This window comes from Corella eumyota, chromosome 6 (assembly GCF_963082875.1).
Source record: "Corella eumyota chromosome 6, kaCorEumy4.1, whole genome shotgun sequence".
NCBI lineage: Eukaryota > Metazoa > Chordata > Ascidiacea > Phlebobranchia > Corellidae > Corella > Corella eumyota.
Genome location: NC_137495.1, coordinates 13107018 through 13179106, shown reverse-complemented (window position 1 = coordinate 13179106; position 72089 = coordinate 13107018). Strand labels below are relative to the sequence as shown.

At 30.8% G+C, this 72089-nt stretch overlaps 5 protein-coding genes across 5 annotated transcripts; 2 read left to right on the top strand and 3 right to left on the bottom strand.

Moving 5' to 3' along the window:
• Positions 1 to 14677: 14677 nt before the first annotated feature.
• LOC145755887 (uncharacterized) lies at positions 14678 to 15677 on the bottom strand. Its single transcript, XM_082572121.1, has 4 exons — positions 15594 to 15677; positions 15401 to 15525; positions 15229 to 15325; positions 14678 to 15121 (listed from the first exon to the last, which is right to left on the bottom strand). The coding sequence occupies exons 1-4, from the start codon at positions 15675 to 15677 to the stop codon at positions 14678 to 14680; spliced, it is 750 nt and encodes a 249-aa protein (XP_082428247.1).
• A 6774-nt stretch (positions 15678 to 22451) lies between these two features.
• On the top strand, positions 22452 to 22898 carry LOC145755886 (uncharacterized). The gene has a single exon (XM_082572120.1). It carries the CDS (start codon positions 22452 to 22454, stop codon positions 22896 to 22898), a length of 447 nt encoding a protein of 148 aa, XP_082428246.1.
• On the top strand, positions 22898 to 24723 carry LOC145755884 (uncharacterized). The gene is made up of 3 exons (XM_082572119.1): positions 22898 to 23007; positions 23146 to 24488; positions 24575 to 24723. Exons 1-3 carry the CDS (start codon positions 22898 to 22900, stop codon positions 24721 to 24723), a joined length of 1602 nt encoding a protein of 533 aa, XP_082428245.1.
• A 15538-nt stretch (positions 24724 to 40261) lies between these two features.
• On the bottom strand, positions 40262 to 42194 carry LOC145755883 (3 beta-hydroxysteroid dehydrogenase type 7-like). Its single transcript, XM_082572118.1, has 6 exons — positions 42092 to 42194; positions 41859 to 41962; positions 41173 to 41361; positions 40840 to 40978; positions 40698 to 40756; positions 40262 to 40447 (listed from the first exon to the last, which is right to left on the bottom strand). The coding sequence occupies exons 1-6, from the start codon at positions 42192 to 42194 to the stop codon at positions 40262 to 40264; spliced, it is 780 nt and encodes a 259-aa protein (XP_082428244.1).
• Positions 42195 to 42442: 248 nt separating this feature from the next.
• LOC145754577 (thioredoxin-like protein 4A) lies at positions 42443 to 45845 on the bottom strand. The gene is made up of 3 exons (XM_082570652.1): positions 45717 to 45845; positions 43170 to 43297; positions 42443 to 42596 (listed from the first exon to the last, which is right to left on the bottom strand). The coding sequence occupies exons 1-3, from the start codon at positions 45843 to 45845 to the stop codon at positions 42443 to 42445; spliced, it is 411 nt and encodes a 136-aa protein (XP_082426778.1).
• Between the last annotated feature and the right edge of the window lie 26244 nt (positions 45846 to 72089).

Here is a 72089-nt window from a genome sequence, read left to right as displayed (position 1 = left end):
TATCAACATTTTTAAATATAACTTTAACAAATACTTAAACTATATAAGATCACTATTATTTATGGTAAGGTGAAACTCACATTATTTGTTGCTTCAGTTACTTTGTAACTGGAAAGTGCTTAACTATATAAAACTAAATAAAACAAATCGACAGTTGAAATAACATGTTTTAGGGATTTAAAATACAGTGTTGTAGGGATTTAAAATAACATTATTTCGGGGTTTGTATTTGTGTTTAAATTTAAAATTATTCTTTTTGGCTAGTAAAGTGTAAATGTATCCTTTAAAAATTATTAACAATCTAAAAAAATAAAATTTGAAAAATAGAATGATACGAAACAAAATATTTAATAACTAATCTACAAATAAAAAGGTAGCCTTAAAAATGTCAAAAACCTCTTTTATTAAAAGTTAGTTTTAGATTATTCTTGTAAGGGGATTTAAATATAGTAAATATGTTTGTCCGATAGTAAATATGTTTAAATAATGTTTTACAGTGAACAAAACTTACAGTTTCATATTTGGAACTTTTTCGCTTGCTTCCCTTAAAAGTTTCCACTCATTCCAAGTAAAACCACAAAACCTTAAATCTAAGTATTGAAAGTTGTAGAGGCATGATGAGAAAGCAACAGCACACTCATATCCAAGATTGTTGCAGCTAATATTCAACTTCTTCATCTAAAACATTTAAAAAAAATTTTAAATTTGTTATTAGCACACCAATAGTTTAAATCAAGTTTTAATGTTAAATTATAATTTGCTTTTTGATAACTTTAATAAAATATTTTAAATGTTGAAAATTAAATTTGTTTAATATTTAAATGAGTAATAATTGTTAAATTTAAACATTTTCTAAAGATTTAAATTGTTCTTGTAGTTAGGTTACATGTGGCATTTATTAATTTTTAAAACTTTTAATTTTCAAATAATTTGATTCTGGAAAAATACTAAAACTCAATTTAGCAAATATTCATACACTGGATTGTAATTTAACAATGGAGGATTTTTAAAGTTAATGGGCATTGTGACCGTTTAACTTTTTTTACAAAATTATAAATTTAATAAAAATTTAAGTTTTGTTTCAACAAATCAATTTTAAATTTAAATGTTCAACTTTATTGTAAACAAAATTTATATTTTACTTAATTTAAAAATTACTTTAGTTTAATTAATTAATATAAAACAACTATTAGTCCGATAATTATTGAATCAGTAAATTTAATTATTTTTAGTAAACAAAGTTAAACTTTAAGTTTTAATAAAATAAATTTTAACAACTAATTAACATAAATTAAAAATAATATTAATAAAATAAATTTATCAATTTTCTTAAATTATACCAGAAATTTAATAATAAGATATTTTATTGATTTTTAATTATTTCAAAATAGGAAAAATACAAAAAATAAATTAAAAAAAATATTAATAGACTGTAACTTAACAATGAACCATTGTTAAAATTTATGGGCATTGTGACGATTTTGACTTTTTGTTAATAAAATTGAAAATAAGTTTGTGTTTATATTTTTATCAATAAAAAAGTTTCGTTATTACATTAAGAAATTTTAATATTAAATGTTATTTAAATCTAGTGCTTGTTTAAATAATAAATCTTTAAATACCAAGCAATAAAGTAATATACTTACAGGGGATTTTAGTTTTGAACAACCTCTAGCAATGGCCAATCCACCAATTTCTGTGATGTTACACTTCCAAATATGAAGTTCCTCAAACTTGTCAATAACCTCACCCAGTAATGTTACAGCTTTATCACCAATTTCGTTACATGATAAGTTCAACTTGATCTAAAACAAAATTTATGTTTTACTTTATTTAAAAATTACTCTAATTAAAATAACTAGGATAAAAACCATTTAAAAAAATATTTTATAAAAATAATAATAACTAAAATTTTGAAGTAACACAAAAATAACCAATATTTAATTTTTACTAACTTGTTATATATTTGGAATATTTAATCTTTAATAAAATTTACTTATTATCACACTTATTGTTTTAATACAATTTTACTGTTAATTTATAAATCGTTTTTTAATAAATGAGCCAAAATATTTAAATGTTTAAAACTGAATTTGTTTAATGTCACTAAAAACATGTATTAATTGTTAAATTTAAATATTTTTGTTTATTTTAAGTTTAAAATTCTCCATAAGTTTACGAAAGAATTTTGTTTTGAATATTTCTTTAAAACTTTTAATTTTTAAATAATTTGATCCTGAGAAAATACAAAAAATAATTTTATTTAAATAAAATACAATAAGTTGTAACTTAATAATGGACCATTATTAAAGTTAATGGGCATTGTGACCTTTTTTATTTCTTGTTAATAAATTTGAAAATAAATTTGTGTTTATATTTTTATAAGCTAAATAAAAAAGTTTTGTTATTACATAAAGCAATTTTAATAACAAATGTTATTTAAATCTAGTGCTTGTTTAAATAAATAATTTTAAAAATACCAAGCAATAAAAGTAATAAACTTACAGGGGGTGTTAGTTTTAAACAACCTCTAGTAATGGCCAATCCACCAACTTCTGTGATGTTACAATCCCTAATATCAAGTTCCTCAAACTTGTCAATAACCTCACCCAGTAATGTTGCAGCTTTATCACCCCATTTGTTACATGATAAGTCCAACTTTATCTAAAACAAAATTTATTTTTTACTTTAATTAAAAGTTCCTTTAATTAAAATAACTGAGATAAAAACAGTTTAACAAAATACTTTATAAAAATAATAATAACTAAAACTTTGAAATAACATGAAAATGACCAATATTTAATTTTTACTAACTTGTTATATATTTAGAATATTTAATCTTTAATTAAAATTTACTTATTATCACACTTATTGTTTTAATAAAATTTTACTGTTAATTTATAAATCGTTTTTTAATAAATGACCCAAAATATTTAAATGTTTAAAACTGAATTTGTTTAATGTCACTAAAAATAATGTATTAATTGTTAAATTTAATTATTTGTGTTTATTTTAAGTTCAAAATTCTTCAAAAGTTAATGAAGTAATTTCGTTTTAAATATTTCTTTAAAACTTTTAATTTTTAAATAATTTGATCCTGGAAAAATACAAAAAATAATTTTATTTAAATAAAATACAATAAGTTGTAACTTAATAATAAGCCATTGTTAAAGTTAATGAGCATTGTGACCGTTTTTACTACTTGTTAAAAAATTTGAAAATAAATTTGTGTTTATATTTCTATAAACTAAATAAAAAAGTTTTGTTATTACATAAAGTAATTTTAATAATAAATGTTATTTAAATCTAGTGCTTGTTTAAATAATAAATATAAAAATACCAAGCAATAAAGTAATATACTTACAGAAGATGTTAGTTTTGAACAACCTCTAGCAATGGCCAATCCACCAACTTCTTTGATGTTACAATCACTAATATCAAGTTCCTCCAACTTGTCAATAACCTCACCCAGTAATATTGCAGCTTTATCACCAATTTTGTTCCCTGATAAGTTCAACTTTATCTAATAATATGGGGGTAAATAGTATTTTAACCCAATGTTTTAGTTTATGGAACAAAATATTTTAAGCTTTGTTTGAATCAATATTTTAAGAGAGTTTTTTTATGTAAGAAAAAATTAAAGTTAACATCGATTTCTGTTTTCTTTGTTATAATTGTAAATAATAAGCAGAGTTACATAAACCTAAAATGGTTGTTGCTATAGACTGTGTTAATCAATACCTTTTTGTAGATTTTAAAAAACAACAATATAAGACACCTTAATAATTATAACAGAGTTCAGGTTAATAAACCATATATTTAACAGAAAGCATGGCCCCTAGTGAGAATGTAACTTTACGCATTTACCCTCTCTTATTGAATTTACCCCAATAGTTTTGCAATTCACCTTTATAGTATTATAGAGCTGCCCATTTTAAGCAGTTTTTGTATTAGATTAATATGACATCAACCTGCCAATACATAATCACTTAATGATCAACTTTTTTTTAACAGCGCCCAACATATATCATTTTCATTTTGTGTGTGTAAATACATATATATCTATATGTTTTATTATAAAATTTTTACTAATTTTTATACAATTTTGTTTTAAATAAGTTCAATAAGTAATTAACAACATTTTAATTAATATTTCGACAAAAGTTTAAACTTTTAAGACAGACTAACTACACCACCAAAATTGATAAACTTTTAAATATAATTTAACAACAACCACATATACATTAATATAGAACCAAGTTGTATAATCCAACTTGTTGATAAAATAAGTAAATAATTGAAATTCAACCAACATATTTGATCTATTTTATTTCATCTACATGTTATTGTACCAAACTTAATTGTTTACTGTTACTTTAAAAAAACATTACTTGTTGAACTTAAAGTTTAATTATTGAACATTTTTTATTTATTATTTTAAATTAATTTTGTATTCAGGTAAAGAATGTTGAGTTTGGCTTTCAAAAATTTAATAAAACTTTTATTTATTGAATAATGTAATTTGGGGAGAGTACAAAATAGGGGATTGTGTCTCAACAATGGACCATTGTTACACAGTATGAACATTGTTATCATTTTACTTTTTGCAAAATTGCAAATTACTAATTCAAACAAAAATTTTTATTTTAACAACAGAATTATTAAAATAGTATTGAATACAAATCTATAAATTTTGGAGATTTTATCTACTTTAGCAAATAAATTCCTGTTTAAATTTTACCTGGGCATTATATTCAAAATAACAATAATGTTTTTGCTTACCTTTACTTTTAAACCTTTAAAGATACTAGGCAGTTGAGAGTTGTCATGTACTCCTCGTCTTAAGACAAACTTCATCTTTAAATAAAGAGGTTTGGTCAGTTGTGCAAACAAGTAGCCAAGATGAATGTAGTCACTCAGCAATAAAGTCTCTTGAAACTCAAGTTCTAAATGATCAGGTAGAAGACTTAGAACTGACTGGTTGAGGTTATCATCGTTGGATTCATACAAATAACTGCTAAGTTCAATAAAAGTTGATGAATAATTAACCTTTTTACACAAATTTTTAGCATATGTTTCTAGAACAGCTCGTTTCTCATCATAAGCTGTTGAAGAACAAGATTGAAATTCAGACAAATCCTTGGAATTGTAAAATCCAAACAGAAATTTTGTGACTACTTCCCATCGACTAGTTGAAAACTCAGAAACACATTTTTGAAAATTATCCAGGCTTGCCCATAAGAATAAATACATGGCAGCAAACAGTTCTTGCCAGGTGAGATGACTGAAGTTGCTTCGTTTGTCTCCTTCCAATATCTTGACTTTCATGTTTGAAGAATCATAAACAAAAGTGTCAAGAAAAGTTTTAAGCATTTCTTTTGTAATTCCAGCACTGTTAATGTCTTTTTGATCAAAAATAATTTTTTTTTGTTTAAACCCATTCCAGGCAAGACAGGCTAGACCTTTAAATTTGTTCTCAAGCATGTCTGTGTTGTCAGGAAAATGATCTGATCTCATATAATGCTTTAAAGAAGCAAGCATAACATTTGTCATAGTTTTTAGATTAACTTCAGAGTCAGACAAAATTGCTTGATTAATGCAGTGCATAGATAGAATACAGTTGACAGGAACATAATTGTAAGCATCAATATCTGGATGATCTTGTAAGAAGGTTAGGACTTTAGGTGAATTTTCCCCACATATTTGCCTGCAAATGTTTTCTTGTGCTTTCTTATTGAAACCAAGTAGTTTTAACACTAAGATAGGTCTACAAAAAGGATGCCACTCATACATTTGCCTTGGTCGGGAAGTGATAAACTTATAAGCATTGGGAAATAACTTTCCATTAAAAATATTTTTTAGAAAATCTTCAGCAGAGCCATTTGTAGATACCAAGTTTTTAGGTGCTTTCCATAAAGTAGTACTATCAGCTTCATCCAGTCCATCAAAGATGAGGATAGTGTCAGAACTGTTTTTAATGCAATTAAATGATTCTACATCAGTGGACTCTGGTTGATTCCAATCTATAGATGAATTTGCAACAAGAAACCTGAAAATCGACATTTCCCTACGAAAATCAACTGATCGCAAAATAATGCAGAATATAAATTTTATTTTCTGAAGAAACTTGTTATTATTAGAAAAAATTTCCTGAATCAGAATTTTAATAAAAGTTGATTTGCCAGTCCCTGCGTGCCCTACAAGAGCCACAACTTTAGAATGTATTTTAGTAAAGTCTCTTTTTTTCTTGTCTAATTCAAGTCGTTCAGCTTCATTTTCTGTCGTTATATTGAATTTTTGTTCAGCTGCTGCTTTAGCATATCTTTTTGCTAACTTAAATACTTCATTTACCTTTATTTTTGTACCAGAGTGATAGCCAGGTTGAGTTAACTTGGACATTCTTTCAAATTGTTCTTTTCTGGTATGAAAGTGATCAACTGAATCTAAATCTTCAATATCAGTGGAAGAATATTGAGCAAGTTCTAACTCAACAAATTCTAATTGTTTGTCTAACTGGACAGGAGAGCAGAATTCATGGGCAAAATTTCTAGCTTGCTCAAAACACTTAATGGAAAGTTGTTTACATAAAGAATTATCTAAAACAATAAAGTATTAAATGTAATATATTTATATGAAATATTTATATTATGTATATATTATAGAGTAGTCAACTTTTTTGTTAAGGCCCATTACAAAATAAAAATCTGCCCAAGATTCTATATTAACTGTACTGATGAAAATTACTCAGTTTTGTTACAAAGTTATTAAAATTAAAACATCAAATTAAATAATAACATATAAATTTACTAAGAATTTTTTTTTCTTTTACCTTTTTCTGTTAGTTTTAAAAAAAATTTTCGAAAACGTTCGACAAAAGATTTGAATTTTTTAGGAGTTGGCTGAAAACACAAATTTAATTTTCAAAATGTTTAAAAATAAGTAAACAATCATTTCAAAAACTTTAAAATTCTTGCAATAGAGCTTAAATAATTTTTGAAACATCTCTTATAACTTTAATTAGTTATTTAATTATATTTAAACTGTGTCTCTAATGTAAATATGACACAACTTTGTAAATATAAATAAATATTTTTTTGACAAATTTAAAGTTAAAACCTGATTTGAAGCAGAGGATCTCGGCTGTACACTTTCATTTAAAGTGGAACCTTTAATGTTAATAAAGTTTGTTTTTAGGATATCGAGATTTAAAGGTAAATATTGTAAATAGAGAAAATCCCTACGCTCGCGTTTTAATGGTAAACTCGCGTTTTAATGGTAAAGCTTTAATAACACTTAGTTTTTGTGTATTTTTCTGTTTGTAACCGTTTCTGACTGGTAAACTTTCAAAACTAACAACATACCCTTAACTTGTTAGAATTTTTCAAATACAGCCTACCTAATTAAAAATACTTTAAAAGTAAGAAATGTCTTACATAGTATTGCTAAATATTGCTTTTAATGTTAAGTTTGTTTTCTGCAAAAAAATTTAAAAAAGTACAACAAAGGGTTAAAAAAAGGTAAAATAAAAATATTTCCCTATGTTTTCCAGCAAATGATCCAGCATTGACGTCGTGCGTCACATGACTTGCAAGCGCAGGGACTTTTTCTATTGACAATATTCTCGAAAACTACTTGACTAATTTTAAAATAACGGTATCCTTGTGCAAGTTGGAAAAATTTCAACATAATTAAAAAAAAAACCTGCAACTACACAATCTCTCTAAAAAAATCAGCGAAATAAATTTTACTAAATTAAAAAAAGGAAATTAAACTGAAGTCAAGTAACAAAAATTGCTTTGACAAAAACGCGACAACAGCCTTACTATACTAAAAGTAAAAATAACAAAGACAAACACCAGCACATTTTTGTTTGTAAAAGTTACTTAAACTTACTTTCATTCTGCCTTCTTCTTGGTACTGGAAACTCCTTTTTGTAAGTTATCGCCGGAGTTTGTGAATTATCAGAATGTTCCTTTAAAACAAATATTTAAGTTTAGATTGATTTTATTAGACAAATTTCTTTAAAAAAATATTAAAACTGTGTTTTTCAATTTGAACAAGCTTAAATTTATTTAAAAATTAAACTTTAAAATTAAACCTGATTTAAAGCAAAGGATCTCGGTGGTACACTCTCAGTTAAAGTAGAACCTTTAATGTAAATGAAAATGGGTTAGATACAGGTTTGCTGTATACTTCTAGTACTACATATAAATAAATATAAATATCAAGGGTCCCATATAATAAACATAATTTAATTTTGTTAAATTTACCTTCATTTTGTCTTCTTTTTGGCTCTGGATCAACCTCATGTGGAAGTTTTACTGGAGTTTGTGATTCTTCAGGTTGTTCCTTTGAACAAATTTTTTTGTAAAATTAAAATTTAATTCAATAATTTTTAAAAACAGTATTAAAACTTCTTTATTTAATGTACTTATAATAAAACTTTATTGATATTTCTAATGTTAAAACCTGATTTAAAGCAGATGATCTCAGTGGTACACTTTTATCTGAAGTAGAACCTTTAATGTAAACACTTATGTTAATATAAAGTATGATTTCAATTTTTAAACTTTTTGTTACATTTAAAAAAAAAAGTGTAAAGGAAGTAAGCAAAGAAAAAACTAAATTTATGATGTTCTATTCAACTGGCAGTTAAATCCAGAGAGCATAAAAAATACCAAAAAAGTCACTTTTAAAAGTATTTTAACATTGATAATGCAGCATTAAACTTTGCCTAACAAACAAATATCTGAGATTAAGTAAAACACAATAAATTAAAAAGGCAATATTCAATAAGAACCATAACAGTTGACTAAGCATTCATAATAAAAAAAGTCATATGATCGCCTGACTTATTTTAAGTCAGGCTATACTTCTAACTTGTTCAAAGGCAAAAAAATTGGAATAAATATCTGTAAATAATATTGTGTTAAAATACAGTAATTTTTACTGCTAGGATTACATTACAATAATATAAAATATAAAACCGTAAAGTCTGAGAGTTTTTTTAAATACTGTACAAGTAATTCTAAATTTATTTATATGGAAAGTTTTATATTTACAGCCTAATTATATAGTTACTTTTGTCAGTAAATATGTTAAAATCTTTTTTTCAAAAAATTAGCCTCCTTATTATGCAAAAATATTAACACTTTCATATAATAACATGAATATATTTTGTTAAATTTACCCTCATCTTGATCAAGTGGAAGTTTAACTAAAGTTTTTGATTCTTCAGGTTGTTCCTTTAAACAAAACTTATTTGAAAAAAAATTTAATTTTGAAACTTAGTTTCAATAATAAATGCCCAAAGGTTTAATGCTAACCATTTAAATTAAAAAAAAGTTATCCCATCAATTAAAAAAATACAATTTAATATTTCTACTTTATTCGTTAATGTGAAAATTTAAACATTGTATTGATAACAAGTTAAAACCTGATTTGAAGCAAAAAGCTGTAAATTTCCATTTGAAGTAAAACCTGTAAAAATGCTGGTATTACGTAACAACAATTACTATATTTATTATATTTAAGGTTAAATATAAATTGTTTTAAGTCAAGGTAAGAAGAATTTTCAATCCTCTTTACTTAATCCCTTTTATTATTGTATATTACTTCCACTATATTTAGCAACCAGATAATATTGCATTATAATTAACCAGCTAATTATGGTTCAAAATATTAGATTTCGAAACATATTGTTATTGTCAGTGTATTTATTATTGTTTTTATTCGTATTTGACTGAATTTTGAAAGACGATAACTTTTTTTTTTAAAACTAAAAATTCTAAATTTTTAGTATGTTTGTTATTATCCCAACGAATCGCAAACCTCCTATTTACAACATTTAAATATCACTAATTACTAATTAATAGGTGTTTGTTTATTAAAATTTAAAGTTGTTGTTAATTTTTTAAATCTTGGTCATTTGTTTATCACGATATTAGTAATTTAAAAATGAATTAAAATATTAATTTTTGTCACTAATTACTAATTAATAGGTGTTTGTTTATTTAAATTTAAAGATTGTTTTTAGGTTTTTAAATTTTTTTAGGTTTTTAAATTTTGGTCTGTTATATCTTATAATACCTCTAATTCGAAAATGAATTAAAAAATATTTCTTGTTTGTTTGTTATATTAATTTATTCGGTTTATTCATTAAAAATTGAAGTTCGATATTAAGCATTAAAAATTTGGTATGATGTATTTTATAATATAGGTAGTTAAAAAACATATTTAAAAAATAATTTTTGTTTATTTATTATATTTGAGAGCTTGTTTATTTAATAAAAATTAAAAATCAATTTTAGAAATTTAAAATTTACTATAATTTATATCCTAATATTACCAATTTCGAACTAGATTAACTATTAGTTTTTGTTTGTATAGTATATATAAAATGCTTGTATAGTATATATAAATAAGTTTGTTTATTCGAAGATATTTAATATTCTTAGTTGATGTTTATACATATCTTTTTTCATTTATAAAAATTTATGTTAAAAATAATCAAATAATTTCCATATTTTATTTACCAAATAAATCTAGTTAATTTTTTAGAAATAAGTATTGTAACAAATATAGACCATTGTTATCTATTACAGCGACAACATGTTTCCACCTTTACTTGTTTGTTATTTTTATTTTAAGTAAGTTTCGTCACTTTTATGTAAGTGGCTTAGTTGTTATGAGATCTTAAGTGTTATGTTAAGTTTTATTTTCATATATTTTTGATTTTTTGATTCTATTTGGATAAGATTGTTTTTGTAAAATATAAGAACTTAAAATTGAATATAGAAAAGAATTGTTTTTCGCATCTTATTCAATAACAATTTGACATGAAAACAGTAAAAATCAAACACAGGACTTTATGTAGTGATACCAGTGGTTATATTATTAGGTATTACCGCACAAGGTTTAAAGTCTAATTCCATCTGCATCTATCTTAAAGTGTTATTTTGTTGGTGACAAACTTATTCACTTCTGCTATTACTAAATACATAAGCAGATAAAAATTACCAAATTTAATAAAGACATTTGCATTCGATGCAAGTTTAGACTGTGGAGTCAGTCTACTTATATTAAAGATTAACATATACCAACAACACTTCCATATTATAAACAAGAATTAAATTTACCTTCATTTTGTCTTCTTCTTGGTTCTGGATCAACCTCATGTGGATCTGGAGTTTGTAATTTTGCAGGTTGCTCCTTTAAAAACAGTAAAACTTTGGTAACTACAAAGATTTTAAATGATTACTAGTCATATTTATTTATAAACAAGATCTTGTGACCCAATAAATATCAGTGCTTAATTTTTATTCTTTAGAGTAAATATCCCAAAATCTTTAGAACAATTTTAAAGTTAAAACCTGATTTGAAGCAGATGATCTCAGCTGTACATTTTCATTTGAAGTGGAAACTTTAACGTAAATAATATCAAGTTAAAATACAGTGCTGTGTTATATTAAAGATGGAAAATGCCAAAGTATAAGCTCATTCAATTAAAAAAAATGTGGATAATTGCTTAAACTTACTCTCATTCTGCCTTCTTCTTAGTACTGAAAACTCTTTCTTGTAAGTTTTCGCCGGAGTTTGGGACTTTTCCAAATGTTCCTTTAAAACAAAAATGATTTAAAAATTAATTAAATTTTTTATCAAAGTTAATGTTAAATACGCGCTTATATGTTTATCCTCAATTTTGAATCGTATTGTGGTTAAATGCAATGTATTGCACCACATGTCGTAAAAGAACTTTCTAGAACAGTCATTAGAACTGATTGTTATCAAAGTAAATCGTTACAATTTTGAAGAATTTTTATATAAATTAGTTTTTACTGATATAATAGTTAATTGTTAATCACGGCGGATCTTTCATTGACTGATTGGAATTTCTGGTAATTATTAGGGTATCTTAACAGTGTTTTTTAATGTTTTTTATAACACACTTTTAGAACTGTGATTGTTCACTTGGGTAGTACTGTTGGTTGACACTGTTTTTCTGTTAGATCTTACTGACTGGATATCAAGTATTTTAATATTGCTGTATTGTTAACTGCTATTTGTGTTATTTAAAGTAGACTGTAATTTCTTATTTTTAACATGCTTGCCTACTATTGCAGCGAGAGAGCAGCCTACCTTATTGTGTCACACTGCCCATTAAGAGTTAAACACCTTTTTTAATAACTGGTATGTTTTTATTGATACTTGTAAATTTTGGTAATGGATCTACTTTTATGCCAAATAACCTCTTATTAATGCATATACCCTAATGTTAGGTTTTTTATTCTTCTAGTGTTTATTACTGCTTTAAGGTACTTGCCCTTTGTTGTATCACTGTTTTTGCCGAATTTGCCAGTATTTTGAGTGATTAGCATTGTATCACTGTTTTTGCCGAATTTGCCAGTATTTTGAGTGATTAGCATACTGTGTTGGTAAGCTTAATTTGTGTCTTACTATAGTTAATACCTGTGTAGTTATTAAGCCTTTTTACATGGGCGGTTTAAGCGAGCTCCGAGCTTGCTTCGTAGCTCGCTTCTCTCCTGTTTTTGCTGACTCATATTTTGAGAGAACCAGGCATAAATTTAGCGCGCTTAAAGCGGGCTAAGCTAGTCCGCTCGTAACGGCTAGGTAAACGACCATGAAGCGAGCTATTTTGTAAGGCCGATTTAGTGGTGAAGCAAAAATAAGTTATTTTTACGACGATTTATTAGTTTGGTATTTATTTTAATGGCCCCCCTGGTGGGATCCTGCTGATTTTATATATTTTAGGCGACAGATAGGCAGTTGCCTACCATTAAATTTTATGAGGCCAGCTGTTTATAATTACAGGGTGTAATTATAAAGCTTATAAAACACTGCAGTTTGTAGTTATCAAGTTTTTAGACAGTGCAGAAAGTTAGTGTTATTACATAATATTATTATTTGTTTACTATTTTTTATTTATCTTAATAATGGAGAACCAAAGGAAACGAAAAGCTCCTGCTTAGTGGAGTTTTGGAATGGTTGATAATATGCTCGACATCATGATAGAACAAAATGTTTTTTCGGTGATAGATGGAAGGGGAAAGAGAAATGATCAGATTTTTAGGGATATTGCAAATTTGTTAAAATCAAACTTTCCATCCTTTGTACATTCAAGGTAGGTAATCACCTTATGTCTAATCATGTGTTTAAAGCTAGGTACTAAGTGTTTATTGATAAAATTTTAACTAGTGTAAAATAACACATTTAGTAATGATTGCCGTGATAAGTGGAAGAACTTAAAAAGGCAATATTACAGAAATAAAACCGAGCTAAGCAAATCAGGGGCTGCTGGCAAAAACCGAAGCTGGGTTCATTTTGATAAAATGGACAGTTTGTTAAAATCAAGGCCAAGAGCAATGGTAAGCTATTTATATGAATGGTTATTTGTTATTGTTAATCTGATTTGTTGTAGTTTTTAGTTAAATATGTATAAAATTGCAACTTTAATGTTTTATAGGCAATCATGGATACCTGCGTCGAGGGTGATGCATTTGAGTTATCTAGAGAAGGCCGACCCCAGGTATTTTCTGAACCGCTTTTGTTGGATTTTACAACAGAAGCTGACGAACTACAACATGGAGGTATAGCAAATGTTTAAACAGTTTAATTTTATGGTAAAATCACTTCACATACCATTAGTTACTAATTTTGTTTACTTTAAGAATTGTTTGCTGAACAAACTTTGAATGTGCCAGAGCCCTCAAGTTCCGCAATACCAGGGCCATCAAGTTCTGCAATGCCAATGCCATCAAGTTCTGCAATGCCAGAGCCATCAAGTTCTGCAATGCCAGGGCCATCAAGTTCTGCAATGCCAATGCCATCAAGTTCTGCAATGCCAGGGCCATCAAGTTCTGCAATGCCAGGGCCATCAAGTTCTGCAATGCCAATGCCATCAAGTTCTGCAATGCCAGGGCCATCAAGTTCTGCAATGCCAGGGCCATCAAGTTCTGCAATGCCAATGCCATCAAGTTCTGCAATGCCAGGGCCATCAAGTTCTGCAATGCCAGGGCCATCAAGTTCTGCAATGCCAGGGCCATCAAGTTCTGCAATGCCAGGGCCCTCAACCTCTGAAAGAGCAGGGCCCTCAAGTTCTGGCTTTCCGGGGCCCTCAGCCCCTAGAATGGCAGGGCCCTCGACTTCTGACATGCCAGGGCCCTCAACTTCTGGTGCACCAGAACGAAGAAGAAGTCATAAAAGAAGTAAGTCAAATTTGATTTACATTTTTTTTAAACTGTTTTTGTGTACACTTATGTGTCCTATTAAAACTCTAGCATCTGTGAATTTTTAAAACTTAATTTATTTACAGAAGCTACTGCGGACCCTGATATTGCAGAGCTTGTAAGGGTATTACAGGAGGAGGGAGCGAATGACCGGGAGCTAACCAGGCAGGAGGGAAGAATAAACAGGGATGAAGTAAGAATGAATCGAGATGTTTTAAATAACATTTTTGGAACATTGCAAAGATATTTTAGACAATAGCTGTTTTTTGATTTTTTATATTATTTTCTTTATTAATTAATTTTTTTAACTTTTTTGTTGCTTTGTTTGTGTTATTTTGTATATTTTTTTTCACTTACATTTTTTAAAATAATAAAAATAAAACACTGTTCTTTAAAAAATGTTTGATTTGAACTGTTTAATATGAATTATCTCAGCGAAAATTTGATTGGCGTAATGGCAGATTTTTTGTAATGTATTCAAGAAGTGCATTACGGCATGCTGAACCTTCAGGGTCTCTTGTAAAGCAAGGCCTTGTTGAGGGTTGCGTATAATGCAAACCAGGCCTTGCTTCGGAAGGCATTGGGCAGTTTTCTTTTTCGCAAATGTTATGTAATATGCAACAAGTACATATAATTTTCTTGGCAAAATCGATATTGGCATCAACCTTTTTCCCTATTATTCGCCATCGTGCCTTTAGTCTGCCAAAACTGTTTTCAACTGCAATTCTTACAGAGCTGTGATAACAGTTGAAGGATTCTTCAGCCTCCGTAAGATTATGCCCAATAAAAGGCTTAATTAGCCATGGTAGAAGGGGATAAGCTGGATCGCCCAGTACCAGAAGAGGTATATTACAGCCTTCAATTTCCACAGGGCACTAAAAATGTAAAAAAATGTACTTTAGTTACCACTACTTGACAGTTACCCATTTGGCATCAAATTAGATTTAAGGTAACAATACTATGGTTTACACAAAATATTTACCTTGGGTAAAGTGTGTTGCAATCTAAACATTCCAGATTGTTTAAATGTAGAGGCATCATGGCATGCACCTGGCATCCTTACAAATATATCTCCAAAGCTAAAAAAAAATTATTTGATTTTATGTATGCAGTTTGACATTAATCTTTATACAAAAAAAACTCTTTTTATTTACCAGCATTTGTCGTCAACCACTGCCTGCAAAATTACAGATGTCCATCCTTTGCGATTCGTATAATCTTTATGGCCCTCTGCTGGAGCAGTAACTGGTTTATGAGAATCGTCAATAGATCCCATAACCTATTAAATAAGCTTAAAAGTCATGGTTTGCAAGTTTTTAAATGTATTGTTAAAAGATAAATTTCAACCTGTGGAAAATGATTGCGACTTTGTATTCGCATCGCAATCTCTTTTGCTTCAGTTTCATCAGGCCACAGAATGTAATCGTTCATTTTATTGTTAAGAGCCATACAAAACCTAAAATATTAATAAACAATAAAACAACTTAAGAATATAGGCATTCTTAAGTGTTTAGGTTAAATAAATAAACAACATATTACCTTTTTAAACAGTTGAAAACCGAAGCAGCCATTAAACCAAACAAATTTCCTACAGTTCGGTATTCTGCAGCACTGGCTAATTTATAAATCGCTATTGCAATGCGCTTCTCAGTAGAAATTGGATTGCGCACTGCTCTGTCATCTAGTTAAACATATATTAACTTTTAATATACTAAATCCATGGTCTAAGGCAAAAAAATGCATGTTTGTTTTATTGAATTTTTACCTGGTTTCATATCTGTCTTTATTTTTTCCAATATTTCCTTAAAGGTGTAGCGGTCTCCGCCGACCCAATCGGAAGGTTTTATTTTTAAGTTAAAGACAGTTAATTGTTTTTCTTAACTAGCTAATTGCTCGTCTGCTGGTTAGGAATTCTTAAATTAACCACGCAGGTGAATTCACTGTATAATTATATTATACGGCAATTTCTTATAAAGTCGAATTCAAATTTCATTAACGGTAAATCAAAAACGTAAAATTCCAAAATCCAAAATCCAACTACTTTGTAGAAAGGCATAAGAAAACTTATTTTGAAAAAGAATAACAAAGAATCGAATCCCATGTCAAAAGCAAACCACAGATTTTAAAAACAAGTTTAAGATTAAAAGACATATCAAAATAGGAGTTAATATAAGGTTTTGATGAAATCAAGAAATGATAACAAAAATAATTCCCACCAAATGTGAAATAGTTAAATTTAATTGTTTTTAATGTGAATGAGAGGTTAGCTTATGCACAATAAGCTACATCATCCCAGCTAAAGGAGAGCCCGGGGTAACAAAAATGAAAAAAATACACACGATATAAGCATAAAGAAAAATACAATCTACTAATTATTTTTTAAAAGTGAAGAAAAATATACAGTGTCATATTTTTTATTTGATTTTTAACATTTTTATTTAATTTTTTTGGTAGTAGAAAACATTACAATAGCAATAACACATACGAATACGAGCGACACAATATAATACGAAGTAAAGCTTAAGCGGTAATGGCAAAAAATATAATGTTCCTTACATACTCTCAGATAATTTTAAGCGAATTACCTGATCCCTAACATGTTTTGCCCCCCTTTCTGACCGCTTACGCCTCTGGTGTGTGCGATTTTGGGTTTCAAGAGGGGTTTTAGGTTTTAAATTTGGGTTTAATTTTTCATTAATCTTGGTTCGGAATAGGGTAAAGAGGGCCTAGAATAAATAGGTGTGATAAAATAGTCAAAAACTGTAAAAAAATGAAACAATAGTAAGAAAACGGAAAAGATTAGTTTGTTGATACGACGGCCTGTCGTCGACATAGTCAGAGCAGTGTTGTCGCAGTAAACAAGTAAGTTTGCTTCGGTAACAATATTAAAAGACACGTCAGATGGGCAATTATTATAAATTGCATTTGTGGACAAATCAGGATTTGTGTTCTTTATGAAAGGTTCTTCATTAGAGCTCTCTTCCTTAGGAGAGGTAAGACTCTTGACCTGACTAGAACTAGAAATTTCACATGTATTGTCATTCGCCAATGACATAATTTCTTCATTAAGATCTTCTGTTATTTGCATCCTCGGTACTTTGCCGGTGCTTCGTAATTCATCTTCGGTCTCTGCCGATATATTATTTATTTCTTCTTTATTTTTCTTTCGCATTCTCTGTACTTTGCCGGTGCTTATTAATGTAACTTCGGCCCTTGCCGGTTTAATAGTTATTTTCTCCTCACTTAACTTTTGCATTCTCGGTACCTTGCCGGTGCTTAAATTTTTCACGTCCCTCTCGGTAAGTTTTTCTTCATCATTAGGAACATGAATCATCTGTATGCATCCAGAATGATCAGAACATGATGGGTTATTTGATATCGAGATGTTTGACAAAGGTAAATCAACGCAAAGGGGTGTACAGTCCTGACAGTGTTTGCCCAAGTTTTTAAAAGGTGATATTTTTCTCGACATACGCGGAATAAAACAGGAATCAGTTACAGGTACGTTTGACAATTCCACACACTCTTTTGTAAGTTCGTGACATAGCAGGTTTCTAGCAAAATCAGTAGATAAGTTCAAGTTTATTTACGCGCCAAATCCTATACACAGATCCCGTGTTAATAAGAAAAGAATTGTGTGAGCGATAATCAAATATATAAAACATGTGATAAGTAATACAATTAAAGTGTTATTTGAGAATGTCCACAATTTACTGGGTTAAGTAGAAATAAACTTTATCATCATAAACGTTTCGAAAACTTCGGTAAATAAAAACGATTGTGCGGTGGGTTTCCCGCAGCTACAGAAATTTGCCTCGAGGTTGTCGAGTTTGGTCATCAGGCATAGTTCGTAACATAAAAAAAAATGGGAAAAGAATAATTCAAAGTCTCAGAGGTATGGGGTAAACGAAATAAATAGTTAGCAAAAACAGATTTAACAGCATGGGTAGGGTGTAAGTTAGATAAGGTAAAGGTAGATGCCATGGTTGGGTTAAGAACCTGGTCAGCGGTTAAAATAAATTACCCTACGATATCGCGTTGCCCCACCTAACATTTTTAGTGCCATTACAACCTAAGTCAACATCATTACCAGAAAATTAAAATCAACATTATCACGAAAAGATACAACTCTCTTATTAGACTGATTACGTTTAGAAAATAAAGAGGGTAACATAATCGTTAAATACAATATAATTATACACTACATAAAACACCAAAAATATATACTCATAATATACAAAAATAAAAAGGTTACTTATTGTTCGTTGACGAAGATCTTCTTGTTGGTATGGTCAACACGGGCTTGCTGATATAAGACAATAAATCCAAACAGTATTGCGTCCAACATTTTTGCGATGTTCACAGCGTGAGTCAGGTGCTACAAGTCCTGATTGTTAGAATTCTCACACTTTAATCACGTCGGGGTCACCAATTTGTAGCGGTCTCCGTCGACCCAATCGGAAGGTTTTATTTTTAAGTTAAAGACAGTTAATTGTTTTTCTTAACTAGCGAATTGCTCGTCTGCTGGTTAGGAATTCTTAAATTAACCACGCAGGTGAATTCACTGTATAATTATATTATACGGCAATTTCTTATAAAGTCGAATTCAAATTTCATTAACGGTAAATCAAAAACGTAAAATTCCAAAATCCAAAATCCAACTACTTTGTAGAAAGGCATAAGAAAACTTATTTTGAAAAAGAATAACAAAGAATCGAATCCCATGTCAAAAGCAAACCACAGATTTTAAAAACAAGTTTAAGATTAAAAGACATATCAAAATAGGAGTTAATATAAGGTTTTGATGAAATCAAGAAATGATAACAAAAATAATTCCCACCAAATGTGAAATAGTTAAATTTAATTGTTTTTAATGTGAATGAGAGGTTAGCTTATGCACAATAAGCTACAAAGGTTTCTGGTTTCATTCTAAAATTTGAAATCCATTGACTGTCAGTAAAAGTTGGGACAATATTCTCCCACCAATCTTGTGACCTTACAAATTAATGTTATAAGTTTTAACATTTGGGCATTTGTCTATACAAACATACACATAGTTGTACATGGCTACATTTTTAGTTTCAACATACCTATTACGCATCCAAATTCGGCCAACTCTCCTTCTTTTAAGCATTTGTTTTTTTTTTGTGGATAATTGCAGCTAACACTACATACTTAATTCTTCTTTTTCGGCTAACCATAATAAAACTTTGACGTTATTCTAAAATATGTAAAGGTAAATCTTGCAAGCTTCTCAATTTCAAAATCTGATACACTAAATGAAGCGAGCTAAAAAATGCCCATGTAAATATACCGCGAAGCGAACTCGTTACGCGTGGTTGGTTTTTTTAAAAAATCGCTATAGCAAATTCGTGAAGCGAGCTAAGAAGCGAGCTCGGAGCTCCCTTAATCGCCCATGTAAAAAGGCTTATTGTTATTCTACTTTGGTATATTCACACGCGTTATTCGTTTCTTTTAGAAACTTCGAGTACTAATTCTTGAACGTGGATGAAATTTGTGTGCCTCTATTCGGGTTAAATACATTTAAACAAAGTAGTTTTTTATCCAAGAAGAGTTATTGCTGTAGTGTGTAAGCGCTACTTACTTTATAAGGCAAACGGCTATAGGCAGTTACAAATTTGTTGCCATATTAAATACTCCGGCATTTGACCACTAGGTGCTAGCTAAAGAGTATTTAACATCGTTTCAACACATTGTACATTGTTAGTGTTGAATTTTGAATCATTTGGTGTCTGATTGACTAAGTTTATCATCATGTCAAAATCTGTGTCACATGCTGATCTTGTGTTGTCACAACAAGAGCGTTGCAGTGTAAAGCGACTTTTGAAAACATTACAAGGCTTTTATACGCGAGCTGAAAGCCTAATGCTAAAGCCACAAAGGGCAAGTGCCCTAAAGCTGTTGCTACTCAAAATTAATGAATGCTATAATAAAATAATGTCCCTATGTGAGAAAGTGGCGGAAGAAGATTCTATGCCTGATACAAACTCTAAGAAAGAAGATGTTGTGACTTCAAAGGGAGAGCGAAACAGACGAAAAAGGTTATGCCTACACATGATAGACAGCCACTTCCATTCTTTACTGAACCGTTAAGGCAATTGAAAAGGTCACCCTCAGCCTTGAGAAAGGTTACTGATTACAATTTTAAGTCAGAGATTGGAGAGCGGTTTTTACCTAAGCCACAAATTGCTTAATTTAATAGTGATTCACTGGAATATCGAACATTCATGATTAAATTTGATTCCTTTTTTGGTGCCCGGCTTGCTGGTGACAAAACCTTGGCTCTTGTTTATTTAATTCAACATTGCGAAAAGCATGTTGCTGACCTTTTAATTCCTTACTCTGATGACACAATTAACGGGTATGATTTGGCGCGCCAGTGCCTTGAGTTCGAATTCGAATCTGCTCATAGAATAGCCAGAGCATGTGAGCAAAGTCTACACGAAATATCTAGTATTATTGATGACAAACCAGAATCTTTGCGTCTCCTGTCTGTTAAGATTCAGAAATGTTTAAGTGCCCTTTAAAAAGTGCAATCAGCATCTGTTTTGGATACGTTTGATTTTATTAGTTCAATTGTGCGGAAATTGCCGCCAAATTTGCAGGAAGACTAGATAAAATACTCTGCTGAAGTTGAGTCAAAGGCAGGGTACTATGCTAGGTTCAATGATTTCGCAATATTCATATTTCATTGTTCGAAGACTCTCAATTCTACTTTCGAGCGAAGTTTGCGCTCTGGATCTGGGAAAAGGCAAAAGAATATCTTCCAACGTCGGGATGTTGGAGTGCACAGCACTGAAGTGTCTGTGGCTACTCCGGAAGAATCAAATAAGTCTGCTTGCAATGTTAACAAGTTTAAGCCAACTTGTGTGGTCTGCAAAAAAGCCCATTATCTCGGCCAGTGCTATGAATTTCGAGGAAAATCTCTTCAGGAAAGAAGAGACCTTGTAAAGAATTCAAGGCTGTGTTTTTGCTGTCTCAATCCTGGGCATTTTAGCAGGAATTGCGTAAAGAAAAAGTTGTGCTCGGTAAAGGGATGTAAAAGTGATGGACATCATTGAACTTTACATCCAGACAATAAGAAATCTTTAATCCTGCAAGAGGGCGCTGCCGAGGCTTCTGTAAGCTCGGTTGCTATGGGAGGTACAGCATGTTGTCTAAATGTTGTGCCTGTTGTGTTTTTTTTCTAATGAGAGGGAGTTTAAGACATAGGCATTGCTTGATCCTGGCTTCTGGGCATCGTTTTGCATCGCAGAGCTAGTTTAAAACCTTAAATTGGGAAAAACATATAATCTGTGGTTGAAGACAGTGAACGAAGACAAGCTAGAAAAAACACAGACCTTCTCCTTTAAGGTGCGCTTAATTGGTTGGGCATTTGATGCAGTCATGTCTCTTCAGGATGCAAGGATGGTGCCATCAATTCCAGCTTCTCCTAACCCTTTGCCCGAGGACTTTAATTCACAGCGGTACGACTATCTTAAAAATTTTTCGTTTCCTTTCATTGATCAGGGAAGGGAAACACTTCTGCTCGGAGCAAACCTTGCCGAGGTACATGAATGGAAGGTTGTCGCTTCTAGAAGCAGTTGTAATGATCCGATAGTCATGAAGTCAAAATTGGGATTGTCACTTGTTGGGGGTCAGAGGTCATTGTCGACAGCTGCTATGAATAATGTGCTGGTGACAAAGAGTTTGGAAATTGAACTGTCACAGCCATTTGGGTCCAGTGTTGTATGTGAGATAGGAAAAGACCAGTCTGCAGAGGATCGCCAAGTGTTCCAGATGTTAAAGAACACGGTAAAGTTAGAGGATGGTCACTATTGCCTACCACTGCCATGGAAAAGTTCCAAAGTTGAGTTGCCTGACAATGTCAAAGTTGAGTTGCCTGACAATGTCATCTGCCCATAACCGTCTGAGATTCGAGAAGATGTAATCGTATAAGATAGTAACTGTGCGGAAGAAATTAAACTCAGGGGTGGTGTTAGTTCTGGTCGTGTGTGGTATCTCCCTCACCATCCTGTGGTAAAGCCCAACAAGATCAGAATTGTTTTTGATTGTGCTTCGGTCTGTTCAAGTGTTTCCTTAAATGACATGCTGTTCAGTGGGCCAGATCTAGTAAATTCGCTGGTTGGTGTGCTACTTCGTTTTCGGAAAAATCGAATAGCAATCGCTAGTGACATCAAGTAAATGTTTCATCAAGTTCGTGTCGCAGCTGATGACAGAGATGCATTTCAGTTTTTGTGGCCAGGTGGTGATATGAGCAAAGATCCTGTGCCACATCGGATGTTGGTTCATTTGTTCGGAAGTCGAAGTTCTCCTTCTATTGCTGCTTTTTCTTTAAGGCAAGTTGCTGTTGAATTTGGGCATTTATTTCCACCAGAGACTTCTATTGTGGTAAGTAAAAACTTCTATGTTGACGATTGCTTGTTATCGGTGCAGACAGAAGAGGAGGGTATCGCAATAGCTGCTAATTTAAAAGACCTGTTATTAAAGGCAGGGTTTGTACTAACAAAGTGGTTATGCAACAGTCAGGCTGTGATGAACTCGTTGCCAGCAGAAAGTCATGCTAAATTCTTAACGGAATTGTTGCTAGGCAATGATATAGAGGAAAAGGTGCTCGGGGTTCATTGGTGATGGACATCATTGAAGGGGACAGATTCGAGTTTAAGGTTCGACCAAAGGAAAACAGTTACACCCGAAGAGGAATTCTATCTACAATAATTTTTTTGTTTGATCCCTTGGGGTTTGTGGCTCCTGTAGTGTTAGAGGCCAGAAAGCTGCAACGCAACTTTATCAAACAGGGACTTGGTTGAGATGAGGCCATTGATAATAAAGATGTTGTGTTATGGGAAAATTGGCTGGAGCAACTCCATGTTCTCAGGAAGGTTAAGATTAGGGGCTGCCTGAAGCCAGCAATAAATGTTGAGCAAGAAATCAACAAGCGAGAAATACATATACTTTCAGATGTTTTGCTGGAAGGGTATGGTGCTGTGGCCTACTTGAGAACAGAAAATTGTATTGATGAAATCGATTGTGTCTTTCTCATGGGAAAAGCCTTGCTATCAAAAAAGGGTGCTATGACAATACTGAGGATGGAACTGACTGTAGCGTTATTGGCAGCCAGAATGTCATCTTTACTAAGGAACGAACTTCAGTTAACTTGTAATGTAATTATTTGGTGTGTTTTAGTGGCAGTATTGCATTGCATTAGAAATCGAAAACGCAGATTTAAGATATTCTTTGCACATCGTTTGGAGGAAATAGGAAGAACAACAAGTGTCGAGTTGTGGCAACATGTTCCTGGAAATCTCAACCCAGCAGACCAGGCTTCAAGGGGGCTAGGTGCAAAAGCGTTTGTCAAATCAGGTTTGTGGGTTGAAGGACCACAATTTCTAAAGTTCTCTAAAGATTTGTGGCCTTGCAAGATGAAATCAAAGGCAGTAGAAGTGTATGCTAAAGTTGCTAATGAAGTTGTAAGCAATCATGCAGAGATCAGTGATTTTGAAGGGGGTGCCACACAGAGGTTGATCTGTCATTTCTCAGATTTGAACTGTTTAAAGGTGGCAGCTTCATGGATATTGCGGTTTAGCAGTTTTCTTGCCCAAAAGACAATTGGAGAAGACAAACCGGAACCGAGGATTCAAGTGTCTGAACTAAAGGCTGTCGAAAGATCTTTGGTGAAGTATAAACCATTTAAATATTTCTGTGAAATTATAAGTTCGCTAATAAAAAAGCAGGGCAGTGGACAATTGAACATGCCCAAATGGCTAAAAAAGCTCAACCCCTTTGTGAAAGGCGGAGTTTTGCGGGTTGGTGGATGTCTAGATGAAGCGCCAATCTTGAATGATCAGAGACATCCTGCAATTTTGCCCTGCGATTTACATGTTACCAGGTTGTTCGTGAAGGAGGCACATCAGAGATGTGGCCATTCTGGATTTCATCACACTGGCACACTGTTAAGAGAAAAGTACTGGTTGGAGAAGGCAAGCATAGTAATCCGGAAGATTATTGGCCAATGCTTTAGGTGTTGTCGTCGATACGGGATATTTGGAAAACAGTTTATGGCTGATTTGCCATATGCTCGCCTTTGTGTAGGTGAAAGTCCCTTTAGTTACATCGGGATCGATTACTTTAGGGCTTTATTAGTAAAACAAGGAAGAAGTGAGGTCAAAAGGTGGGGAGCAATCTTCACATTATATGACTACTCGAGCTGTCCATCTGGAAGTGGCATTTGGTCTCTCTTCTGATGAATTTCTGTTAGTCTTTAGACGTTTTACTATGATGCGAGGTTGTGTTACACATTTATTCAGACAATGGCACCAATTTTATTGAAGCCGAGAAGATTATGAAGGATGCAATAAGAGGTTGGAATCAGTCATTGATTGTAGATGAGTTTCGGCAAAAGGGGATTGTCTGGAAATTCAATCCACCCGGCGCAAGTCATTTTGAGGGGAGCTGAGAAAGACAAATTGGATCTGTGAGAAGAATTCTGCTATCTTTGGCAATGGGAAGAACTCACCCTGATTCAACCTTAATGACCTTGTTTGTTGAAGTAGCAGCAATGATAAACTCAAGGCCACTTACACCTTTATCCTTTGCCCCTGGAAGTCAAAGGCCTTTGACTCCCAGTGATTTGTTGCTGTTGAGACCACCTTCGGTTTTGCCACCAGTTGTCACTACAGATCGGGATTGTATTGCTGCTGCTCTCTGGAGGCAAATTCAAAGACTTTCTGATCACTTTTGGAATAGGTTTGTGAAGGAGTATTTGCCATCTATTGTGCAATTCGTCCAAAATGGAGGAAGCGGCGCAGAAATTTTGCAGTGAGCGACATTGTGGCTATTGTTGACGACGGTCTGCCCAGAGGTCAATGGAAAATGGGCAGGATTTTAGAGGTTTTTTCAGACAAGGTCGGATTCTTTACATCAGTCTTTGTGAGAATTGGTCATTCTCACGTCCGGAGACCAATTACAAAACTGTGTCATCTTGTGAAAGCAGATAGAGGTTCCTCTAATAAAGGAAACCCAGAGATAAGGCCTGGTGCCTCCCGTGAAGGGAACCAAGAGATGAGGATGGGTGCATCCCGTGAAGGGAACCCGGAGATAAAACCTAAGACCGGGGTGGAGCTGAAGACCCAGAAGCAGCCAGAGAAACTACCTTTGGACGAGGGGGTGAATGGGTCTTGTGAATGACTCAAAACGAACTTAGGACCCCTTAACTTTGTTTCCTTTTTTGTGTTCTTTTTTGTAGTGTATTTTTTGTTTTGCGCGTATTTTTTTTTTTATTGTTTCGCGCGTATTCTCAAGGGGAAAAATATACTTTCTGTGTTCTTTATATTGTTGGGGGGAGTGTTAAATAAGCGCTTATATGTTTATTCTCAATTTTGAATCGTATTGCGGTTAATACTCTCATGCAATGTATTGCACCACATGTCGTAAAAGAACTTTCTAGAACAGCCATTAGAACTGATTGTTATCAAAGTAAATCGTTACAATTTGGAAGAATTTTTATGTAAATTAGTTTTTACTGATATATTAGTTAATTGTTAATCACGGCGAATCTTTCATTGACTGATTGGAATTTCTGGTAATTATTTTTTGTTCTTGGTAGGGTAAATAAGTTACTAATCTGTTTTTTAAATGTTTAAAATATGTCTTAATCTTTAACCACGTGCAAAACTTGCCAATAACATACATAGTCTTGGGGTATCTTAACAGTGTTTTTTAATGTTTTTTATAACACACTTTTAGAAGTGTGATTATTCACTTGGGTAGTACTGTTGGTTGACACTGTTTTTCTATAAGATCTTACTGACTGGATATCAGGTATTTTAATATTGCTGTATTGTTAACTGCTATTTGTGTTATTTGATGTAGACTGTAATTTCTTATTTTTAACATGCTTGCCTACTATTGCAGTGAGTGAGCAGCTTACCTTATTGTGTCACACTGCCCATTAAGAGTTGAACACCTTTTTTAATAACTGGTATGTTTTTTATTAATACTTGTAAATTTTGGTAATGGATCTACTTTTATGCCAAATAACCTCTTATTAATGAATATAGACTAACGTTAGGTTTTTTATTCTTCTAGTGTTCATTACTGTTGTTGTATCACTGTTTTTGCCGAATTTGCCAGTATTTTGAGTGGTTAGCATACTGTGTTGGTAAGCTTAATTTGTGTCTTACTATAGTTAATACCTGTGTAGTTATTGTTATCCTACTTTGGTATATTCACATGCGTTATTCGTTTCTTTTAGAAACTTCGGGTACTAATTCTTGAACGTGGATGAAATTTGTGTGCTTCTATTCGGGTTAAATACATTTAAACAAAGTAGTTTTTTATCCAAGAAGAGTTATTGCTGTAGTGTGCAAGTGCTACTTACTTTATAAGGCTAACGGCTATAGGCAGTTACAAATTTTTGCCATATTAAATACTCAGGCATTTGACCACTAGGTGCTAGCTAAAGAGTATTTAACAATTAACTATTTAAAAATATTTAACTTTATCAATTCAAAGTTTAAATATTTAAACAATCTTTAAACTCCAGCCTTTAACATAAATATAACAACATTTTATAAGTAACTTTAAAGTTAAAACCTGATTTGAAGCAGAGGATCTCGGCTGTACATTTTCACTTAAAGTGGAACCTATAATTTAAATGCTTAACTTAATATGGCGTTAATTTTTAAAAATTAAGTAACTCAAACTACAACAAAAGAAATTAAACAAACTAAACGCTGATGCCTTGATTGCTTGTGATTTAATAACCAAAGTGTTAATTACTTAAAATATATTTAACATAGCATGCATAAGTTGTATATATCATATTATTCACTTGTTTTCTGTAACAGGGGACCTTTGGCCAATGTTAAAATCAATCATAAGCAAATTTAAGTTTATATTTAGTCATTTTTGCCTTAAAACAGTTTTTATCATTATTTTAATTTGTCATATTTATGGGCTTTAGAGTAATGTGGTTCACAGTTAAATGAACATAACTTTGGATTGGATAATAATTATTAAGTTTAATGTGAATGTCATTTATTTATGTTATATTTCTATTTGAATAAAGAAACTCAAATAATAATATTTTATATTTGTAGCTAGTGTGATTGACTGTTTTTTTACACTATTTGATTAATTTCAACTTTCTTAATAGTGGCAAACACATTGGGTTATAAGAAATTGCAATGTTTTGTTATTTAGTCCCTTTAACAATTACAGTTGAAAACATTTTATTTTTATTAGTAAAAGAATATTTGTTGATGCGTTGTGTTATATATATTCTGATAAAAGTAGAGAACTGCCAAGTGTTGTTATTTTGAGTTTGCCAGTTTTTTAGTGGTGTGCATACTGTGTTGGCAAGCTCAGGTTGTGTTGTTTAACTACGTTATTAAAATTGTATTTTTAAGGTGATAAATTTTAATGTTGTTTTTCCATAAATTCATACTTTAAATAAAGAAAGTTTTTTAAAGAAAGTTCTAAATATCAAACATGGAATATGTAAATATAGACCGTTGTTAAATATTAAAAACAGTAAAAATCAAACACAGGATTTATGTAGTGATATAACCAGTGGTTATTTTATTAGGTATTACTGAACAAGGTTTAAGGTTTAATCCCATCTGCATCTATCTTAAAGTGTTAATTTGTTGGTGACAAACTTAGTCACTTTTGCTATTACTAAATACATATGCAGATTAAAATTACTTAACTTAATAAAGACATTTACATTCGATGCAAGAATAGACTGTGGAGTCAGTCTACTCATATCAAAGATAAACATATACCAAAAACACTTCCATATTATGAACAAGATTTAAATTTACCTTTATTTTGTCTTCTTTTTGGTTCTGGATCAACCTCATGTGGATCTGGAGTTTGTAATTCTTCAGGTTGTTCCTTTAAAAACAGTAAAAATTTGGTAACTACTAACATTTCTAATGATTACCAGTCATATTTATAGTTAAACAAGGTCTTATGACCCAATCAATATCAGTGTTTAATTTTTATTCTTTAGAGTAAATATCCCAAAATCTTAAGAACAATTTTAAAGTTAAAACCTGATTCGAAGCAGATGATCTCAGCTGTACATTTTCATTAGAAGTGGAACCTTTAATGTAAATAATATCAAGTTAAAATACAGTGCTATGTTTTATTAAAGATGCCAAAATATAACCTCATACAATAAAAATAAATTTGTTTGAATAATTGCTTAAACTTACGCTCATTCTGCCTTCTTCTTGGTACTGGAAATTCTTTTTTGTAAGTTTTCGCCGGGGTTCCTGATTTTCCAAAATGTTTCTTTAAAACAAAAATGATTTAAAGGTTAATTAAATTTATTATTAAAATTAATTATTTAAAAATATTTAACTTTATAAATTCAAAGTTTAAATTTTTAAACAATCTTTAAACTCCAGCCTTTAACATAAATATAACAACATTTTAATAATAACTTTAAAGTTAAAACCTGATTTGAAGCAGAGGATCTCGGCTGTACATTTTCACTAAAAGTGGAACCTATAATTTAAATGCTTAAATTAATATGGCGTTAATTTTTAAAAATTAAGTAACTCAAACTACAACAAAAGAAATTAAACAAACTAAACACTGATGCCTTGATTGCTTGTGATTTAATAACCAAAGTGTTAATTACTTAAAATATATTTAACAATATATTTAACATAGCATGCATAAGTTGTATATATCATATTATTCACTTGTTTTCTGTAACAGGGGACCTTTGGCCAATGTTAAAATTAATCATAAGCAAATTTAAGTTTATATTTAGTCATTTTTGCCTTAAAACAGTTTTTATCACTATTTTAAATTGTCATATTTATGGGCTTTAGAGTAATGTGGTTCAAAGTTAAATAGACATAACTTTGGATTGGATAATAATTATAAAGTTTAATGTGAATGTCATTTATTTATGTTATATTTCTATTTGAATAAAGAAACTCAAATAATATTATTTTATATTTGTAGCTAGTGAGATTGACTGTTTTTTTACACTATTTGATTAATTTCAACTTTCTTAATAGTGGCCAACACATTGGGTTATAAGGAGTTGCGATGTTTTGTTATTTAGTCCCTTTAACAATTACAGTTGAAAACATTTTATTTTTATTAGTAAAAGAATATTTGTTGATGCGTTGTGTTATATATATTCTGATAAAAGTAAAAAAGTAGAGAACTGCCAAGTGTTGTTATTTTTGAGTTTGCCAGTTTTTTAGTGGTGTGCATACTGTGTTGGCAAGCTCAGGTTGTGTTGTTTAACTACGTTATTAAAATTGTATTTTTAAGGTGATCAATTTTAATGTTGTTTTTCCATAAATTCATACTTTTAATAAAAAAAAGTTTTATAAAGAAAGTTCTAAATGTCGAACATGAAATATGTAATTATAGACCGTTGTTAAATATTAAAAACAGTAAAAATCAAACACAGGACTTTATGTAGTGATATAACCAGTGGTTATATGACTAGGTATTACCGCACAAGGTTTAAGGTTTAATCCCATCTGCATCTATCTTAAAGTGTTATTTTGTTAGTGACAAACTTAGTCACTTTTGCTTTTACTAAATACATAAGCAGATTAAAATTACCTAACGTAATAAAGACATTTACATTCGATGCAAGATTGGAGTGTGGAGTCAGTCTAGTTGTATCAAAGATAAACATAAACCAAAACACTTCCATATTATAAACAAGATTGAAAATCACCTTCATTTTGTCTTCTTCTTGGTTCTGGATCAACCTCATGTGGATCTGGAGTTTGTGATTCTTCAGGTTGTTCCTTTATAAACAGTAAAATTGTGGTTAAGTAACTACAAAGACTTTTTTATAATTACCAGTTATATTTATTATTCAAACTAAGTCCAAAATTTTATTAATTATTATAAACAATATTTAAACACTGTTATTTAGTTTAAACATGCTTATATTTATTGACAACTTTAAAGTTAAAACCTGATTTGAAGCGGAGGATCTCAGTTGTACATTTTCATTAGAAGTAGAACCTTTTAAAGTAAATAATATTGGATTAAAATAGTGTTTCTTACAGGTGGTATTATACTTAAGATCCCAATAATCTGTTAATTGTTAATTAACAAAGTTAACTTTAAAAATCGATATTAAACTTATTAATCTCCGTTGCATTACGCTTTTTTTAATATAAGTTCATTAATCTTATTTTTTTTACTAGTAAACCATGCTAAGAAGGGGTAGAATATATGAAAAATATCGCCGATTTTTTGGGTTTAAACAGTGCCATTTTTTAAATAATGTAACAGTGTATGTAACTGCCAACTGGATGTTGTTATCTGATCTCCATGCCAGCTTTAAATATTTTTAAACTTACATTAGTTTAGTTAAAATATCAACTTGGTTTAAATTATTCTACTTATAAAAATAGGAATGTTCTTTGTTTGTTTTATTTAAATTTTTAGTTAATGGTTATCAATAACTAAGCAGTGATAACAAGTTAATATGTTTTGTAACAAATAACCATTTAACAAAGTTACTTTTTAGGTTAGGTGTGCCCACCTATAATTACTTTAAACCTAAAAAGTTAGTTTCGAATGGTAATAAATATTTTACAACAACCGACATTTTTTATGTTAATAATAAGATTAGTGACAATTAAACATTTTAATGATTGTTAAAAGTTGACTTTACAGCCTAATTCTACAGTTACTAAACCCAAACTAAATCAGTGTTTAGAATTATATAATTTTTTTGACCAGATGATATATTTATATTATCATAGACAGATCATAGACAAGCAAGGATCTTTAAACAATATCACGAACACTTCTATGAAATAAACAAGAACAAAACTTACCTTTATTTTGTCTTCTTCTTGGTTTGGGATCAACCTCACATGGATCTAAAGTTTGTGATTCTTCAGGTTGTTTCTGAAAATAAATAAGAACTTAGTTTGAAAAACTACAAGCAGTTGAACAAGGTCTTATGACCCAATCGATATCAGTTTTTAAACTGGGTCCTTTAGTATAAATATAACAACAGTTGGATAACGTATGTTGTCCGGCACTAGACAAAACAATGTTCCGTTTACCATAAGAGAGAATTCTCTCGAACCCTGCAGACATCATTTAGGTATTCAAATATATATACCCTTACCCCAACCCTAATAAGTTTGTTGTTAATTAGCAGAACAAAAAAAAAACATTCCTCCAACAAAAAAAACAACATTCCGTTAACCATAGCAAAGAATTCTGACGAACCATTCTCCTTACGTAAGAATTCTTTAGCATTGTAAATCAGATAAGAGAATTTAGGAGAGCTGTAATGTAATTATGTTTTGTCTAAAACCGGACAACATACGTGACCCCAACATTTTATTAAGAACTTTAAAATTCAAACCTGATTTAAAGCAGAGGATCTTTGCTGTTTATTTTCATTTGAAGTGAAACCTTTAATGTAAATAAAATTGGGTTAATATAGAGTTTATTTTTAGACTATGATTTATAATTAAATAAACTTTATAATACAAAAATAAGTTGGGAAACCCCTAATGTTGTGTTGAAAGTAAAAATCAATTACAATTTGTTTTTGTAAACATCTTTATTCTCAAAGTAAGAAGGTCGAATGCGCAAGATTGGAATATTATAGATTATGATTGCCCGATAATTAAGCTGCTACTTAAGTGCTGGCTCAACAGAAGTTTATACCGTTTATAGCCCCTTATTTAAGAGTGTTACATCATGAGAACATCAAGGACTGAACCTCATGTAGTGTAGGGAGTGTTTTGAAGTGTAGGAAGTGTTTTGACCAGTACAACACGCTGCCGATTTAAAATAAAACCAGACATCGTAAAGGGAAACAAACTGACTCTAACTGCACATTCTAACAGTCCTGATTGTAATTATCATTTAATTTTGCATCACAAACAACTGAAATTTCTTTAGTTAGGTAAAAAATTCAATCAGTTTGATGAAATATCTAAAAGGCGGTATAACAGTTAACACCTCGTTTATATTTAAATTGTTTTATCCCTTTTTTATATTTAAATTGTTTTATATTTTATACACAACCCCATTTACATATCTTTTAATTCTGATTATTGAATAAATTTATAAAAATCAAATATAATTTAACAATATAAGGTTAATAATTTACTAGCACAAATAAGTGTTTTTAAACTCTTCTATCAGATCAAAAATGCAATTTTCGGAATATAATTTTGTATTGTAAAAATAACTTGAAAATACCTGTTTGAGGAAATGTAGAATCGTATATTGAAGCCCCAGGCATGAATGCTCCACCATATTGCTTATGGTGAGTAATGTTTTGAGTTATCTCGTTTTGATGAACTTCCCGAATTACGTTGACTTGTGGAATATGTATATGTACCACAGCATCTATATTGAAAAATAAACAGTTACCATGATGTGGCACAGAATAATGTTTTTCTTAAGTCTATAAATAAATTAAGACTCGGGCTGGTTTCTATAGTCAGGCAAACCCAATCATATTAAATTAAAAAACAAAAAACTTACTTGGAGGCAAATTCCTTGAAATTTCAGCAAAATCGCCACCAGAAACATTTACACTAACTGATCCTGCTTGCAAGTTCTGTAAAATAAAAATTAGAAAAAAATTAAATAAACGTAACGTTTTAAAATAAGTAAATCAGTAATTTTGGTCTCTTTTGCACTAAAAATCACTGTATTTGTGATCACATAGACCGGTTAAAAAGAATATAATTTAGCAGGTGGGTAATAACTACAAAAAAATGTTAATTCAATTAAGCGCGGCTCTATCTTAACAGGTTCTTTCCATTTTATTTGAAAAAATACCCCAAATATCTCATGTAAAAATAGCAACCTCAAGGAAGCAAATATTCTCACTGATATAACAGTATAAATTAAACAACATTTTTTACAATCTTTTAATTTTATAATAAAAAAACGTAACATTTTTCATATTTATATATGTTAACTTAAATGATTTATTAAACATAAACCTTATTCAAATAGAATACAACATAAATTAGAAACATTAAAAGAACATAACATACTCATGCACTAGAATAGAACTTAACATAGAAAGGTCTTCTCACAACCAAGGTGAAAACTAAATGACTTTAAGTAACACAAAAGTATGGTAAAAAGTAGGAAAATCAGTCATGCATAAAATAACAAAGCAACTAGTCATGCATGAAAATAAAATAAATAAGTATACTATAAATAAAACACAACAGAATTATTATATGATTTAACAAATTCATTATGTTTTTTTTTTTTTAGTTAATTGGTAAGAATCCAGTGTTTAAAACCTCTAAAAGGCTTAAAGTATTAACACCAGTTTTGGTTAAACAATCAGCCAATTGATTTTTGGTATTAACCCAATTAATTGAACTTATATTTCTGTTTTCAATCATCTCACGTATGGCTCCAACATCTATGCGTAACCGTTTGTCTGTCACACTTTTAATAGATTGTGATGCATCATATACAGAGCGGCTATCTGTGATGGCCGCTATAGGAAGCAAGTCATTTTTAATTTTTCCATAAAATAGTTCTGTAAACACTGAACGTATAAATATAGCTCCATCAATGCCATCCATTAAAGCCAAAGTCTCAGCTGCTAAAGTACTTCTTGTAATTCGTCTTATTTTTCTTGATTGCCAGCTTAGTAAATTGCAACTGTTGTTCTCTCCAACAAGAAATATAAGGTATGCGCCTTGACTTCCACCATTTGTTAAATTTCCGAAAGCAGCATTAGTATACACAACCAATCGCAAATTTTCAGAATTACCCAAGTTTTTAAACACAATACCTGATTGATAAGATTTTACCTTTCGAATAACTTTATTACACGCAATAAGATCTTTAATTTTCGCTTCTTTAAAATTGGTTGCAAGTAAAAACTTATTTCAGGCCTTGTTTGACTGCTTAGCCAAAGCAGTTGTCCAATCTTTGATCTTAGTAAATTTTGTTCCATAATTGTTAAATCTTTTTCAGGAAACTGTCTTTTTGAGACTTCAACTTCTATAGGCTTCAAGTTGTTTGTGTAGTCTTTCTGAGTAATCAAAACCTTATTTTCAATTTGTTGTACTTCTAATCCTATATATTTAAATTTTGTTTCGGTTTCCTTACCAATTTGAAATGTGTTTCTAAGATCATTTATAACTGAATTCCTAAAACTTTCAGTTCCACCCCATAGAAAATCATCAACATATACACATATGATACCTTGCAGTTCAACTCCACAATGCCAATAAAATACAGCTGGGTCTAGTTTTAAAATATTTCCCTTTGCAGATACCATAAAATTCTTAACCCGATTATACCACAGTTTAGAAGCATCATTTAGGCCGTACACACACTTTCGCAATTTCCAGACACAATCGGTTGAACAATCTGCTTCTTTGGGTGGTTTAAGAAAAATATCCCGATTAACCAGTTTTCCTTGCAAGAAAGCTGTCTTAATGTCCATGCTTCTTAATGTCCATTGTTTTTGCTGAAAAATAGAAATTATTGTTCTCAGAGAATCCTTAGAGCAAGTTGGGCTTTCCTTATCTAAAATATTGCGATCAAATTCCTCAAATCCTCTAGCTACAAGACGAGCCTTTTAAACCTGTTGTCCATTTTTATACTTACATGAACTTATCCATCTAACAGATATACAGTGTTGACCATTGAATGGAACTTCCTCATAAACATCATTTTCTTTCCAACTTTTTAGTTCACATTCTTTAGCATCATTAAACAAATCTGTTGATAAGTGATGAATTTCTTCTGAAACAACCGCATTTGATTCACTATTCTCTAACAGCTTTAAGTGTGTAACCTTTTCAAAATTGACCCATTGTTTTTCTCCCTTTTTTTCTTACTTTCTTTTATCTCTAAAGGATCTAAATTATCAGAGTCAATTGGTTGTACCCGACAACTATGAGCTTTAATGTGCTGTCCACCATGCCTCATAAAGACAACTGAACCATCTTGACCCAAGACCGTAGCAGGTCCTTTCCACAAATTAATATCTTCTAGTTTGTAATAAACTTTGTCACCAATACAAAAACTTTCTCTGGTTTGTCGAGTTTGCATTCTTAATGCTCGTTTTAATTTTTCTGAAGATTCAGCCGCAATAAACAATCGCCTAGCATCGAGCAATGCAGAAATGTTTCTCCAACATGACGGCTCTTCGTTTCCCCTTCTAATGCTGGAAGGTCATTAGTTAAATTTGTAGGCAACCTTGTGTTTTGACCAAAAACTAACTGATTTGGACTAAAACCATAATTATTTATTAAGGAGTTCTTAGCACTTAATGCCCAAGCAACAGCGGTATCCCAATCACAGTTTACATCATTTTTAAGTTTTAAAATCATATCTGTAAGTATTCCATTATGTCTTTCACAAACACCATTTGACCAAGGAGAATAAGAAGGAGTGGTTATCACAGAGATGTTAAAATTTTCACACATGTCTTGAAACTCAGAGTTATTAAACTCTCGATCATTATCACTAAGAACGTTTTCCGGTGCACCAAACAAACTCACCCAATACTTGAGAAAATTTTTAACAATTGTACCAGATGTTTTTCTTTCAATAACCACAGCATTGCTATATCGTGTAAAGACATCAATCATATGAAAATACCAGACATTACGATCAAGTTCGTGAAGATCTATTGCAACAGTTGAATTAAATTTTCTAGCGCAGGAAAGTCCAACACAGGGTTTTGAAGGATTGCGTTTAAACCGTAAACAAATGTCACACTTGGAAATCTCATTGTCAATAACATCCGACAAATCCTTAGTAAGGACATTAACATCTTTTAAAAGTCGTTTTAAATAATCTCCTGAAGCATGACCAAATTGCTTATGTAATTTAAGAATTTTTTTTCTTTTATCGTTTAAAGACATTGCATTAAAATTTAATAACAGAACATCTTCTTCCTTTAGCATATCAGAATCAAGTGACCGAGGAGCAATTTCAATGCAATAATGGCCGCTTGTTGACAAATTCAAATATACTTCCTTCCCAAATATTTCAGCTTTATCGTCACTTAAATCAATTTTTGCGTTTGCTTTCTTCAATGATGACTTACTAAGCAGTAAAGGAAGATTATCTCGTACGACTTCAACCTCAATATAACAAAATTTTTCTCCAACTAAAGCTGGTATTCTTGCCTTCATGAATGAAAATATTCTTCTTCCATCTCCAAATCGAAAGCTTGTTTTGCTTGGACTACTTTTTACACTAACAAAAATTTCTGATTCAATGTTGTCGTTCATCAAAACAACATCTACAACCTCAGACTTAGCTGGGCATGTTACAATGTTAACTGCTCCATCACGAAACCGATGGGGACACTTTGCAGCCCAATGCATTTTGGAATCACAAATCATGCATCTGGTAACATTTCCAAATTTATCTAACTTATTTAGCTTTCTTTTGAAATTAAAGTTTGAATTACTGTATTGCCCAGTTTTTCTAAAATTTTTAAAAGAATTTTCTGGTTGTTTTGAATAAAATACTTCTTCTTTGATCTTAATACATGAAGTGGACTCAGTAACCTTGTCGAAAATTCTTTTTAAAGCAGATTTTAAACTAGAAAATTTCAAGTCACTGCCCATGGTGAGAACTAACTGTCTTTCAGTGTCAGAAAGACCAGCATGATCTATCAGTTTAAAACCTAATATTGTATCAGGTAGTTTCATATCATAAACAGACATCCCATGATATAAATGTTCATATTCCAGAATATAATCTGACATTGTCATGCCTTCACTTTTTTTAAAGTTGTTAAATTTTTGATATGCATTATAAGCATCATCTGCCTTCTCATTCTTGAATGCCAAGTCTAACTTTATTAACAACTTGGTCATTCCATCATTACTATGAAGGTCTTCAGTTCCTAATTCAGAAACTGCCTTTTCAGCTCTAACATTTCCTTCCAGAGCTTCTAGAAGAACAATAATGGCTTGTTCCTTCTTGTCAACTGATGTGACAAGTTGCCACATGGCAATCTTTCTTCTCCATACTTCATATGGAACATTCTTTCCAAACTTTGGAGGCGCTTTTTTACTAACAGTTGCCATTTCAAATTCCAATTAACAACCAACCATCCTCTGCTACCATTGTTAACTTAAATGATTTATTAAACATAAACCTTATTCAAATAGAATACAACATAAATTAGAAACATTAAAAGAACATAACATACTCATGCACTAGAATAGAACTTAACAAAGAAAGGTCTTCTCACAACCAAGATGAAAACTAAATGACTTTAAGTAACACAAAAGTATGGTAAAAAGTAGGAAAATCAGTCATGCATAAAATAACAAAGCAACTAGTCATGCATGAAAATAAAATAAATAAGTATACTATAAATAAAACACAACAGAATTATTATATGATTTAACAATATATACACCACTTTTAAAGCAGTTATTTATTGTACAAATTGTTTTTAAAAAAGATTTATAAATGCTTAAAGTGTGTTAAAGTTTTGGATTTTTTTCTCATTTTTAAAATTTTAACAAATATGTAACATTAAAACAAGTATAGCTAAATTTATAACTAAATCATTGAAAAACAAGTTTTATTACCTGACTTACGCAAAAACTATTTTTATGGCTTGATTTATTACTAGCTAACATGCGAAAACAAATTTTATAGCTCATTTTATTATTTACGAGAAAAGAACTTTTAAAGCTTATTTTATTACTAAACTATTGAAAAAAATTTCTTTGAACAATTTACCTCAATAATAGCTTTAAATTGAAATATTTTTTTTAAATATAAAATTTTGTTTTGTTATTTCGTTTACTTCTTGAATTTATTTTATTTTAATTTTCCTGTGTGTATTTCTTTAAAATGTATTTTATTCCATTGTAATTAATATTAATTTATACTGTATCGAGTTTGGTGACCATGCCATAACATTTTTAAAATATTTGTGTTAAGATTAATATTTATGGCATGTTTTAAATCATTTAATTAAGATTAATATTTATGGCATGTTTTAAATCCGAATAAGAATTTATAAGATAGGTTTTACAAACAGTGTGTTAGTTATTTAAGCAATAGTATTATTTAAGTTTAAAAGGCCATATGTTTCGGTCATAAAAAATGTGAGAAAATTTAGAACGACATAAAGTTCGACGTTTTAAGCTTGCAAGTTTTTTCACCTAACAAAAATATAAATTGCAAAGAATACAACATTTAAAAAAAATTTTAATCCTTTGGTAAGATAAAGCGAGACTAAGTTTTATTTATGCCTTAAAATCCAAACTTAGAAAAAATTAAAAACAAGCACTTTATGGTAAAAAAAAAAATACGGTTTACACTGACACACAAAAGGAACAGTCAAACAATATTGCAGGCCGAAAGCATTAAGTCGAGAATTATTGCAGGCAAAATGCATTTCTCTTTAGTTTATTTTAAATTATGTTTTTGTAGCAAAATCAAACTAAATTTATATATTCCAAAAACCAGCATATATAGATCAAAATATTTTTATAAGTCAGACTTTACAAATGCCGACATTACACTTGGACTTTACGATGCAAACTTTCCATGTGATTCACAGGCCAAAACCTCTGGCACATAGTGATCACCACAAGATCAATGTTTATTTAAAAGTTTTAATGTAAAAAGGTCAAACATTTTTAAGTGGTTTTTAGGATCTAAACCCACTTACTGAATTTTAAATTTTAAACTAAAAAATAATTTTTTTTAAGATGCTCTAAAATACCTGGGAATTGGAACCTAGATCTGGATCATTAACATCTGGCAACTCTGGAACATTTACATCTGGCAACTCTGGATCATTATTGACTGGCAACTCTGGATCATTATTGATTGACAACTCTGGATCATTATCGATTGGCAACTCTGGATCATTATTGATTAGCAACTCTGGATCATTATTGTTTGGCAACTCTGGATCATTATCGATTGGCAATGGATCACTTAGATTTGGTGAACCTGTTTCGTCAAAGTTTGAAACCTCTGGATTACAATTGCCTAGCAACCCTGGATCATTTGATTAATCGGTTTCTTCCATGATAAAAGTTTGAAAACACAGAAAATCATTTCACTAAAACAAGCAGATGCTTAAAAAGAATTTATAGTAGATTACCTAAAAAATAAACAAAAAGTATTTGGATTACACCAGTTTAAAATTATATAGATTAAATTTTTTTTTGTTCACAAAATTTTTTTTTATTATTTATTTAATTTGGATATAGAAAGAACGATTTATAGCCTAAACATACAGTAACATTATTTACCCTGACCCAGTCTCAAGTTAACTTTGATAGTTTAAAATATTATTGATAAAAATGCCGGGTTATTAAACTGCTGATTGGTTTTGGGTCATGATAAGTTTATATCGTTTAAAGCACCTCACTTAACCACTGCTCTGCCAGCATAGTTATAATACTAAGTTGTATCTTTTTTGACAAAATGGAATATTAACCAACTTTACCCAATGGAATATTAACCAACTTTACCCAATGGAATATTAACTAACAATTTTGTCATTCTGTGTTTAAATGAATGAGCACAATCTAGTCTGAACAATAGGGCAATTTTTGACAAGAAACAGTGCATGCAAAAAAATTGACGCTAATTCATGACAAGAACTCGTGCATGCAAAAAATTTGAAGCTAATTCGTTTAATAAATATAACAGCCATACGCTAATCCCCTATTAAAAACAGCTGCCTTTTAAAATTAAATTTCAATTTACCAATTTAAAGTCACTAGCCACGAACTCACACACAAACAAGCTTCGAGCCAAAATCTCCAACTTTAAATAACTCGGCACGTGGGTTAGCTGTTTATATACATAGAGTGGATGACGTATTTACGACCGACGTCATAACTGGCAAAACATATTTTTATAATTTATCCTCGACTTAAAACTTCAAGTTTATTGCACGTTGTCTTTATTTTAATTCACAATAAAAATTCTAATACAAACATTCCAACAAAATCGAATCACATAAATATAAATTAATCTATTTTATTCAAGTTATTATTTTCTACTTCATTTACATTCTTGTTCACATATTCCTTCATTATATTCAACGATTCAGGCCAACTATACTTTGGTTTGTAGCCAAAATGTTCCACAAACTTTCGATTGGAGACGGTGAATCTTGTGCAGGACAACTTGGCCATGTTTGGTGTAATATTGGGCTAAAAATCACAAAATAGTTGTCATTAAAAGTATTATACATGAAATAAATGTTTAACACTTGCAATAACTTAACATTCTGACCCTCGTTACCAAAGTATTATCCAAATAGATATGAGGTTTATTTCAAAGGGATAAGTTTTAGAAAACAACATTTAACCAAAATTTAGGTCAATGTTTTTGGTAAAATGGTGTTTTTGCGCATAAGTTTTTAAGTAAAACCTTTATGACAGTAACCCAGCTAAAATTTACCTCTTTTTTGATCCCAAACCAACCAGCACCTCTTTTTTGATCCCAAACCAACCCAGCACCTGACAACACCAAACAACCAACGTTGAAATGAGGATAAACAACTAAAATGGCAACAATGGCTCCCTCTTGTGGATGGTGAAACTCAAATGCTCGTAGAATTTCAAGTTCAATCTCAGGTAGGATAATTCTGGGGTTTCGTCACACAGAAAGTAGGTGTTTCCCCCAACCAAAGAAGGGGACTCCTGTACAATATAAGTTATAGTCAGAGTACAAGTTAATTTCTTTGAAATTAATAAACTTAAATTAAACATAAACCAATATTTTTCACTAAACTTAAAACCTAATCTTTCAGTAAGAACATGCAGAGACATATTAGTTACAACCGAACTTATATACGGCTGTGGTGGTGCTCGAACCAGAAACCTTTTGCACACTAACCCAATATTAAAGCAGTGAACAACTAAGTTTTGTTTACCTGCATTTTTGTGGCCGCGATCATGTGACACCAAGTCACGTTTTCAACGTACATTCGAGTTTGTTGCGCCTCTGGTGGAATAAGAGACTTGATTACTTTAGTCGCAAGATGGCGCAAAAGAATCGATTTGGTAAAGTTGTCATCTTCGCCATAAATACGAGAACCTCTAAGTGCACATGTGACCAGTTTCTACAAAATATTATGCTGTCAATAATAAAAAGAACAAAAGCAGACAATTATATGCCGAGTAGACCGACAGCGTGGTGTAGTAGTAAGAACACTTGGTACACCACCATAAGGTCGTGGATTCAATCCCCCTTACTCTCATGCTGTAGCGCCCTTGATTAAGGTGTTATAAACAGTATAAAACTCCTGCTGAGCCAGCACTTAATCAGCAGCATAGTTATCGGACAAATATTATTTATAATATCTCAAACTACCACAGGTAACTTGAGACTGGTTTGAACTAACTATTGTTACTCTATGTTTGGGACACTTGTTCGACTTTCTCGCATCAAGGATAAAAACATAAAAAAAAATAAAAATAATGTGACTTTACCTAAAATCTTTCCATTTTTCATCTTTTTTTTCGTTCCACTCCAGCACAAGCTCCTTCGCGGTTTCTTTGTACTTCTGTATGACGTCACAGAAGAGTAACAGTAAATAGTGTCTTCACTAGCACCCACTAGTGGTTCCATGGTTAAATTTGGTCCGAAAGCCTCGATTGAGCTCGTGTAGAGACAATAACCGACATTGTTTGCACAACAAGCCTCCAGCACGTTCATTGTTCCTATATGACGTCATAATATATTAAAGAATAGGCTGTAGTAATCTGCACCATTTAAGTTCTAGAATAAATAAACTATGTTGTCGAATTCTAATATAACACCGATGTAATTTATGACATCACAATGCCTACCTCTAACATTTATTTTCCATAATTTTTGGCAAGGAACTAATTCCTTGTAATCGATGACACTGGCCATATGCAAAACCACATGACATCCTTGTACAACTGACATGAGACTACTACAATCTATGACGTCACACTTAATCCATTAAACTTTCATGTTGGCATCTAAAAAAATAAATCAAATAGAAATTGAAAAAAAAAATTAAAATTTTATAAAAAATATCGAATATAAATACTTAAAACCACGCATAAAATTAAATTATTAAAATTTTGTGTTTTAAATAAACTTCATTTTTTTAAATTGACAACAAACCAATAAATTTTAGAATATCCAACTCGTTAATATTGATATTTTGTTTAGTAATCCTTTGGGGAAACCACCAACCCCGTTCCCTTTCTTGCCCTCCTAAATATTGTCTGTAGAATGTCAATCATTTCTTGTTTATCCTCCATCGGCCAGTTAATCTTGTTGTTGTTTCCCGTCCCAAGATCGATCATTATGTGCTTGTTCCTGAAAACAATTTTATTCAGTTAATAATTTGTAAATATTTTAAACCTAATTTTAATATTTGATTTGTTAAACTTTCATGTATTTATTCGTTCTTAATATGGGAAGATTGACTTCATGACCTAAACTACGAGCAACATCAGTTACCCCGACCCAGTCTTTAGTTGCCTTTGGTAGTTCGGGATATTTTTTTTTGTATATATCTTTATCCTCGATGTGGGAAAGTCTAAAGCGCGACTTAAACATAGAGTAACATCAGTTACTCCGACCTAGTCTCGAGTTGCCTTTGGTAGTTCGGGATATTATAGATTATAATTGCCCGATAATTATGCTGCTGATTAAGTGCTGGCTCAGCAGGAGTTTATACTGTTTATAGCGCCTTACTCAAGGGCGCAACAACATACGAGCAGTTGGGATTGAACCCAGAACCTTATGTAGTGCAGCCAAGTGTTCTGACCACTACACCTTATTGCTAGCTCACTGAACCAATAAGAATCAAACCGCAAACTGCGGGTTAGTCTTTCTAATGCTTAATTATTGTGCCGACAAAATTACATTCTTAATGTGAACAACAACCTGTAGAAGAACATAGTTGTGCAGGGGTCGTATAATTCGTACATTTTGTTGAAGTCTGGCACCTCAGTAATGTCAACCAAGTAAACAACAGCAAAGTTCTTCACTTTGTCAGCTATACTATACAAGGTCTAAACATAATTGTTGATTTATTAAAATGTCAAATACAGAATTCTAAAGCAAAATATTTGTGTTGTATAAACGTCAAAATTAAATATCTCGTAGAATGATCAAAAAAAAACTTTAATTTTATCAATAAAACATATTGTTTTTTTAAATTTAAAATTATGGAACCTTAACACTACACAGCAAATTATTCTATAAAAACTTAATTTTCTTTAATAAATTAATTTTAATTAAACTTTCTTTAAACGCAGAAAACAAGTCTAGTAAAGAAAATAACACAAATCCACTTTTTTAGCAAAAAATATTAAACTTATGCCTAGTTTACCTAAAACTTTGTTTAAAATATCGTTCTTGATACGTGAAAATATTAAAATTCGACGCCGTAACAAAACTTAAACCTTATTGAACTTATTTATATTTAAAATCATTAAATACTGTAGAATCAATTGTAATAAGCCTATTACAATCAATTCTAAGTTCAAGCTAGTTTAATGTCATTGACCGGACACGTACAACAATTGTTCTCGTTACAACGGGCGTCAACTTCAAACAATGCACTCTAAAATCGCCCTTAACGAGAATTAGCCACGTAACCTGTCGTAGAAGGCCAGCGGCTTTACAACGAACGAACTTTTATTGCCTTTCGGTTGTGCTATAAATACTGGAACAATTGAAACATTCTTCACCAATCTACCGATAGTTGGTCATCGTTACATCGTCGGGCCAATCTAGCGATAGTTGGCCACCGTCGCATCTCGCAATAACTGGACCTACAAACCGTACTTTAACTTTAACGTCAGTCTAGCAATCTAGCTGATCTTGTAATGTAACTTTAAATCAAACCGTGTAAGTGTTTTGCCGTATTACAATAAAAGTATTACTGTTAACGTCTTGTCGTTTATAACTAAAACTTAAACAAAATACCAAACCAAATATAATCATAATAAAATGAGTTGGTAAACGGAGTCAAGCCAAATTAAACAGTTAAACCGAATAACCAACCAAAATAACTACAACAATAAAATCTAGTAACTCTACAAATGGTGACCCCGACGTGATTAAAGGTTAATAATATAGTTGTAGAGTGCTATAATTAACCTCGAATACGCAAACCTTTCGATATTTCAAACCTTCCAATATTTTAAACCTTTCGATATTTTTAACCTTCCGAATTACGATATAGAATAAAATACCTTAATAAAAGTGTTATATAATTAGTTTGATGCGCGCACAAATAAAATATAACTAGCAACTGCCTAAGGCTATTACGCCATTTTAACAAAGCGCAGCAAATAAACGTTTTATAGCGCAAAAATAAAACAAACGCCAAAACCTACATTTTGTAGGAAGCGTAACAACTTTGTTTTTAGATAATCCGAGACAACATAAACCCTTATTTCTGGCACAACAAATCTCTAAAGTTTCTCATATTTTCTCGAACATTGGAGATGCAAACAGATGTGGTGAACAAGGGGCATACGCACTCATCCAGACTTCCAAACGGGCTACGATTTTCTGACTGCAACTATTTCTTGCCTGTAAGCCGACATTTGACTCGTCCATGTCTACAAAGCCCACAGATGGCTCGTCTACTTTAACGCCCAAGCTGGCTCAACTACGCCCATAGAGGCTCATTCATCGTCCCTTTTCAATGTCACTTGTCGCAAGCAAGCCCACGACACAGCTCAAGAATAAGGAAGATCGCAACATGTCAACCAGTTCACTCCTCAATTTCCATTCGCTTTTCCGAAGAAGATATTGATTCTGCCGAATTTTCATATGCCAGGAATGCACAACTTTTTCCAAGGGGAGGTGATGTAGAATCAATTGTAATAAGCCTATTACAATCAATTCTAAGTTCAAGCTAGTTTAATGTCATTGACCGGACACGTACAACAATTGTTCTCGTTACAACGGGCGTCAACTTCAAACAATGCACTCTAAAATCGCCCTTAACGAGAATTAGCCACGTAACCTGTCGTAGAAGGCCAGCGGCTTTACAACGAACGAACTTTTATTGCCTTTCGGTTGTGCTATAAATACTGGAACAATTTAAACATTCTTCACCAATCTACCGATAGTTGGTCATCGTTACATCGTCGGGCCAATCTAGCGATAGTTGGCCACCGTCGCATCTCGCAATAACTGGACCTACAAACCGTACTTTAACTTTAACGTCAGTCTAGCAATCTAGCTGATCTTGTAATGTAACTTTAAATCAAACCGTGTAAGTGTTTTGCCGTATTACAATAAAAGTATTACTGTTAACGTCTTGTCGTTTATAACTAAAACTTAAACAAAATACCAAACCAAATATAATCATAATAAAATGAGTCGGTAAACGGAGTCAAGCCAAATTAAACAGTTAAACCGAATAACCAACCAAAATAACTACAACAATAAAATCTAGTAACTCTACAATACCTCGTCTATTTTCATGCAGGCCGGGTCCCAATCGTGACCGAACTGAATCACGACAACTTTTTCTTGGTCGTTTAAGATCGATTGATCGACTTGCCAGCCGTTCGTAAGATGGGGAAGCATGTACGACATGGTTACCTTTCAACTACACCAACCACTACCAAATATATCATTTAAACACAACTTTTTAAACTGTTTTTGTTATTTTGTGCAATTTCGTAAAATTTTTCGCAAAACTAAAAATCTAAAAATTTGTACGAGCAAAAGTTTACGCTGTTTTGTGTTTATCCAATTCGTTAAAACATCTGTTGTTGCGTAAACGTTTATCCTCAAAACATTTTAAGGGATAAATATTATTAAAAATAAGTGTGTAAGTATAGGCTTGTAAATGTAATTTAAAGGATTGTCAAAAAAACAGTAAATTTTTTGTTTTAAAGATGACCCTATACACTTACCAGAAGACAAGTTGTTTATGGGCAACTTTTCTTAAATTTAAGTTATTTGTCCAAGTATGAGCTTAAGTCATTTTGTGGGATAATTATTAATAGGGGGAAAATAAAAGAAATAAACCCGACAAAGAAAGGGGAAAAAGAAGGGGTTGTTAAGACTGTACTTGTTCCAGTAAAGTACTTTAAATAATATTTAACAGTGCTGGATATTTAAACATGATCTTATAAGCATCGTTACAAACAAAACACAATATTGCTGAATAACTAAGAATTTTAATCGCTTCTACAAAGTATTTGGCAAGCGATGAAGAATTAATATTTGCATAACATACAAGCACTTAAACAGTGGCTGCAAGTCAAATAATATCCTGGGTTCAAATAATAGAAAAGATTCAAAATTCATTAAAATATTATTTGCACTAATTGACATACATCTTTAAAATTCATTTTAACTGGTTGAATATATGACAAGAAAAAAGTTTAAAGCCATGCACTTTATGCCTCTATTGTAGCACATATAAAGCAATAAATACAGAGTTGAATGTTTTTATAGATTAATAAGATACAAGTAAAATAAAGTCTAATATTGTCATTTATGCAAAAGTTTTATATTAGGAGAGGTTCCCTGCCAACATTTAATATATATATAGAAAATAACAACATTAAAACCTAAAGATTCCTACTAAAAACTACACAAAACTACATATTAGTAAAGCACATGCACACTACCTCATTAAAATGCATTTTTTAACAATGGAATTAATCTTAAACTTAAATAAAAAAACAGTTCATTAGAAGTAAATTATTTCCAATATTTCTACAAAATCAAATATAGTAAAAATTAGCACTTATCTGAGCACATTGTTTACAACACAGAAATATTAAAGACCAAATAATGAATGAAAATTAATAATTGAAAATAAAACTGTAAAATGAATTAAAAAAACTAAAATTAGCACTTATACAATAAAGAGCATGTTGTAAACAACACAGAAATACTAAAGACCAAATAATGAATGAAAATAACTTTAAAAATAACTTTTCTACTTTTTCATTTTCTTAATTTACTTTTTTGCACAGAAAAGTTTTTTTTTCAAACAAATGAACAAAGTTTCCAATGATTTCAGGGCCTCAACCTAGTTAAATATAAGTGGGTGTAATTTTAATAAAATATAATTATCAACATTTTTAAATATAATTTTAACAAATACTTAAAATATATTAAATTACTAATATGTATGGAAAGGTGAAACTCACAATATTTGTTGCTTTAGTTACTTTATAACTGGAAGATGGTTAACTATATCACACTAAATAAAACAAATTAACAGATTAAAGAAAAGTGAAAAATTAACAATAAAATACATTTTTATTGTAGACTGAAATTAATATCATGTTTTAGAGGTTGAAAAAAAATAATAAATAGGTTTAAAATATTGTGTTTTAGGAATTTAAAATATTGTGTTTTGGGGGTTTAAAATATTGTGTTTTGGGAGTTTAAAATATCATGTTTTGGGGGTTTAAAATATTGTGTTTTAGGGGTTTAAAATATTGTGTTTTGGGGGTTTAAAATATCATGTTTTGGGGGTTTAAAATATTCTGTTTTAGGAGTTTAAAATATTGTGTTTTGGGGGTTTAAAATATTGTGTTTTGGGGGTTTAAAATATCATGTTTTGGGGGTTTAAAATATTGTGTTTTGGGGGTTTAAAATATTGTGTTTTGGGGGTTAAAAATATCATGTTTTGGGGGTTTAAAATATTGTGTTTTAAGGGTTTAAAATATTGTGTTTTAGGGGTTTAAAATATCATGTTTTGGGGGTTTAAAATAACATGTTTTAGGGGTTTAAAGTAACGTTTTTTGCGGGTTTATAATATCATGTTTTAGAAGTTTAAAATATTGTGTTTTGGGGGTTTAAAATATATTGTTTTAGGGGTTTAAAATATTGTGTTTTAGGGGTTTAAAATATCATGTTTTGGGGGTTTAAAATATTGTGTTTTGAAAGTTTAAAATACAGTGTTGTAAGGATTTAAAATAACGTTCTTTAGGGGTTTGTATTTGTGTCTAAATTTTAAAGTTATTCTTTTTGCATAGTAAAATGTAAATGAACATCTTAAAAAATATTAACAATCTAAAAAAAAATAAAATTTAAAAAAAAGAATGTTACAAAAAAAAATAGTCTTAAAAGTGTCAAAAACCTCTTTTATTAAAAGTTAGTTTTAGTTTATAGTAAATATGTTTAAATAATGTTGAATATTAAACAAAACTTACAGTTCGATATTTGGAACTTTTTTGCCTGCCTTCCTCAATAGTTGTTTCCCATCCTCAGTAAAACCACAATTCCCTACATATAAGCATTGAAAGTTGTGGAGGCATGATGAGAAAGCAACAGCACACTCATCTCCAAGATTGTTGCAGTTAATATCCAACTTTTTCATCTAAAACATTTAAACTTTAATTAAAATTTATTATTAGCACACCAATAGTTTAAATAAAGTTTTATTGTTAAATTATAATTTGCTTTTTTAACTTAAAAAAAGTATTTTAAATGTTTAAAATTGAATTTGTTTAATATTTAAATGAGTAATTATTGTTAAATTTAAACATTTTCTAAAGATTTAAATTGTTCTTGTGGTTAGGTTAGTTGTTGCATTTATTAATTTTTAAAACTTTTAATTTTCAAATAATTTGATTCTGGAAAAATACTAAAACTTATTTTAGTAAATATCAATACAATGAATTGTAACTTAACAATGGAGCATTGTTAAAGTTAATGGGCATTGTGACTGTTTAACTTTTTTTACAAAATTATATTTTAGTAAATAAAGTTAAATTTTAAGTTTAAATAAAATAACTTAAACTACTAATTAACATAAATTAAAAATAATAATAATAAAATAAATTCATAAATACTCTTAAATTATACCAGAAATTTAATAATAACCATTTTATTGATTTTTAATTATTTCTAAATAAGAAAAATACAAAAAATAATTTAAATAAAAATATTAATAGATTGTAACTTAACAATGAACCTTTGTTAAAGTTAATGGGCATTGTGATCGGTTTTTACTTCTTGTTATAAAATTAAAAATAAAATTGTGTTTATATTTCTACAAACTAAATAAAAAAGTTTTGTTTTTACATAAAGTAATTTTAATAATAAATGTTATTTAAATCTAGTATTTATTTAAATAATTAATCTTTAAATACCAAGCAATAAAGTAATATACTCACACGAGATGTTAGTTTTGAACAACCTATAGCAATGGCCAATCCACCAACTTCTGTGATGTTACACTTCCTAATATTAAGTACCTCAAACTTGTCAATAACCTCACCCAGTAATTTTGCAGCTTCATCACCAACATAGTTATCTGATAAGAACAACTTTATCTAAAACAAAATTTATATTTTACTTAATTTGAAGATTACTTTAATTAAAATAACTGAGATAAAAACTGTTTAACAAAACACTTTATAAAAATAATAATAAATAAAATTTTAAAGTAACACAAAAATGAACAATATTTAATTTTTAATAACTTGTTATTTATCTGAAATATTTAAACTTTAATTAAAATTTACTTATTATCACACTTGGAGTAATTAAAGTCGAGTTAACGGTAATCGCGAAATAAACTCGAGTTAAATCGCTAAAAAGTTAACTTGTGAATTAAGGTAGTTTAAACTCAGATTAACTTAAAATTAATTAGCTACTTTATCAAAAAAAATTACGGCAATAGTCCAATAGTAAAACTAGATTAGCCTAAAAGTTGTTGTGATCGTTTGGACAGAGTCAATAGGTAATTCATAGGTAGCTTATGGAAAACAATATAACAGCAAAGCAAAGTTGTATAATTAGTAAGTTAATACTGGTTGTAATGGCTTTAGTCAGTCCGTAAATCGTCAGTGATGTACTGGACATATCATTGTAAGGTATTTTACCTATTTTTGTCTCCTGTTAAATGCATATAAACTGTGTATAGTCAGTTACAACCTAAGTTTTATATGGGCTCTGCCAAATAAATTTGGTTAACAGATTAACTATTTAAGTAGTATTTTATTAAGTTGTCACAAGGGCAATATATTTAACCTTTATTGTAGTTATTGAAATTAGAAATTACAAACATTCTGTCAATCCCTAACAATGGGCAGGTCAAAAAGTTTAGAAAATACTTTTATGCCGTTAAAGTTAAAAACCGTCCACCCTGGCTTGGCTAAACAAGGAAATCACGATGATGGTTTTAAGCATTTTGCTTTGGTTAATACCTATTTTGGACAGGGTATCATATTTACAATCTAGAAAAGCTTTGTTATTATATTCATGCGAAGTGGAAAGTTAACCCTTTTATTTAAATTTTATTGATAACTAAAAGTACATGCTGCTCGGTAATTTTTTTAATTTTTTGTTTGCTCTATTTTTACTCTATTTTTATTTCAAGTTCTTTCATTTTTAAATCATGTTCTTTTGTTTTTATTTCTTGGTTCTTTATTAATAACTTTTTGGTTAGTTTATGAATTTCTTTTTTATTTTCTATTTCCTGCCTAAGTAGTAACATTTTTTCCTCCCTTACGTCACCAGAATAGCTTTTTCTTTTTAAAGACTTCTTTTTCAAAACTAGATCTCTTTATTGGTAATAATATTCACAACATGAAACTTAACCTGGTTATTTTTTACAGGCTATAAAAATTTCTTCATTTGAAGAACATTCAGTAACAATTTGATCATGACTGGGGTGCAACCAGTAAGATAAAGAATCGGCATGGCATCATCATCAAAACTGTTACGCAAAGAATTAGTTTCATTGTAAATTAAAGCTATTATTTAAAACAAAGTTTTGCAGGTTTGTAGTAAATTTATCGTTGTGTGTTATTTGGTTTATCATAAAAATATAATTGTTACTCACAAATGACTTTCTGTGTAAAAGAGCTAATGGGATTAGGTGGTGGCCACCTGCTGTTTTTCTTATTTTTTTTGTTCTGTATTAGCTGATTTGGCTTTCTTTTTAATATTTTTGTATAAATTTTGTAAATTTTCTGGTGTTCTATTGCATCATATATTGATTAAATTAAATTTTTGTTAAATCCACCCAAACATTTTTTTTGCAGTTGTGGTAGAAGAATTTGTTAATTTTGAAGTTATAACTGGATAAGATTTTACCAATTCCAACAGTTCTCCTTTGCTTTGATCGTAGTTAAGAGTTCTAATTTTATTATCCATTTTATTTCTAGCTAAAAAAAGATTACATAAAACACATAAACAAACATTTTTATGAAGTCTAACTATAATAACACAAAAATGTCTTCTTAAATTTAAATATTACTGAAAATAGGTATTTATTATTTGGTCCCGCACAGCTCACCCAGCCAATGAATGACCAGCTCCTCCATATGTTTTAATTACTGGGATTTCAGCATCGTAAAGTGCCAGTTTCTCTTGCCTTGTTTTTAGTGAAAAATTATGAAGACACATAATTGCAACTATTATAATTATTGAATTGTCCAGACATGTCCGAAGTGGAATTGTAAAGGCCTGAAACCTTTGTTTTAAAATGCCAAAAGACTGTGCAATCCTTGATCTTGTTTTTATGTGAGCTTTATTGTACTTTTTTGTGGTAATGTTAAGGGATGAAGTAAAGGAGTCATTTAATATTTCTTACAGGGGTAACCATTGTCACCTAACAACAGACCAGACACAAATCAATCTTCAAAATGGTCACGAATTCTGGAATTTTTAAAAATTCGGGAGTCATAAGTCGATCCTGGCCAATGCACAACAATGTTGGTAAATACTCGGTGAGCATCACAGATGGCCTAAACATTAACTGAAACCCTGAACCTTTTCTGTTTCTGAACACCTTAAGAGAATCACCACTAGGCGAAACAATAGGAATATGTGTGCCATCTATTGCTCCAACTACATTGGGAAACCCTGAAACTTGCCCAAAATCCTCCATGCATGTTTGCAGAGCCAATCCACGAGGAAAAGTTACAAATAAGTGTTTGCCCGAAGCTATACACTTAGAAATCCAATGTACGATAAGGCACACCGTGCATCTATGTACCCCAACTAAGTCTCCATCACTACGTTGCAAATTTTCTGTTGCATAAAACCTAAGGGTTACCAAAAGCTGCAATAATGCTGGAACACCATGGCTTCTAATTTTTAAACCTCAATCTTTTTCAATAATGTTATAAAGCTGTAAAATGCTATTTTTATTAAATCTGTAACGCTGAACTATTTCTCTTTCTGTATATTTTTCCAGGGATTTGTGATATCTTTTAATCGTTTTTTGGGGAATTTTATAATTTGTATTTGTTATTTCAATGATTTCCAAAGTATCCATTTTAATAAAAAATTACTTAACAATCGTTTATTCCTATTGACAATATTTAAGAACAATTTGTAAAAAAAGTTTCTATAGCATTCATTTTTTTTATAATAGTAATCTTAAGCCTGAATAGGCTTAAGGTCTGTTCTTTGTTTACTAACAGTAACTAATCTTAACTAAGTCTAACTCAATAAAGAAATTTAAATTTTAAATTATTACTAAAACCCTTCAAAATCACGTTTAGCCTTATTATTTACAAAAACTTAAATCTCGTGCAAAAAAGTGAACAAACCGTCCTTGGTTACAGCGAAAATCAACAAAAATTGTCGTTTGCTGTTTTGATTCGCTATAGCGATTTCAAACCGGTTTAAATCAGTTTTTCGACAAATATCACAAGTTAAACTAGGATTAGTTAATCCAAGTTCAACTCGACTTTAATAACAACTAAAAAATAAAAAGTTAACTGAGGATTAAGTTAACTTGACTTTAATAACTCCACACTTATTGTTTTAATAAAATTTTACTGTTAATTTATAAATCGTTTTTTAATAAATGAGCCAAAATATTTAAATGTTTAAAATTAATTTGTTTAATGTCACTAAAAATAATGTATTAATTGTTAAATTTAATTATTTTTGTTTATTTTAAGTTTAAAATTCTCCAAAAGTTAATAAAGTAATTTTGTTTTAAATATTTCTTTAAAATTTTTAATTTTTAAATAATTTGATCCTGAGGAAATACAAAAAATAATTTTATTTAAATTTAATACAATAAATTGTAACTTAACAATGACCCATTGTTAAAGTTAATGGGCATTGTGACCGTTTTTACTTCTTAATATAAAATTGAAAATAAATTTATGTTTATATTTTTATAAACTAAATAAAAAAGTTTTGTTATTAGATAAAGTAATTTTAATAATAAATGTTATTTAAATCTAGTGCTTGTTTAAATAATTTTAAAATACCAAGCAATAAAGTAATATACTTACAGGGGATGTTAGTTTTGAACAACCTCTAGCAATGGCCAATCCACCAACTTCTGTGATGTGACACTTCCAAATATAAAGTTCCTCAAACTTGTCAATAACCTCACCCAGTAATATTGCAGTTTCATCACTAATTATGTTATCTGATAAGTTCAACCTTATCTAAAACAAAATTTATATTTTATTTAATTTAAAGATTACATCAATTTATGTACCTAAGAAAAGTTTTAAAAAATGTATTCTTTATAAAATAGTAATTATGAACACTTTAAATTAAAATAATAATTACCAACATTATAATTCTTCTTTAAAGCTAGTTTAAATAAATTTAAAATTTAGTTTTGGAAACTTTAAATAATTTAAGTCCAGATATTTATAAAACAATACTTTGCAATTAACCCAGTGAGTACAAAAAATTTAGGAGTAATAATAAAAATCCCCAGCAATAATATGGGGGTAAATATTATTTTAACCCAACTTTTTAGTTTATGAAACAAATTATTTTAAGCTTTGTTTGGATCAATATTTCATGAGAGTTTTTATATGTGAAACAAATTTAAAGTTAACATCGATTTCTGTTTTCTTTGTTATAATTGTAAATAATAAGACTTGTTACGTAAACCTAAAATGCTTGTGTAGTTTTGTAACCTACCTTTATAGTAATATAAAGCTGCCCATTTTAAGTAGGCATACTAAATACTAAAAGTTTAAGTTTTTACATTATTTTTTATTTATTATTAATTTATTTTGTATTCAGGTAAAGAATGTTAAGTTTTTGCTTTCAAAAATTAATTAAAACTTTTATTTATTGAATAATGTAATTTGGGGAAAGTACAAAATGGGGGATTGTATCTCAACAATGGACCATTGTTGAACAATATGAGCATTGTTATAATTTTACTTTTTACAAATTGCAAATTACTAATTCAAACAAAAAAGTTTTATTATAACTACAGAATTATTAAAATAATATTGAATACAAATCTATAAATTTTGGTGATTTTATTTACTTTGGTGAATAAATTTCCTGTTTAAATTAAACCTGGGCATCATATTCAAAATAACAATAATGTTTTTGCTTACCTTCACTTTTAAACCTTTAAAGATACTAGGCAGTTGAGATAGGTCATGTACTCCTCGTCTTAAGACGAACTTCATCTTTAAATTAAAAGGTTTGGTCAGCTGTGCAAACAAGTAGCCAAGATGGGTGTAGTCACTTGGCAATAAAGTTTCTTGAAACACAAGGTTTAAATGATCAGGTAGAAGACTTAGAACAGACTGGTTGAGGTCATCATCGTTGGATTCATACAAATAACTGCTAAGTACATTAATAGTTGATGACAAATTGACATTTTTACACAAATCTTGAGCATATGTTTTCAGAACAGCTCGTTTCTCATCATAAGCTGTTGAAGAACCAGATTGAAATTCAGGCAAATCCTTGGAACTGTAAAACCCAAACAGAAATTTTGTGACTACTTCCCATTGACTGGTGGAAAACTGTGGAACACATTCTTGAAATTTATCCAGACTTGCCCATAAGAATAAATACATGGCAGCAAACAGTTCTTGCCAGGTAAGATGACTGAAGTTGCTTCGTTTGTCTCCTTCTAAAATCTTGACTTTCATGTTTGAAGAATCATAAACAAAAGTGTCGAGAAAGGTTTTAAGCATTTCTTTGGTAATTCCAGCACTGGTAACATCTTTTTGATCAAAAATAATTTTTTTCTGCTCAAATCCATTCCAAGCAAGACAAGCTAGACCTTTAAATTCGTTTTCAAGAATGTCTGTGTTGTCAGGAAAATGATCTGACCGCATATAATGCTTTAAAGAAGCAAGCATAACATTTGTCATAGTTTTTAGATTAACCTCAGAGCCAACCAAAATTGCTTGATTAATGCAGTGCATAGATAGAATACAGTTAACAGGAACATAATTGTAAGCATCAATATCTGGATGATCTTGTAAGTAGGCCAAGACTTTAGATGAATTTTCCCCACTTATTTGCCTGCAAATGTTTTCTTGTGCTTCCTTATTGAAACCAAGTAGTTTTAACACTAAGATAGGTCTGCAAGAAGGATGCCACTCATACATTTGCCTTGGTCGAGAAGTGATAAACTTATAAGCATTGGGAAATAACTTTCCATTAAAAATGTTTTTTAGAAAATCTTCAGCAGAGCCATTTGTAGATACCAAATTTTTGGGTGCTTTCCCTAATATAGTACTATCAGCTTCATCCAGTCCATCAAAGATGAAGATAGTTTTAGAACTGTTTTTAATGCAATTAAATGATTCTATATCAGTAGATTCTGGCTTATCCCAATCTATAGATGAATTTGCAACAAGAAACCTGAAAATCGACATTTCCCTACAAAAATCAACTGATCGCAAAATAATGCTGAATATAAATTTTATATTTTGAAGAAAGTCGCTATTTTCAGAAAAAATTTCCTGGATCAGAATTTTAATAAAAGTTGATTTGCCAGTCCCTGCGTGCCCAACAAGAGCCACGACTTTAGAATGTATTTTAGTAAAGTCTGTTTTTTTCTTGTCTAACTCAAGTCGTTCAGCTTTATTTCTTGGCTCTTTGTTGAATTTTCGTTCAGCTACTGCTTCAGCATTTCTTTTTGCTAATTCAAATACCTCATTTACCTTAATCTTTGTGCCAAAGTGTTTGCCAGGTTGAGTTAACTTGGACATTCTTTTAAATTGTTCTTTTCTGGTATGAAAGTGATCAACTGAATCTAAATCTTTAATATCAGTGGAAGAATATTCAGCAAGTTCTAACTCAACAAATTCTAATTGTTTGTCTAACTGGATAGGAGAGCAGAATTCATGGGCAAAACTTATAGCTTGCTTAAAACATAGTTCAGAAAGTTGTTCACATAAAGAATTACCTAAAACAACACAGTTATAGATTATTATTTGTTTTAAATATTTATTATAGAAAAACTATTGTAGTTGCTGGTTGATCCGTACTCATGGCGATGAACAGAAGTCAAACCTACTCACATTGCGTAACCCTTTATATAATTCAGGTGCACATATGTGCTGAATCGGTTTATTTAATATAATTTATCATAGTAGTAATATGAGATCAGTTTTTACATATGGTACATTGTAATGTTAATAATATAAATTAAGTGCACAAGTGTACCAAAAAGTCAGGCACACACAACTTAGTATACGACCAATAAGTGTGCCTGCATAATAAATTACATTTCAGTTAATAAATGTAATAAAATATTTGAAGATTAATTGATAATGTTTATCCAAGATTTGACCCATTTAAAAAGGGTTTGTATGGTGTAGAATTTACATTAAAATTGAACCACTAGCCCTTGGTTTATAAAGAGGGTAAACAATTAATTAATGACCGTGTTATGCAATGGACAAAGTATTCACAAAGTTATGGTATTAAGTACAAGTATATAAAGGGTTTTGTTGATGTTGGGGCTGATTACAAAAGTCAAATTGATAAACAGTATTTTTGTGTATATACGAATTTGTGTTGTTTGAAATTAACAAATTTTTTTAAAAGAGGAAAGGGGCCATGACACAAATTTTATATTTTTATTTTTCACAGCGAGTAATACTCGCTGTCTAGTTCGTTCCTTGTTTCTTTTTTGATAATATGTTATATTTTATATTTGTGCTTTTTAATTTTGTTTAAAAAAGATTGGCAACGTGGTGTAGTGGTCAGAACATTTCCTACACCACATGAGGTTCTGGGTTCAATCCCCACGTCTCCCTTGCCGATGTGCCCTTGAGTAAGACGCTATAAACAGTATGAACTTCTGCTGAGCCAATACTTAGTCAGCAGCTTAATTAACGGGCAATTATATTATTATATGCATTGAATTGATATGTTACAGTATTGGTTGTAACATCTTATTTAAAAACTTTTTGACATGGAAACAGTAGGAACCAAACTTTATGTATTGATACCAGTGGTTATATTATTAGGTTTTATTTTTTGCCAAACTTAATAGAGACATTTGCATTTAATGCAACAATAAACATATACCAAAAGCACTTTTATATAACAAACAAGATTTAAACTTACCTTCATTTTGTCTTCTTCTCGGTTCTGGATCAACCTCATGTAGATCTGGAGTTCGTGATTCTTCAGGTTGCTCCTTTATAAACAGTAAAACTTCGATTATGTAACTATAAAGATTTTTAAATGATTACCAGTCACATTTATTATTCAAACTAAGTCCAAAATCATACTTATTATCATAAACAATATTTAAACACTGTTATTTTAGTTTAAACATGCTTATATTTATTGACAAAAGTTCAAACCTGATTTGAAGCGGAGGATCTCGGTTGTACATTTTCATTAGAAGTAGAACCTTTTAAAGTAAATTATTTTGAATTAAAACAATGTTTCTTACAGGTGGTATTATATTGCAATAAGATGATACATTTATTATACTTAAATATCCCAATAATCTGTGAACCGTTAATTAATAAAGTTAACTTTAAAAATCAATATTAAACTTATTAATTTCCGTTGCATTACACTTTTATTAATATAAGTTCATTAATCTAATATTTTTAATAGCACACCATGCTAAGATAGAGGGAGAAATATATGCAAAATATCGTTGTTTATCAGGTTTAAACAGTACCATTTTTTAAACAATGTAACGGTGTATGTAACTGCCAACTGGCTGCCGTTTTCTGAATACCATGCCAGCTTTAAATATTTTTAAACTTACATTTGTTTAGTTAAAATATCAACTATGGTCTAAGTTATTCTATTTATAAAAATAAAGATGTTTTTTATTTGTTTTAATTAAATTTTAACTTTAATGGTTATCAATAACTAAGCAGTAATAACAAATTATTATATTGTGTAACAAATAACCATTTAACAAAAGTACTTTTTAGGTTAGCTATGCTTAATTTAAAAAGTTGGACGGCCAAATGTCTCAATGGATGGAGCGTTGACAGCAGTATGATTTTAAAATTATTCATCGTGCAGGCCTAAAACATAACATCAATGATGCGTTATCACAACACCCTTGTGATAAATCGTGCAGTGAAATCAAAGAATGGGAAAAAATAATCAAGGTTAAAGTGGCAACAACGACGGAACCTAATTCGGAATCAACACTAACGGCGCGACAAGAATTGTTGGTGGCACAACGTAACAATCCCAATACTTTAGAGTGATTTTGGCGGCCAAAGAAATTAATGTACGGCCTAAATGGGACATAATTTCACCATTAAGTCAAGCGGCTAAATCTTATTACTTTCAATGGGATTCGCTAGTTTTGCAAAATAAAAGATTATGTCGAAAATGGAAAAGTGCAGATGAAAGAAACTGATTTTTAATTACTTGTACCAAAACAAAAGCGCCAAGCAATTATTAAATTAATGCATGGGAACCTTCTACCGAACATTTTGGCATAAATGATAGACCTGGTCGCAATTACTACTGGTTTGGCAGTAAAACAGATATTAGCACATTTTGCAAAACTTGCGAACTGTGTGCTTCTCGAATATGTCCAATGAGAAAAAAAAAAATTTCACTAAAATTACACATGGTGGGATATCCAATGGAAAGAGTTGCAATCGCTGTGCTAGGTTCATTGCCTTGTACCACAAAAGAAAATCGCTAAATACTTGTAGCTATGGACTATTTTTTCTAAGTGGCCAGGGGGTAAACCCATACCGGACCAAGAAGCAAAAACCGTGAACGAATGTTTAACTTTGCAACTTTTTACACAATTTGGGGTTCCAAACTATTTTCTGATCAAGGCTCCAAAGTCATTTTTATTTAAAGAAATTTTAAAATCATTTGGCGTAGGTAAAACAAGGACTACTCCCTATTATGCCCAAAGTGATGGAATGGTAAAGCACTTTAACCGGACCATACTTTATCTATGTACATCGACATCAATCAAAAAGACTGGGACCAATACCTGCTATATTTGTTAATGGCTTATCAAACTGCTATCAATAAAAGCACCGACCTTACACTGGCAGTTATAATTTTTGGAAAACAACTAAATATGCCAATAGATTTTTATTGGCAGGCCAGAAAACACCCAGTACTCAATAATTGAATACGTTAAACAACACCAAAAAGCAGTGGATTCTGCCCACAACTTTGCCAGCCAAAAATTGCAAACTTTAACACATCACAAAAACGGTTTTACGATCGTATTACCATAGCAGCTGATCCCCTAAATGAAGGCAATTTAGTTTGGTTATATTAGTCTATACGAAAAAAAAAATATTGTTATATAAACCCTGGTAAGGCCATTTACAGTTATCCAGTGAATAAACAATTTAGTGTATAAAATTAGACTGTCGCCAAAACACAAACTAAAAGTGGGTAATCGCAATTGACTTAAGAGAAAATTTCCTACGACATAGTTTAATAAACCTAACAAACCAAACATGGGTTCACTGTGTGAACCCATGTCCACTGCTTCTCCAATGCTGTGCTTTATAGAATGTTTTTCATTGAATGTCGGTAGTATATAGCTATGTAAGGGGGGTAGTGAATCATTTATTTGATTAAATAATACTCTGAGTATATTTGTGTAACACTAATTCAACTAAATTTGTTTCTGACACTAAAATCAACCTAAATCAACAATTAAAAGAAGTAACTGACAAAAAGAATTGTGTTCATAACAAAGAACCATTTTATGTTCATTATTCTTGTTTACTCCAAGCAAGATCATAATTTAACTCCAACAATATTGGATGAGCTATCTTTGTTTGTAACTGGAAAAAATATATTGTATCAAAAATGAGTCAGCATCTGAATCTAAATTTAACTTGCAAATAGTTGTTCCAGTACCATTGCAGGCAAACGTTTTAAAAGGGCCCACCAAAAGCATAAAGGTGTTATGTCAATATTAAAGAATTTACAAAATCGGTTTTATTGGGTTTCGTTGAAATCCGATGTAATCGAACATGGTAAAAATAGGGATGTGTCCGAGTTCTTTTAGTAATTTTTTAGTACTCGGACATCGAGTAATAATTTGTCATTCAAGATCCTATACGATTTACAAAACATAAAAAAACATGTTTGCCTTTTTTTAATAATTTATAATCTACTCTCAATTATATCACGTTACTTAAGCAACGATTGCGCAATACACTTTTTTAGTAAAATTTTACGCATAATAAATTTGAGACTTTTGTAACATATAGGTTTTGTCACGCGTCGGTGGCTCCTGACACCTGATAGTCTGTATATGCCCTAGTATATCTAATTAATTAACCTTATCGGGATTTCTTGCCCTAAACGTAAATGTAGCGCCGAATGTTGTATGTAGCACCTACCAAAAGGTTAGTTCCGACTTGGGTGCAGTTAGGTGTAGTCGTATTGTTTTTATACTGTTTTATTACTCTTATGTTTTTATTGCAAGTATTGTTTTAGTAGTTTTTATTGATTATTAAAAGTAAGCTTACACACCTACCGTACATGACCCCGTAAAAAAAGTATTCAACCCGAACAACCTGCTCTACCTATAACTAAAAATGCGGCACAAGGTAACTCGTTACGTCGTTTTGTAAATTTATTAGTTGAAAAAAAATCTTATGTTTTTATTGCAAGTATTGTTTTAGTAGTTTTTATTGATTATTAAAAGTAAGCTTACACACCTACCGTACATGTTAATATAAATAACAGAGTTAGCCAACTTGGTTTTTACGGTGGACCGTTAAAGCGTGGTATCCTAGGCTTTACTAAATTAGGGAGATCGTCTCGTCCTATTAAACAGTTAAGGTTGAGGGTGTAATACTGAAAGACCAGATTATTTATTTCTTATTACTTATTCAAATAGAATATAAATAACATGCATTAATTAAATAACAAAACATATAAGGTTGCATGCACTAATAAAAATGGGTCTAACCCCTAGCAAGCACAAACTATAATGAATTAATTGTTAAACACAAAACACAAAAGAGAACCTAATAGAGAAAGGGAAAAAATCACTGAACCAAATAGAAGAGAACTACAATAGCATACATAAACAAAGGCATAACTTAACATTAAGTTACTACAAGAAAAACTTTCAATCTACAAAAGATTTAACAAACTCACTATTTTTTTTTTTTTAAATAAAAGAAAGCATTCCCTTTTGTATCACTGAACTTAATAGCATGCCATGCACCCCATGCTTTGTCAAACAGTCATCAAGTTGGTCTTTGGTATTAACCCACTTGATTTCGTTAACTTCTTTTCTTGCAATCATTTCTTGAAGTGATCCAACATCAATACGAAGTCTTTTATCAATAACACTTTTTGTGGAATATACAGCATCATATAATGAATGATTATCTGTAATTCCCACAATTGGTAATTTGTCAAACTTAACTTCTCCATAATATAATTCAGAAAACAAAGCATTTATAAATAATGCTGCTTCAATTCTATCTGAAAGAGCTAGGGTTTCTGCAGCCAGAGTACTTCTTGTAACACGCCGAATTCTTTTCGATTGCCAGCTCAACAGATTACAAGTATGGTCTTTACCAACAAGAAAAATCAAATAACCTCCTTGACTTCCTCCATTTCTTAGGTTTGCAAAAGCTGCATCTGTATACACCACAATTTTAAGATCTTTAGTATCTCCCAAATTCCTAAAGGTTAAAAACAGTTCTTTGGATTGAACCTTTCTTATAACTTTGTTGCAAGCAATTAAATCTTTGATTTTTGCATCTTCAAAATTAGTCGACAACATACAGACGTCAAAACTAACATCAGGTCTAGTCTGTCCACTTAACCATAGAAGTTGTCCTATCTTTGAACGCAATTCATCCCTTTCTGCTGATGTTATTGTGTCCTCATATGTGGTTTAATGGTTTAAATTAATCTGTATTTGTTTGAGACTATCGACATATGATTTCTGTGTCAAAGTTTTACCTTGGTTACTTTGAAAGATGTTTAAACCAATATATTTGAACTGATTTTTATTTTCCTCTCCAATTTTAAATGTTTGTCGTAAATTTTTTATTACAGTTTTTTCAAAATTTTCTGTTCCTGACCACAGAAAATCATCAACATAAACAGAAATCATTCCATATAACTGTTCTCTATTGTGCCAATAAAATAAAGCAGAATCCATTTTTGATATTTTGGCACCTGCTTCAAACATAAAGTTACGGACCTTATTGTACCAAGCCTTCGATGCATCAGCTAAACCGTAAACACATTTTTGAAGCTTCCAAACAATGTCTTTAGGACAGTTTGACTCTATCGGTGGTTTCAGTAAAATCTCTCGTTCAACTAAATCACCTTGTAAAAATGCTGTTTTTATATCAATGCTTTTTACTTGCCAATTCTTTTGTAATGACAGGGAAATAATATATCATTCTTATATAATCATTCTTAGAGCATCTTTAGAGCACGTAGGAGATTCCTTTATTAGTTTTTCCTTATTTAGTTCTTCAAAGCCTCTAGCCACAAGGCGAGCTTTTGCAATCTTTTGATCGTCTTTTTCTTTTATTGAACAAATCCAACGCACTGATATACAGTGTTGGCCTGTATGTTTTACTTCTTTATAAACACCATTCGCTTTCCAGCTATTTAATTCAGCTATTTTTGCATCATAAAATAAGTCACTGGATACTTCTTGGATCTCTTCAGTTTATGTTTCAGACCTCATTACTTTAAAATTTTGGACCTTGTCAAAATTTATCCATGTATTTGTGTTTCTTAGGTCTTCAGGTTCAATAAATTTTACATTATAAGCATTTTTGTATCGTCCAGTTGCTTTTCCTGCTCTATTTAGAATTGAAGCTGTACATTCTATTCCATGTTCATTATTAAATTGAACTGTTTGGCCGGTAAATAGCTTTAATTTTAGAGGTTGAATTGCTAAATGAGAAGGATCTTCTACTTGGTTAGGCTTTTCTAATTCTTCTTCGGATGACGATTCCTCGATTGGAATTTGTTTTTTAGAACAAGGCTTTGTAATAATATCATTATCATTTTGAGTCTTGGGTTGAATTCTTAAAGGAGTTATTTCTTCCTGATCATCTAAATCACTTTGATTTTCATTTACGCGCTGAAGCCTACAGGTGTGCGCTTTTATGTATTGCCCACCATGTCTTATGAAAACAATAGGGCCATCTTGACCCAAAACATTTGCAGGGCCTTTCCAAACATTAACATCCTCCCGCTTGTAGTACACTTTCTCTCCAATAAGAAAAGTTTCTCCATTTCTTCTTGTTTGTTTTCTTAATGCCCTTCTAATCTTCTCTGAAGATTCTGTTTCAATAAATGCCCTTCTGGCACTATGTAACGCTGATATGTGTGCACCTACTGTCATACTTTGTGTTTTACCCTCTAAAGCTGCAAGCTTGTCGTCAATAGTGGAGGGTAAATTACTATTTTGTCCAAAAACCAATTGATTCGCACTAAATCCATAACTATTAATTATTGCATGTTTAGCGCTTAATGACCACGCCAAAGCTATATCCCAATTACATTTAACATCACTTTTGGTCTTTAGTAAGGTCCATTACTCCAAGGAGAATAAGACGGGGTTGTAAGAACAGAAATATTAAAATTTCCACACAAATCATGAAACTCTTCATTATTAAATTCTCTTCCATTATCACTTAAAACATTACGGGGAGCACCAAACAAACTAATCCAATGTTTCAGAAAGTTGTTAGCAATAACAGTGGAAGTCTTGTTGCGTATAATTACAGCATTACTATAACGTGTAAACATATCTATCATATGGAAAAACCATAAATTTGGTTCTAACTCATGTAAGTCCATTGCTACTGTTTCGTTAAACTGTTGAGCCCATGGTAACCCCACAACAGGTCTCGGAACATTTTTCTTGTGTCTTAAACAAATATCACGTTTTGAAATTTCTACTTTAATAACAATCGAAAGCTCCTTGGTTAATGCATTTGCATTTTCAAGTAGTCGTTCCAAGTTTGTGGCTGAAGCATGGCCAAATTGTTTGTGAAGCTTTTGAACAACTTTCTTTTGTTCAGGAGGCGACATAACTTTGGACAACAGAATTTCTTCTCTTGGTTTTGTCAATACCTTGTTCTTAGGAGTAATATCTATACAATAATGGCCATTGGTGGAAAAAAACACATTAATATTTTTACCGAACATCTCTATTTTATCATTTTTAAGGTCAATCTTTGAATTAGCTTTCTTTAAAGAGGATTTGCTGAGAAGTAGAGGCAAATCTTCTGTTATAATTTCTACATCAATGAAGCAAAATTTGTCACCAATACTTGCAGGAATGCGTGATTTTTTAAATGAAACTACTTGTCTTTCATCACCAAAACAAAAACTAGTACAACTTGCAGCACTTAAAATCTTGTTTCTCATCTCTTTACTTAAGTGATTAATATAATTTGTGTACCACTTGATACCACAAACTGTTTTAGTACATGCTGTATCTAGGACAGCAGATCCCATTGTTTCACACATAAATATTTCGCTTGCACTCGAAATTTTACTGAAGAGGACAACACTGACATCTTCAACTTCCTTAATTGAAGCAGGAAATTTTTCTTTATAAGGTCTTGTGTTATGAGGACACTTGGCTGCCCAATGCATAATAGAATCGCAGATAACACACCTTGTAATGTTTCCAAATTTATCTAATTTATTAAAATTCTTTTTTGGATCAAAATATTTCGACTTTTTATAATCTCGATTTCGAAATCTTTCTTTAGAGTAAAAGGCTTCTTGCTTTATTGTCATAGTAGAAGTAGATTGATATGAATTTTCAAATATTCGTTTCAGTGCAGACTTAATACTAACAAATTTGAGATCGCTAGCCATTGTTAGAACCAACCTTCGTTCATTGTCATTTAAATTGGCTCCATCAATTAATTTAAATCCTAACACAGAATCAGGTAAAACCATTTCATTTGAAGACATTTTATGGTACAAATGTTCGAATTCCAAAATGTAATCACTCATAGATAAATGTTCAGGTTTTACATAATCATTAAATGCCCGATAAGAACCATACGCATCATCTACTTTTTTACTTTTGAAAGCAGAATCTAATTTAACAAGAATTTTTTCTAGACCATCGGTTGCATGTAACTGTATAGTACTAAGTTCTTCCACAGCTTTTTCAGCCTTTTGATTCCCCTCTAAGGCTTCCAAAAGAACTACTATTCCTTGTTCTTTTTTATCTACTGGAGTAATTAGCTGCCACATGTCAATCTTTTTCCTCCATGCACTATAGTTGGTTTCCTCCCCAAACTTGGGAGGAGATTTTCTGGATACTGATGACATTTCTATATTTCAGTAACCATCCTCTGCTACCATTGAAAAACCAGATTATTTATTTCTTATTACTTATTCAAATAGAATATAAATAACATGCATTAATTAAATAACAAAACATATAAGGTTGCATGCACTAATAAAAATGGGTCTAACCCCTAGCAAGCACAAACTATAATGAATTAATTGTTAAACACAAAACACAAAAGAGAACCTAATAGAGAAAGGGAAAAAATCACTGAACCAAATAGAAGAGAACTACAATAGCATACATAAACAAAGGCATAACTTAACATTAAGTTACTACAAGAAAAACTTTCAATCTACAAAAGATAACACAAAATAAACATACAAAATATATTCTTAACAAATACAATTAGGACCTTTATTATATCGCCACCTAAACGTTAGGCTAAATTACGAGACGATCAAACTTATCTTGTAACAAATTGGCGAGCGCGCTAGGACCCCGCCACCGTGCTAGCTCTGTTAGATATAGTCAGGACTCTAGTTAAATATAGTAGCTATTTTAATATTACAAATTGTTCTTACCTTTTAAAATTTAACTATGTCTTTTAATTTATATACAACACCACCTTGATTTATTATGGGCGAGGATTTTAATGAATTTTTAAATGTGTTTAACTCTTACTGTAAGAGCGCTGGTGCTACGGACGATCAAAAAAAACATATTTTTATAAGCTGTATTGATCAAGATCTCAAATGGATAATCCAGAAAAAAGATGCAAGTTTATATCCACTTGAATTCGACGAACTAATCAGCAGTGGCGGCTCGTGTATGGAGCTAAAACCCCCAACTTTTTTCAATGGTTTTATGTTTTAATTTATATATATTTTTTTTAATTAATATTAAATTTTTTAAATAATATTTATTTTTTTGCACTGTTTTTCGCTAAAATTATTTAAAATATTAAAAAATAGCGCGTATTTTGGCCACAAAATACGCAAAAATTTTCGAAAAACGTAGCGTAAACATGTGAGGGCTAAACCAAAATTAGCCCCACGGGCTGCCAAATACAAAATATCATAACGCCGTTTTTGCTGTCAGAATTCCGAAATTTGGAAAAAAGTTGAGAACTTTGATCGAATTGTGGGGCTAAGACCACCATTGAGTTGCCAAATATTTTGGCAATTTCAAACGTTGTATATTAACAAATTTTATCGTTTTTGTTTAACTATTAAACAAAAATAAAATAAAATAGGTGTAAACTGATTATTTTTTTCTTGTTTAAGGAAGTTTTAAGGCCTTAAATAATATTTTTAAGTTAAAAAAATAGAAATACTAATTGTTCGATCGAGTATATTCTCACATTATATTTATGATGAAAAGGTCGCTCTTAAGCCTCGCTAAAGCTAAAACAGCAAGTTTAAATCAGTTTTTGCATTCTTTTTAAAGAATTGTATGTTAATTAATGCTTTTAATTTCGATTAAGGCAAGTTTTTAAAGATAATCATAATGGATTTACTGCCTGACAAGAAGACTCAAGAGCAGGTTGCCTGTTTGCCTGCCTGTCAAAAGAGCATAAATAAAGTTTGCCAATGAAAAAAAAACATGCAATGTACATAGTTTACTAGTGACTGTAAACATTCAGTCATAGATTAGGATGACAGACAACTGTTGAAACTCACAATAAAAAAGTTGAAAAAAAAAGGGCACATTCTAAGTAACTTTATCAAACCGCTGACATTTTGTGATGTGCATATTTTGATATGTAAGAAGTTAATTAAACTGCAAACTTTTGTAATCAAGAAATATTTTGGTTATTTGCAGCTAAAAGCTTAGTTCAACATCATTTTACAGGAGCATTTTGTAAGTGCAACAGTCATTAAGTGCACTTCTCTGTCTGTCTGTTTAATATTAAAACCGTGTTGGTTGGAATACACTAACAAAAGTAAGGTTAATTTTATTGCAGCTCAACCAGATAAATCGATTAATATTAATACAATTTGCAGTTCCTTTTAGATTTATCGTAAATGGTTATTTTGTTAATCACTTTTTGTTATATCACAAGGCCAATGATCTTACATGATAAAACATGTGCAATGGGTGGAAAAATTGCTTTCAAAGTTAAAGTAAGTTATGTAAAAATAGATACTTTTTGAATAGCCCATTAGATAAATAGCCTATTTTTATTGCAAACATAGGCTATTTATAAATAGTTATGTACATTACACAAACACTTAAACAATAAGAGTGGGACAACAACATATACATAGGGTGATGTTGTAATTGTACAGAAAAGAGAATGAAAAGAGGAAGAATGACTAGGAAAAAAAGGAAGGAGAGGGGGTGGTGGAGATTTAAGTACGTGGAGAAGATGGGAGAGATTTGTGATATATGATATTATTTATGGTTTTATTAATACTATTTGAAAAAACTCTATAATTTTTTAATTTTAACTATAAGACTTACTTTCTAGGTAATTATTTAGCATACAGCTAAGTCTGATATACTTTTAAAATATATTTATTCAAAAGAAAAGAAAAAGGTGAAATAGATTATTAACAAAAACTTAATCTGTTGTGTCTTTATTTTAATACTTAATGATATATCATGTTATTTCATAGAAGAGCTGACAAGATGAACAAGAAGTTCAATAAATTGTTTTTAATATTTTTTTTTTGAATGGATTGATTGTCAGTTGTTACATAACTTGCACCATTATTTTTCCCACGTTTTTGGTTTTAAACTTAAAAAACGCTTTTAGTAAAAGAAATCTATTATGCTACTTTGCTTTTTATTGTGTCATCCCAAGCTCTATTAAAATCGGAATTTAAAAATATACAAAATACGTTTTATATTATAAAGAAAATAGACAATAATAAATTAAGATTAAAATCTTGCTAACTCAATATTTATTAGAAATTTTTTTAATTGTTTTCAACACTGGGTAAGGGAAAATTTTTAACCTAACGCATGTTCACACGACAGGTACCGCTGTGCTGCGTTAACTTTACAATTTTTAGGGATTTTTTTTAAATTTTAATAAACAATATCTACTAAAAGTATCCCGCTTACGAAATCTTGCGTAAATTTTGCTCCCAACACAAAACTTGCGTAACTTTCGTACGTGTGAACGACGTTACTTTGCATACGCCGTGTAAAAGGGCCTATACTTTAAATAATTAACTAATAAATGTAAAAATAGCGTGTTTACAGCGAATAATTTACAATATTTCTGAGGGATCCAGACCCCCCTAGCGGTGTTGTGATTTTCTAAAATTAGCCCCCCCATTTATTTAACCCACGAGCCGCCACTGCTAATCAGTAGGGCAATAAAAGCAACAGTGAACGACCAACATGCCTTTAAGATACGAACACAACTTAGCAAACGTATACAAATGCCTGAAGAGGATGTACGCACTTTTGTTTATGCGATTAGAAATTTGGGGGATAGGGCTTACCCTAAGGCGGCTGAATGCAATTTAAAAAATGAAATCATGTACATTTCCCTACTACGCGGTCTTAGGAATCAAAATCTTCGTAACCTAATTCAAAACAATCAAGAAAATAAACGGGATTTTTTATTAGCTGCTAACCAAGCCATGGAAGCCAATAACTCCACATCGTCACATTCGCTGGTGCTTGCGAACGTTGAGAAACAATCTTCCAAAAATGACCTGGCACTAATTCTTGAAAAAATCGAAAACATGCAAACTGTTGCACAAAAGAAAACTGATGAGATAACAACAACCATTTCGACAATGCAGACCGAAATGAATTTGATAAAATCACAAATGGCTGGGCCGTCACGTAGACAGCCATACAAGGAAAGGCCCGATTTTTGGGTGCTCTATAGAAACCGTGAGTGTTTTTATTGTTTTGACTATGGACATATAAGACAAAATTGTCCTAGGTATATAAGCAAAAATATACTGTATAACGTTCGTAACACTTATAGAAGACCACACTAGCAGACTAGGACGACGCCCACAATACCAACCCCGACCCGACCCGAGGTTTTAGTTACAACAAAAAGACCCCGTAAAAAAAGTATTCAACCCGAACAACCTGCTCCACCTATAACTAAAAATGCGGCACAAGGTAACTCGTTACGTCGTTTTGTAAATTTATTAGTTGAAAATTTACCTGTTTGTGCTTTGTTGGATACTGGGCCAGTGTTACCTTAGTGCACCAGCGTGCTTGGGATAAACTAAGAAAAGGCACTAAAAATGTTACTAAACCCCCTGAGTCCTCCCCTAATTTAGTGGGCGCTAATGGTAGTTCTCTAATTATAACTGGCATGGCATCACTATCAGTTACCTTGGGGAGTGTAACGTCATGGTTACAAATGTTTATAAGCCCAGATATTTCCCACGACTTCATTCTGGGACTGGACTTTTTACAAAGGGAAAAATGTAAAATATGTTATAAATCCAATTATTTAACCCTGGGTCGTACGTCAGTGCCCATTATAAGTAAACCTTATATATTTCAACGCCATGAGGCATTTTTAATAGAGGAAGTTTCCGTTCCAGCTTTCACGAAGTTAAGGCTGTTAGCAAAGTGTAATAATAATTTAATAGCAGCTTCAATACCTAACATGTCTGTTTTGGTGCAATATACATACATATTTTAGTAACAATTTCTTCTTTTCGTCGTAAAAAAGAAAGTTTGGTAAATTTGGCAGTGAAAATTAATATGATTGGGAGGCACTTAAAGTAAATGTGTTTATAAATGCTTTAAAGAAAAATTGAAATATTTAGTTGTCTTAAAAACTTGTTCGTACATCACACGCTAACCAATTCATAAAACTAGGTGAAAGTAGTTATGGAAATGAAAGATGCCAATACTACAAAGGTCAAAACAACCTGACTGTAAATCGTAACGCGCAACAAGCGAAAAACATTGCATGGAGTGGTCATAAAATTTCTGTGTATGGTAGCTGTAACGTAAATTTTCAACTCAGTAATAGATTTTACAAACAAAATGTCCTTATTTGCGACATTGGCGAGGATGGTATACTTGGCCTGGACTTCTTGGCAAGATATCGTTTTAGCATTGATATGACAACCCTGTAGCTTAATAATAACAATGATTCAGTGCAGTTAAATTTGCTAAATAAGAAGAAAGCTTAACCGTTGCAACCCGTTGTTATATCGTCCGATGGGATGTTTCCAGATTTGGAAGAGACTTATAAAATGATTGAGATTTGAACATTGCAATTGAATCAGGCCCAAAAACAAATATGCAGAAATTTAATACAAGATTACGTAAGAAAATACAACTATCTAGCAATAACTGATATGACCAAGCATGGGATTAACAGGTGCTAGGCCTATAAAACAAAGGCCAAGGTGACTGCCACATGCGCATCAACTGGAAGCTGATAGACTGATCAAACAAATGCTTAAGGAAAAAATTATTTTACCGTCGAACAGCCCTTGGTGCTCACCTATAGTGCTGGTACATAAGAAGATGGTTCTACTCGTTTTTGTGTGGAATACAGAAAACTAAATTCCGTGACAAAAAAGGATTCTTACCTTTTACCGGGAATTGACAGCAAATTAGATTCAGTAAAAGGTTTACATTGATTTTCAACACTTGATTTACAGAGTGGTTACTGGCAAGTAATTGTTAAGCCTGAAGACAAAGAAAAAACAGCATTTTTAACAGGCAAGGGACTGTATCACTTTAACGTTATGCCATTCGAGTTGTGTGGCAGCCCTAGCACTTTTGAACGTTTAATAAATCGAGTGCTTTTAGATGTACCTTGTAGTAAATGCATCGTGTATTGAGATGACATCTTAGTTCATGGTTGCACTTTTAAAAGCCTCTGTGATAATATAAAGAAAATTTCTAATTGTTTAGCAGCAAAATTCTAATTGTTTGGCAGCGAACCCCAAGATATTTGCACTTTTACGACAAAACGTGAAGTATCTGGGCATGTGATATCAAGAAAAGGAATTTCAACGCCAACCAAGAAAATAGAAGCAATCAAGGAATGGCCCCAACCAAAGACTGTTAAAGAAATTCAAAGTTGTATGGGTTTATGCTCCTACTACTGAAATTTATGCTCCTACTACTCCCATGTGCTGCAAAATGACCTACATTTTGTAATAGTACATTGAAATACTCATAAAATAAGAAAGTCCAGACACAACACGGTGGCAGGTCGACCAAACTTGCTATATTCTATGCCGGGAGAATTTGGTGGGTGTGCTAATCTCCTAAAAAAAGTCTCCGATCAAAAATTCAACTGGCTTATAATAAAATAACAGATTCAATTGAATTTAATAAATCCACTGAATATTTTGATTATGTTAGATCTGAACTGAGCCTCAACATGCCGGAATTTTGCAGGATGCAATTACCTTTTATCAGCAGTTAAT

Bases quoted from the DNA above. Each gene is read 5' to 3' on its own strand.
- LOC145755887 (XM_082572121.1), bottom strand. From the start codon at position 15,677: ATGAACGATTACATTCTGTGGCCTGATGAAACTGAAGCAAAAGAGATT. The intron at 15,526-15,593 runs GTTGAAATTTAT...CTTATTTAATAG, and splicing joins GTCGCAATCATTTTCCACAG to GTTATGGGATCTATTGACGA. The intron at 15,122-15,228 runs GTAAATATTTTG...TTACATTTTTAG, and splicing joins TGCAACACACTTTACCCAAG to TGCCCTGTGGAAATTGAAGG.
- LOC145755886 (XM_082572120.1), top strand. From the start codon at position 22,452: ATGTTTCATCAAGTTCGTGTCGCAGCTGATGACAGAGATGCATTTCAG.
- LOC145755884 (XM_082572119.1), top strand. From the start codon at position 22,898: ATGGACATCATTGAAGGGGACAGATTCGAGTTTAAGGTTCGACCAAAG. The intron at 23,008-23,145 runs GTTTGTGGCTCC...CCATGTTCTCAG, and splicing joins TTTTTGTTTGATCCCTTGGG to GAAGGTTAAGATTAGGGGCT. The intron at 24,489-24,574 runs GTGGCATTTGGT...ACATTTATTCAG, and splicing joins CTCGAGCTGTCCATCTGGAA to ACAATGGCACCAATTTTATT.
- LOC145755883 (XM_082572118.1), bottom strand. From the start codon at position 42,194: ATGTCAGTTGTACAAGGATGTCATGTGGTTTTGCATATGGCCAGTGTC. The intron at 40,979-41,172 runs GTAAACAAAACT...TTAATTTCAAAG, and splicing joins TCGCGGCCACAAAAATGCAG to AAATTAACTTGTACTCTGAC. The intron at 40,757-40,839 runs GTTTCACCATCC...TGGTGTTGTCAG, and splicing joins GAAATTCTACGAGCATTTGA to GTGCTGGGTTGGTTTGGGAT.
- LOC145754577 (XM_082570652.1), bottom strand. From the start codon at position 45,845: ATGTCGTACATGCTTCCCCATCTTACGAACGGCTGGCAAGTCGATCAA. The intron at 43,298-45,716 runs GTATTGTAGAGT...AATTATGTTTAG, and splicing joins CCTGCATGAAAATAGACGAG to ACCTTGTATAGTATAGCTGA. The intron at 42,597-43,169 runs GTTGTTGTTCAC...AATTGTTTTCAG, and splicing joins ACAACTATGTTCTTCTACAG to GAACAAGCACATAATGATCG.